The sequence below is a fragment of the Hibiscus syriacus genome, unplaced genomic scaffold (assembly GCF_006381635.1).
Source record: "Hibiscus syriacus cultivar Baekdansim isolate YM2019G1 unplaced genomic scaffold, ASM638163v2 tig00112253_pilon, whole genome shotgun sequence".
NCBI classification, from domain to species: domain Eukaryota; kingdom Viridiplantae; phylum Streptophyta; class Magnoliopsida; order Malvales; family Malvaceae; genus Hibiscus; species Hibiscus syriacus.
In genome coordinates, this window is record NW_024063283.1 from 666,262 (window position 1) to 738,350 (window position 72,089).

At 33.9% G+C, this 72,089-nt stretch overlaps 1 protein-coding gene, 1 long non-coding RNA gene and 1 pseudogene across 2 annotated transcripts; all 3 read right to left on the reverse strand.

Annotated features, from left to right (window-relative positions):
* Positions 1 to 15,403: 15,403 nt before the first annotated feature.
* Positions 15,404 to 16,936, reverse strand: LOC120176716 (peroxiredoxin-2-like). The gene is made up of 3 exons (XM_039183082.1): positions 16,707 to 16,936; positions 16,511 to 16,590; positions 15,404 to 15,832 (listed from the first exon to the last, which is right to left on the reverse strand). The coding sequence occupies exons 1-3, from the start codon at positions 16,859 to 16,861 to the stop codon at positions 15,579 to 15,581; spliced, it is 489 nt and encodes a 162-aa protein (XP_039039013.1). The 5' UTR covers positions 16,862 to 16,936; the 3' UTR covers positions 15,404 to 15,578.
* A 1,668-nt stretch (positions 16,937 to 18,604) lies between these two features.
* LOC120176722 lies at positions 18,605 to 38,447 on the reverse strand (annotated as a pseudogene).
* An 18,651-nt stretch (positions 38,448 to 57,098) lies between these two features.
* Positions 57,099 to 57,486, reverse strand: LOC120176761. The gene is made up of 3 exons (XR_005521350.1): positions 57,410 to 57,486; positions 57,289 to 57,325; positions 57,099 to 57,216 (listed from the first exon to the last, which is right to left on the reverse strand). It is a non-coding gene; the product is annotated as an uncharacterized LOC120176761 (long non-coding RNA).
* Between the last annotated feature and the right edge of the window lie 14,603 nt (positions 57,487 to 72,089).

The window sequence follows — 72,089 nt, forward strand, 5'->3', positions numbered from 1 at the left end:
ATGAACATGATAGTTGGTTATGACATACGAGACTAAGACATACAAGCATGAGTGTTTTACAAAGAATAATTCAAGGAAATTTAGTAAAAGGATTGACAAAGCTAAAATTTGATAATGATAAAATCTGCAATGCATGTGCAAAAGGAAAACACAAAAGAGCCTCCTTTAAAACCATTGATGATGTATCAACTAGTAGAGTATTACAATTGATCCATATAGATCTTTTTGGGCCAATTAGGACTGTTAGCTTGAGTGGAAAACAATATACATTTGTCTTGGTAGATGACTATTCTAGATATACTTGGGTTCTATTCTTAAGTACTAAAGATGAAACATTAGAAAATTTCATCACGTTTTCAAAAGTAATCCAAAATGAGAAAGGTTACTCTATTTCTAGTGTTAGGAGTGATCATGGTATTGAATTTGAAAATCTTGGATTTACTGAGTTTTGTAATTCTAATGGTATTAACCATAATTTTTCAGTACCTAGAACCCCTCAACAAAATGGAGTTGTTAAGAGGAAAAATCGAACTTTAGAAGAAATGGCTAGAACCATGCTTTGTGAAATCAATTTACCAAAATATTTTTTGGTGGAAGCCACAAATACCTTTTGTTATGTTATAAATTGATTAATGATTAGGCCTATTTTGAAGAAAAATCCATACGAAATTTTCAAAAATAAAAAGCATAACATTAGTTATTTTCATCCATTTGGAAGTAAATGTTTTGTTTTAAACAACGGTAAAGACAATCTTGACAAATTTGATGCTAAAAGTGATGAAGGAATTTTTTTGGGTTATTCCTTAAACTCTAAAGCTTATCGAGTATTTAATAAAAGAACTTTAGTGGTAGAAGAGTTTATACATGTTGTTTTCGATGGTAATCCCCTTCCGAGGAAGGATTCTTGTGTTGATGATGACGTCGGTATTGTAAACGCACATGACGTTGAACATGACGTTGGAGAACCATCATCAAAGGAAGAAGTGAAAGATAAGGAAACTCAAGATGCTGTCGAGAATCCAACCATTGAAGAAAGGGAAGTCACTTACCCAAGAGAGTACAACTATGTCAAGGATGGTGAGATTATAGGTGATCTATCTAAAGGGGTAACAACTTGATCTTCTCTTAGAAATATATGTAATTATGTTGCATTTATCTGATGCATAAAGCCTAAGAATATCCAAGAAGCATTAGATGATGAAAACTGGATTATGGCTATGCAAGAAGAGTTAAATCAATTTGAGAGAAGTAAAGTATGAACATTAGTTGAAAGACCAAGTAATAAATATACTGTAGGTACTAAATGAGTATTTAGGAATAAGCTTGATGAAAATGGTAATATAGTGAGGAACAAGGCTAGATTTGTTTCTCAAGGCTATACTCAAGAAGAGGGCATAGACTATGATGAAACATATGCTCCCGTAGCTAGGATAGAAGCAATTAGAATGTTATTAGTATTTGCATGTTTCAATGAATTTAAATTATATCAAATGGATGTTAAAAGTGCATTTTTAAATGGTTTTATAAAAGAATAAGTGTATGTGGAACAACCTCATGGTTTTGAAGATTCAAAATTTCTATATCATGTTTTTAAATTGACAAAAGCTTTATATGGTTTAAAACAAGCTCCTAGAGCTTGGTACGAAAGATTGTCAAACTTTATTAATAGAAAAAGATTTTTCAAAAGAGAATGTTGACACTACATTGTTTTTAAAGCGAAAAGGTACAGATTTATTAGTAGTTTGAATTTATGTTGATGACATAATATTTGATTATACTAATGATGCTCTTTGCCAAGAATTTTCTAAGCTAAAGCAAGGTGAATTCGAGATGAGCATAATGGGGGAGCTTTCAATTTTCTTGGGGCTCCAAATTAAGCAAAGAAAAGATGACATCTTCATCAATCAAGCAAAGTACGTCAAGGATATGCTCAAAAAGTTTGGATTGGAAAATGTCAAACCCTACGCCACTCCAATGAGATCATCTACAAAGCTTGACAAAGATGAAGGAGGTAAATGTGTTGATATTAAATTATATAAGTTAATGATTGGTTCTTTACTTTATCTAATCACAAGTAGACTGAACATTATGTTTAGTGTTTGCTTATATGCTAGATTTCAATAATGTCCTAAGAAATCACATCTACTAGCCATTAAGAGAATCTTTAGATACCTTAAGGACACTTCTAGTTTAGGACTTTGGTATCCTAGAGACTCTAGCTTTAGCTTGCATGCCTTCTCTTATGCGGATTATGGAGGATACAAAATAGATAGGAAAAGCACCTCCGATACTAGTCAATTCCTATGAAATATGATGATTTTATGGTTTTCAAAGAAACAAAATAGTTTTGCATTATCTACCACTGAAGCGGAATACATTTCAGCCGATAGTTGTTGTGCACAAGTTTTATGGATGAAACAACAACTTTTAGATTATGGAATTGAAGTTAGTACCATACCTATCAAGTGTGACAATAGTAGTGCTATTTGTCTCACTAAAAATCTCATTCAACACTCTACAACTAAACACATTGAAATAAGACATCATTTCATTAGAGATCATGTCACTAAAGGAGATGTAATTCTAGAATTTGTAGATATTTTGCATCAAATAGCTGACATTTTTACAAAACCTTTAGAAAAAGTAAGATTTTGGACACTTAGGAGAGAATTAGGTTTAACAAACCTACCTTGACTTAGTGTTTAAAATAATTTTAGCACTTTTAATTAGAAAATGAAAAATGCTTATAAAAATAACATTTTTGAATGCATTCTATGCTAATAGTTAGGGGGAGTTTATGATCCGTAGTGAAAATTAATAATATGTTCAAATAAAGTTTAAAGGTAGAATTGGTTGATTGAACATAGTTAATTTTCGCTCTATGAGTTGCTAATACCACTAGAGCTAATTAATTTAGCATTCTAAATACTTAAAAACAGTTTTTGACATTTTTGTGCAAAGTATATCGATACCTAGGTATCGATACATCCTTTCTATGTATTGATACACTATGAATGTGTATCGATACATTCCTTGAATGTGTATCGATACACTCTGAAGTGTACCGATACACTCATCGGGATTTTGGCTTTAAATCCCTAAATATCATATTTTTGCCAAAAACATAAAAACCCCAAACACTCCGCCATTTGCTCTCAAATCACCCAAAATGGAACTCATTTTCAATGACTTAAGTCAGAATTCACTCAGTTTTCAACATATAATCCTGCTAGCATCATCAAATTCGTGCAAACAACTCAATATCTCACTCAAATACGAATTTTCAAGGTAATTTTTCTAAAATGACTATTTTATTGATTTTTGAACTTAGGACTAGTTTTAGTTAGTTGTAGTTCGAAATTGATATCGACCATTGCTTATAATATGATTCTAAACTAGATTCTACAACTAATTTCATCAAAAACACAATATTTTTCAAAAAAAAAATTCTTAATTTTTGAAATAAAAAATGTTTTGTTTTTAAAATTGTTGTTTTTGATTTAATTATGTTAGTTTCAAGAAAACTATACATAATATGATTTTTCAAACATTGTTTTCAATATAGTTTTCATAAATTTCCAATTAGGATATTTTTAGAGAACCTTGAATATTAAGGACTCGTATTAAGTTTTGGGAATTGATATTGTTGCATACATATTTTTTTTAAAATTGCAAGTATCTTATCCCATTCCGATTTAACCATGTCTCATTCTAAACGCCTTATGTCATCGTCTAGTCAGTCAAACCAACCTTAAAACCGACCTCCTATTCCACCTCCAAATCCAAACCCATTGAACCCGAGATGACAAATAGGAATTCTTGTTTTAACGAACCTGGCCATCGAGAAAATCTCTACACTAGGTTTGTTGACCTATTCGAGTCCTATAACATCCAGGAAGAACGTATGCCTTCTATTTAAGTTATGATCGATATAAATTTTGAATATCTTACTACCCTCCGATCTTGGAAATTTGATAAAAAATTTCAACTTAAACCTATCGTTTATCACCAACTCGTATGCATTTTCTATTCCAATGCGATTTGTGTCCAAAACGAGTCCTAATATGCAACTGTAGGTATTCGGTCTTATCTCTTAGGCCAATACGTTTATATTGACTTCGACACAATTGCTAACACTTTTGGTATAAATAACAAGGGTTTAGATAACCAAAAATAAATTGTGGACCCGTTATAGAGCCAAGGCTAGTGTGAGTACTTTGTCAACTCATCACAAGCGTTTCTTTATTTAATCATCTCTTGGTGGTTTAGACCATCCAGAGGTAGGTACTCCACCCTTAGAGCTTTAGATATATGGTGGATACATTGTATCCAATATAATAAGAAAATAAATTTGCCACAAATCATTTTTGCTGAGCTAGTAGAAACCGTAAACAACGTCCCGTCTAAATATGTAGAAACCTTAGTTTACAGTTGTCTTTTTAGTAATTTCTTTATCAAATCCAATCTTAGAGTTCAACTTTATGTAGCCATCCCTATGAAAAGCCAAATAAATCTCAAAACCTTACGTAAATCGGGATATCGATGATCACGTACTTGAGGACGAGTCGGTCCAGCAAGAGAGTCAGATGCCTTCATACTTTCGATCGTTCATGGAGACTCTTGACATGAGGTTTGCATCCATCAAGTCCCACTTAACCGCTAATAACGAAGCAATGAATCATTGATTCAATGCTATAGACGAAAGGGTCGACGCACTTACACGATATGTGGCTAATATATGGACACATCTATCTCCTCCCGATCAACCAATGGATGATTAGACCTAGTCTTGCTTAAGTTTTCTTAGGTTGAATTAAAACTTATTGTTACAACATTTTGAATTTTTCTTGGATTTGTGTGTTTTGGATGTTTGGATATATTTGAATGGTTTGAATATTTAATTTGAACTTCATGTTTATATTGATTAATTTTTGCATCATTTACATCTTAGTTGACATATGACCAATTACCATTACACATTTATGAATATTGTTTATGGACTAATGACTAATCTTTCTCTTGATTATGATCTTAGCAGCTTAAGCTATAACTATTTAAATCAAGTGGCTATATTTTTTTTAAAAACCTTGTTTAAACATTTTATAGAGTCTTTTTGATTTAACAAAAATGGGGAGAATAAAGTAAGGGGGAGTAATTTTCAAAATTGGTTTCAAAAATGATTTTCAAAGAAAATCTTAAAATTACTAAAAGGTTTGGTTATATCAAAAAGGGGGAGATTGTTGAAAACATTTTGATGTTTCGATATAAAAAATAATGTACTATTGAATTTTAAGATTTTCTATTTAAAATTATATATTTGATTAAATTATTCGAATATCAAAAATATTACTCCAAGTTTTCAAATGTCAATTTTAATCCTTACTTAAGTGTAAAATTGTATTTTAGTCTTAAAATATTTTTGAAACAATTTTTACAAAGTATTTCGAACCATAATCGGGCCAAAAATAATTTTTACAAAGGGATGTATCGATACACTCATGTATGTACCGATACACCCCATATTTCGAATGTAATTAGTGTACCGATACACCTGGGATGTACCGATACACTCTTGGCTATGAGAAACATTGAATGTAATTAGTGTACCGAATACACCTGGGATGTACCGATACACTAGGTCAACCAACGGTCGAAATATTTGAATTTTACATTGTGTGTACTGATACACCTTGATAGTGTACCGATACACCTACGCTCCCAACAGATTTTTTAAATTGGAAACATACAACAATGGCTCTACTGACTTCACCAATGATCCCCCAACGTTCAGAATCAATCCAAGATGTATTTAAACAAGATCAAGAGCCATTGATCAACAAGAAGAAACAACAAGAAACAAAAATTGAGAGAAAATCAAAGAGAAAGAATTAAACCTCAAGTTTGAGTATTTTCAAGCCTATTTCCATTCAATATTCATTTTGCTTTCAAGAACACAATTTGTACTCAATTGTATTCATTCTTGAGTGTTCTTTCTTTGTTCTAGAATTGTGCAAACATCTTGCCTTGAGAGGTTTTTTTGTAAGTTTGTAAAATTTGTAATTTTCTCTTTGGGAGAGAGTGTTCTCAAGAATTTGGGGTATAATTCTTGAGGGAGTTGTAAGCTTACTCTTTGTCCACAAAAGAAAGATAAATTAGTGAATTTGTGGAAAATTCTTAGTGTGGATAGATAAGGTAGTGGACGTAGACTTTGGTTGAGAAAGTCGAACCAGTCTAAATCGCTGAGCAAATATTCAATTTTTTGTCAAAGCTTTCATTGAATTTTTTATTGCCAATTCACCCAATCTTGGCTATTTCGTCCATCGATTAACTCAACAGTTTGGGGGAGCACGAAATGAAGCTGAAAAATAGCTTGGTTTCATGAAATTTCTCCTTAATTTCATGTTAATTTACCTTATATTTAAGCTTAAATGAATATAATATTCATTTAATGAGAAATGTCCAATTTACCCTTAATGAAACTTGATATTTACCTTATCATCTTTATAAATTCAAAGATGAACCAATTAATTCACCCTTTCCAACTTTACTCCAAAATTTCATCCAACGGTCCAAAATAAACATGACAATAATTTCTCAAATCCAATGATCCATATTATTTTCCATCATTTTAACATGTGGAAATAACATTTTTAAGATTGATTTAATAACCTTCAATTTTTCTCAAAATTTTTATTCGATTCGATTTACCAAAATTTTATCGGACTTTAACTCTTTATAGTTTTAACATAAATTATGGATCCAAAATTTCTTTCCCACAAAACCCCACACTTAACGGTGATCTATTTATTTATGGGGCCAGATTACCTAAAATTTTGAAAATTATGTTTTTGGTCCCTAAACATTTCTAAATTTATACTTTGGTCACCTAAGCTTTAAAAATTTTGGTCACTAACCAAAATTTGGGGTATTAAAAAGAATTTTGGTCCATTGGTTTGAATTTGGGTTTAATCGAGTAAGAAATTGGTTTTATCTTGGGATGAAAAGAAATGACCTAGAGTGTAATTTCTCCATTTATGAAAATTATTATTGATTTGGGGTTATTCGATCTTATTTTAGCCATAAGGTTTTTGGTGTGGCAAAAAGGGCTTATTTCCTTCTTCATGTTCTATTTTTATTTCTCATTTCTTATATTCTCCTATATTCTCCCTTAGCAAACAAAGTGATAAAAGGTTTCGACTTTCATCATCTTCCTAAACCAATCCATAATTTTAAGGTAAGATTCTTAAACTTGAGATCATGACCTTCAAGTTGAGCTCACTATCTTCTTTAATGGTGTTTTTGAGCTCACTTAAAGATTTTAGAGGGTTTGAGCTTCAAGAGTTGCCTCATATGATTTCTCTTTGGATTTCATGTAGCTTAGTTGTATTTCAGTATATTTTGACTGTTTTGTTTTTGCTGCTAGAAACATTGTGGGAGATTGAGATATGTTGAAGAGTGGTGCAAGAACCCCTAAATAGCTAGCTCAACGAAATGTTGGTTTTTAGGTAAGCTAGAGACATTTTTGGGGGCTTGTGTTTCATCTACATGAGTTTATTTGCTTGCATAGGGTGGAAAAACATGTGAGGGCTTGTGTGCTTGATTTGTTGTTATGGACTTTTTTATGTTATATTGGTGTAAAAATGATGTATGATGACCTTTAATGACTTTCATAAGCTTTAATAATCAACTTAGAACTTAAAGAAAGTGATTAGGGTGAGTTTGGGGGTGTTTCTCGTGTTACTAGTGTATTTCTAGGTTGTAATATCGTTATTGTATGAATAGTATTGACACTTCATATTCTAAGTAAAATTAGGCTATTTTATAAGGACGTATTGATACTGTAGATATGAGTATTGATACTCCTCCTTTGAAAAATACAATGGGTGATTTTTAGGGTTTTATAACCCTAATTTGTTTCGATCTTAGTTGTTGCTTTCCTTCCCATCTGATGGTTGTGAAGTGCACAAAGCTAGGGTTAAAGTATGAAATCCTAAACGCCTTGGGTCTTATCTAGGCCTAAAAGAGCAGTCTGTTGGTCAAGCAAACTTGCTTGTTGGGCTCTCAACTATCGGGTCAGGCATATGAGCCTCATCCTTGAACCTTTGCTGGAAATGAACTTGGACTTTTGAGTTTGACCCTGGACTGGAATGGACCTAAAATAAATAAATAAATAATAATATTTATAATATTTATAATATACATATATATATATATATATTATTTTCCTAAAAGTTATATATTTATATATACTATAAAATTTATAATTTATATAATATATTCTATATATTTTTAAAAACTACATATTTTCAAAAAATATAATATATATATATATTAGAAATGTATACTATATATATTTTCAAAAAATACTAATATATATAAAAACGCTAGATCAATATTTGAAATAAATGCCTAGACTAAAATATGTGTCTACAACTAGGGTTGATTAGTCTTCTTTACTCAATGTTTCTCATCGTTTAAGTTTAACTAATATGCTCGTTGTTCCCAATATTTCTAAGAACCTAATATCGGTTTCAAAGTTATTTATAAACAACCATGTTTTTCTTAAATTCCATATTTGAAGTTGTGTGGTTAGAGATGAGCGGACGAGAGTTGTGTTGTTACATGGAAGAAAAGCTTGTGGCCTATACACTTTCGATCCTCTATCGTTGCTGAATAAAGTTGAAGATTCTAAGGAACTTATGGTTGTTGGATCTGCTGAGTACACGCTCTGGAATGATTAACTTGGTCATTCAGCACATGAGGTATTGAATCAAGCATATAGACATTGTAATGTTAAGTTTTAGAAGGATTTGAATAAAAAGACTCTGAGTTTGTATGTTGCTTGTCAAATGAGAAAAAACCATCATTTACCTTTCCATAAGTCTAATATTGTATACTTTCAACCTTTTGAATTAGTGTTTATAGACTTATGGGGACATACTTATTGTACTTCTAATGGTTATCATCTTTATGTCTCTTTTGTAGATGTTCACACATGACACACTTAGTTGTACTTACTTAAAACCAAGGACCAAGAATTTAATGCTTTCAACTTGTTTCGTCAGATGATTAACACACAACTTTCTACCGAGGTTAAGGCGGTGCAGAGTGACTGGGGTGCAGAGTATTGAAGTTTGTCACTGGTGTTGCTTTATGTAGAGATCCAACATTATGTGACCTATCCTCACACTTCTCCACAGAATAGGATGATCGAACAAAAACACAAGCACGTGGTAGAGATGGTGTAACACCCCAAATTTTGGGCTAGTAGTTTGGGATTACCCGAGAGGTAAATGGACCTCGTGAGATTTATAAATTAAGTCGTTGGATTTAATTGATTAAGAAGTGGGCCCAATTGGCCATAAAAAAGGGTTTTGAATTATAAGGCAAATTGTGAGGGACCAAAAGAGTAATTAGATCATTGATGGAAATTAAAGTTAATTTTGGGGTTTTTATATCAAGTTCTACGTGGGTTTCTCCCATATGCTCCTCATCTTCTTCATTTATCTTATTCTTCTCTCTCCAAGCCTCCACAACCTCAAGTGGTGGTAAGATTTCATTTTCTCAACTTTATTAAGTCTCAAATTTGTCTCTCTTACTTCCTATAACATTCTTATATTAAGGTAGTGTATTTCTAGCTAAATACACTACCTTAATATAATCTTTCAGAGTATTAAGCTTTCATAAATGAGGTATATTTCATGTTTCTAAAATCAAGGTAGTGTATTTCTAATCTTTCAGAGTATTAAGCTTTCATAAATTTCAAGTATTTGCTAAGATTTGGTGATTTGAACATTTTAGGGTTCATATTTGATTTCACAATCAAATCATGTTTTAAGTGTTAAAAATACATTTTTATGATACCTTAAATCCCTAAACAACTTGCTAAATTTTTAGAATAAGTTTAGAAACCAAACCAAGTCTTTTGGGATGCTTTTTGAGTGATTCCCAGCCTATAATAGCCATTTCAAGATTCAAGTATCGATATTAGGATGAATAGTATCGATATTGGTTAAATTGGGGCAAAAATTAAGGATTTTGGGCTAGAGTATCGATACTGCCAAGGGGAGTATCGATATTGTAGGGGTAGTATCGATACTCAGGGTGATAGTATTGATACTGAGGCCCAAATTTTGCAACAAAATACATTTTTGGTACCGATACTTATAGGGGTATCGATACTTGACCCTAGGGTATCGATACTACAAGTAGATTATTGATACTACTTACTTTAGATAGTCAAATTTGACTCGTTTGAGGTCTATAAGAGCTAAGGACGATCTGTAATAGCAAGATTTAGTCCATGAGAGATATAAATGACCAAGAATACTTAGAAACACCCGTAAGTGAAAGTTACATTAGGTGTAACCATATTAAGCGTAATACATCAAATTATCTTCAATCGAGGATGTATATAGATAATTGGGACCGAGGATTGTTAAAAGATACATTCGATAAGCGGTATGATAATTTTGTTAGATTAAGTGGTAGTGAAAAGCATGAGCTTCGAGAATGCCGGTGAACCCAGGAAAATTAAGCCATCCTTTTCAATTCAAGAGGTTTTGAAGGGAAGTATTATAAGATCGAATAGAGTACCGCTACTCAGAAATGAACCTGAGCCATATATCGGGCTAGCTATTTCATTATATAATAAACAAACCTTCACATAATGTTCTAGGTGAGAGAACGACCAAGTTAGCAACTAGTATGATGTGGACTTCACTTTAGTGAGTCTAGCTATGTTAAGGTATACCCTGGTTACCTCAGTTGCTCTAGTGGGGCATTACCAATGCGCGATGTACTTCAGGGGCTAACTAGGGTGCAAGACCTGAATACTCGCGAGGAGTGGGTTAATAATGTTAGTATTATGTGGCCTATAAGCCTTAGATCTGTATGGTTAGTTATGTCAGTATAATTGGGTAAGCTTCCGATATACGTAAATTATGGTTCTTACCTCTAGGCTTTTTCGTATTCAAGGTAGGCTAGGGTGTTGCTTCGAGATATACGTAAATTCTTCTGACCACACCACCAGACCTATCCCTTGTCCATTTGTGCCAATCATGTATGTATAGTCCCATCAGTTTAGTATGTTAGATATGTTAAAGCTTTGCTTGAAGGCCATGTGAGACTGAGCCAATGTTTCAGTTTGTGTAGGAATTGTACCGATGCTATGTGACACCGGGTTCCCCTCAGTGATCTACCTGATGGCTATGTGAGGACCAGGAGACCATTCAGTATGTTTGTGGAAATTACGTCGATGCTATGTGGCACCAGGGTTCCCTAAATAACTAGTGTCTGAGAGCTATATGAGACCAGATACTAGTTAGATTTGTATTCAAATAATGCATAATATGTCATGTTTGCAATCATATAATGCACCATATGTCAGGTTTGCATTTAGATAATGCACAGGAGGACCAATGTCGCATTTAGATAATCGTAGCATGTTTAGTCGTTAGGGTTAGATACCCTTTAGAGGTGTACTCATGGCAAGGCCCTTAGTAGAGGATTAAGGGAAGCGTGAGACCCTTGCTTCAGTGATAGAGTAGTAAAGCCTTAAGTATGTAGCACTTGATCTAGGTCATGCATACACTACTTCTTAGTACCATGTCTTTAGCATGCTTGTGTTTATGAAATTCTTATGATGTTCTAGATTAGCGATTATACTGCTGGACTTTGTAAGTTCAATCTTCGTATGTTTTTCATTGGAAGGTTTCTAGTCTGGGCCGTTCGTGGAGCACCATCGTACCATGACTTCCAGCATCTCCGATAAAGTATTGTATTATAGTTACAGTGGGCATGTGTATTCATAGAACCTTACTTATGTATTTGAGTTATAAACTTCAAGATGTATTATTTATTCTAAATTATGTGTCAATGAGCTCCGATTTTTGTAAAATGTTTTATATTTTTTATTTATGTTTTAATTATGATACCATTCAATACATTTGAAAAGAAAATGAACAGATTTTAAAACTCAGGGGTTACCTCGGTAGCCCAGTGTGGCACTTTAGGCCCAATCAGGCTAAGGGTGCTATATATGGCATTGATATTACTAGCACGTGCTTTCTTACCCATTGAACGTTTGTTATTGTCTCAACTTTCCATTTGATCAACAGACTGCCTACTAGGGTTTTGCATTGGCTTACATCGTTTGAGAAGTTGTTTGGGGTGAAGCCTAAGTTGAGTCATCTGAGGGTGTTTGGATTCCACTGTTTTCTCTATCTTCATCCATTTAATTTGAAGAATCTAGAGTTTCTTTCACAGTCGTGTATCTTTCTAAGGTATATCATGCAATATCGGGGCTATAATTACTTGATGCTAAATGAAAGATTATTTGTTTCGCGTCATGTAGTGTTTGAAGAGTAGGTTTTCTGTTTGAATGGTGCTATCAGATTCTCCAAGTAACTCTGAAAAGTCTACTGCCTCTCCTTCTTCTTTGTTAATAGTCCTTAGAGTTGTACCTCTTTGTAGAGCTCGGGCTTCGGCTGAGGTTACTCCCTCTAAGGAGTAGCTTGGTCATGTGGCATCCCCACACAATTCTCATCATGAGGAGCATGAGAAAGGGACTGTTGATGCTTCCCAGTGTGTTATTCTCGGGTTAAAAGAGCAGTCCTGCATGAAAGTTCCACAAAGACAGCAAGAATTGGTTCATGGGTTGAGTTCAAGTGTTACACCTCCCAATGGACATCATATGACAAGAAGAAGCAATGAGGCGTGTTAAAGCCTAAGGTGTTTACTGTCTCTACTGATAATGGCATCAAGGTCTCAGTTTCAAGTTCTATTGCTCAAGCTCTCAATCAGCTTGTGTGGACGGAAGTTGTTCATGCTGCACATCGTGCCCTTATTTAAAATAATACGAAGTGGCATATCATAAAACATGACTAGTGGCCAAGGGCTTCTCACAGGTTTCAGGTCCTGATTTCAATGAAACATTCAGTCTTGTGTTGAAGGCGTCGACTGTCAATGTCATGCTATCCCTGGTAGTCTCAAATGGATGGAAGCTTTATCAAATTGATGTTAATAATGTGTTCCTTAACGAAGACCTTCATGAGATTCGGCCCTCGTATTTGAGCAGTATGATATTGATGGTTCACTATTTGTGTGTTGTCTTAACAGAGCTCTGTATGGCCTTCTCCAAGCGCCTCGCATGTGGTATTCAAAACTGCGACAATTTCTTTTGGATGTTGGATGATGCATTGTTGTTCATTAAGAGTGCTAACAGTGTTCAGACCTATACTTTGGTCTACACCGATGATATTATCGTGACCAGGCAATTTGTACGTGAAGTTGAGAGTGTCGTTCATTCGTAAAGCACCAAGTTTTCCCTCAGAGACTTGGAAGACCTTAGTTATTTCCGTGGTATTGAGGTTTGGAGGTCTGAAGATAAACTTGTCCTTAGTCAGAGTAAGTTCATCAATGATTTGCTTGATAAGGTTAACATGGCCCATGCAAACCTGTTCCTTCACCTATGGTGACTACTCCAAAGCTGACTCAAGATGCAGGTAAACCGTTGGACTCCTCTAAGCTTTAGAGGAGCGTTGTTGATGCGTTGCTTTATCTCAGCCACATGAGGCCTGATGTGGAGTACATTGTTAATAGAGTCGTTCAATAAATACATAGACCTTGTGCTCTTCATTGGGTTGCAATCAAGTGTATTTTGCAGTATTTAAAAGGCACAATTGATCGTGGATTAGTTTTTCAATCATCCCCTATGTCGTCAAAGATAGTGGCTTTTGCAGACACAGACTAGGTCAATAACACAAATGATAGACACTTTGTTTCAAGGTCTTGTGTGTTTATGGGGGAAAATCTTGTCGTGGAGCTCTCGCAAGAAGAAGACCATGTCTTGTTCGACTACAGAAGTCAAGTACCATAGCATTACTGACGTTGTGTCCGAGATTGTTTGGTTGAGATCATTGCTTACTGATATGGGATTTGCTCACATTGAACCTGTTGTGGTCTGGAGTGATAACACCAGCGTCGTTGCCATGAGTGTTAACCCTGTCTTCCATACAAGGTCTAAATATGTGGAGCTCGATGTGCACTTTATTCGATAGAAAGTGGCCAACAACACTGCAGGTTAATTACGTTCCAGTCGAGTTTCAAATAGCTGATGGGTTCATAAAGTCGTTAGCTCGGTCGAAGGAGCAGGAAACATGTTGGATTATGATATAACTCAACGGTAGCTGGAGGCCGAGGTCAGCAGTTGTTAGGGTGCTAAACTAATATTTGTTAGTTTCTTAGCAGATATACTTGTGGGTAGTTAGTTTGTTACATGCTTAACACACGTATAAATTGTCTCAGTACATTCAATAAAGATGAAGACCTTTTGCATATTCTCTAGTTTTCTTCATTTTACTTCCTTCTTTTCTAAACCTAGTTCTTAGTTAGCTGACTATTGCTAACCATCACTATCGAGAAGCTAGCCATTTATCGTCTCCCCCCAATTGACTATTGTCTTAATTCCTTAAATTCTTAAATTTAAATTCCTAAATTTCTCAATACTTAAATCTCTAATCCTAAACTCTAATCATCATAAGCCACCCCTTTCCCGATCAAAAACTATTCAGAAATTTGTTTGCAATAATCGTGAATTCAATTGCCAATAAAATTGTTTGTTTGCAATTGTCGTAAAACCAATTTTCCTCCGACATTTAATCAATTGTCGTAAAATCAATCCTCTCGTAAATTTGTTTGCAATTGCTCGTAAGCTGTCGATAATCCCCCATTGGTACTTATTCACAAACATCTACATCAAATTCATCGTCCATATAAATGAAATACAACATTTAAGTTAAGAATTTGGATATGGGAATTTAAAATTTAAGAAATCTAATTTCAAGATTTAGATATTTAGAAGATTCCGACTTGATAATAGAAGTTCAAAATTAAAGACTTCATAGTTTGGATTCTTTATAAATATTTTAAATATTTGAGAGTTTTAAAAAATAATATTTTTAAAATTTTTAAAAATATATATATAAACAACACATATCACATTATTAGCAATAAACAATTCTTTTAACAGTAGTAAATAAATGATATAATTTGAACACTATTTTTAAGCACAAACTTCAGAGACCTAAAATAAATTAATGATATAATTTGAACACTATTTTTAATTAAACATTTTAGGCTACCGAAAGGAAAGATTTCCCAACGTAGTTTGTGAAGTTAAAAAGAACTTCTAAATAATAATAAATTTTTACCCGTTTAACATTTATATATATATATATATATATATATATATATATATATATATATATATTGAAAAACAATGCATATTATTGCATCACATTTAACACTGCATAATCTTTATTGCATCACATTTAACATTACATAATCTTTTTTCTCACAATACCAATGATTGCATCTCATATTGCCACACAGAAGGAAATTAGAGCAAGGTATCAGTTCTTATTAATAACCATGAAGTGCTTATTTAATAACCATAAAGTGCTTATTTAAAAACCATCCCATGTTAACATTCACTATTATAGAGACTGAAACCCGAGATAGCCATGGATACCAATACCAAGACCAAGAAAACGGGCCTTTTAGCGCACAAAGCAAATCTAAAGTGCTTTAAGGATGTCATCAGCACTTGACACGGTAAATTCCCCACCCGATTCAATATTTGCGGCCTTCACCTTGAGGTCCTCGACCAGGAGCGCAAACCTCCTAGAACGAGTGCCAAGCCCTTTCTCACTGAGGTCAAGCTCAAGACCAAGGGCATGGGTGTATGTTGCTGAACCATCAGCCAGAAACTTGACATCTTTGTTCTCAGGGTAGGTATTGGCCCATGCCTTCATCACAAAGGGGTCATTCACTGCAAATTCAATTCACTTCAAGTCAGATTAACAGGATTTCAGAATTGCTGCAAAGCCAGAAGCTTATAAGTTTCCATACCTTTACAAACACGACAATATCGGATTTCTGACCATAATCTACTGAAATAGAGTAATCAACCATCGGGTTTAAATGATTTTCCATTAACATCATCATTTGAACCAATATCAAACATCCATCGATTAGAGTACCCAGTTTATTTGTTCAGGGATCGACAAGATACTTTCACAAAAATTCCACTATCAAATGTTGACAGCCAATCAAGAAACAGAGAAAATTAAAATCATTTGAACTGGAAATACAAAAGAAAATCAAAACAACAACTTTTCAATGTTATCATTCATTTAATAGTGCAAAACAGATGCAAACCAGTTTTAAAACTAAATCTGTTAGTTTTTTTTGGTAAAAGTAATTACAATCAAAAGTATGTGATAAGAAAAATAGATTCATCGGTTTGTTAATGGAAAATTTGCACATTTCTTCACTTTTAATTATTTCACATACAAAGTCATATTTACATTCTACTTTAAGAATATTTCATATCATCTTCAATAAATGCTAAAATTCAGACTAATTCAATGCCAATTGGAAATTGTTTTTTTACAAGTAAAATAGAATAAAAATATTAAAAAATATTATGAATAGAAAAAAAAATTACCGCTGATGCAAATAATTTCATCAACGCCCTTTGATTTAAGCTCCCCTGCTCTCTCGATGAACCCAGGCACATGCTTCAAGCTGCGTCACACACCAAATAAGAAACCTCAAAGAAAACTATTCATTAAGACAGAAACAGACACCGTTGATCGGAAACGGACGGTTAAAAACATCAGACAGAAGGATAGAATCGTTACCTGCAAGTAGGGGTAAAAGCGCCGGGAACACCAAAAATGATGACCTTTTTACCGGCGGAGAGGGAGTGTACAGACACCTGCTGGGGCTTATCCTCGGCGTCGAAGCAGGAGAGATTACCGTCCGGAAGAGTATCGCCAACAGCAATCGGAGCCATGTGTATATGCTTAGTGGGATTGTTGATCTGGCTTTTAATGATATTTGATTGTTTGTAGCGCAGAAGGGGAGGAGGGTTTTTATTTATAGGGCTTCAACTTTGGATGTAACGCTTTTTGGAAGGGTGTGAGGTGCGGTTCACACCGCCTGACTATTTGAAATAGATAAATAAACGTTTATTAGCTGAATTGGAATCACATTTGAGATCCGCAAAACTTTTACTGAGGTAACATCGAACACTCAAACACTTGATTTTTTTAGTTTTCTAATCTCGGCACTTAAAGAATAATAATATTTTTTTATTATTAAAATTTCTTAATTTGTATTTTGAGATTCGTAAAACTAAACAAAATAAATGATTGATAAAATCTAAGTCTCGTCTATTATATTATGTTTTAGTATAAAAATAAGTATTTAAAATATATTTTAAATTAATTTTTAGTGTTTAATTTTTTTTATTAAAAATAGATATTAAATATTTTTCCGTTACATTTTTAAATATACATAATTAAAAAAAACATTAAATAATATGTGTTATGTTTAGATTTTTTTAAGTAACATTTTTTTTAAAAAAAATTAGAAAATATAAACGTGACACGTGCTACTTAATGATTTTTTAATAGTAAAGACCTAAAAATATAATAAATAAAATGTCAAACATTTGTTGTTAATAATTTTTTTTTAAATACTAAAAACAATAATTTTGTGTATAATTTATGGATTCATTTATACATTAAGTTTTATCTTGTTTATATTTTGATTGTTCATATTATTTTATGGTAAATTCACATTTAAAAAAATATATTTTATTTTAATTACTGATTGCTATGCTGATGACCTTCTTTACGTCAGCAACCCACATGACACATTTTAATAAAAATGCTTTAACTATTAAAAGTATATTGGATAGTTGTAAAATATAAAATATTTTTCTTGGGTTTGATAGCAGTAAAACATTATTCAATGTCTTTGTAATCGGCTTTTTTAATGTAATTCATTTATTTAATTTATTTTTATTTTTTAAATTATTTTTATAAATTATTTTTTTTAATTTTTCACTTCAAAGAATAAACACATAAAATAATATTATTTTATTTATTTAAAATTAATATAATATTTTAAAATCATTTCAAATAAAAATATTAAGTATCAAAATATTTAAAACATATAATAGTACGAACTCAATGGTAAAAAAATTGTTGTTATTCATTGAGGTCTCGAGTTCGAGCACCAGAAATACTAGGGGTGTGAGCGTTCTAATATGTCAAATGATTTAGAGTTATCTTTAAACAGATACTACATTATAATTACGACAAATTAATCAATATATATATATATATATACACATATAATATTTTAACAATATTATATTTTTGAATATTATATTATTATATACTCAATTATATTATAATAATATATCATAAATTATTCATATAATTAATATTATTTACTATTTTCATAAAAATACTATTATTAAATTATAAGTAATTAGTAATATTATTTTATAAATTTAATACTAATATAATAGTTTATTATTATTTTAATAAAATATTAACTATTAAAATATTTAAAATATATTTATTAATTTTTTGAAAATATAATAATATATAATAAGTTATTTTAATATTATAATAATATATCCAGTTACATAATAAATCATGAATATAAATATATAATCCTTTAAGCACAATTATTACACTTGACAAATGACAACGCACGTATACAGCATGAATACTTGCTGCTCGATTTTAAGATGACCAGGCAATTAGTTCTGATTCATTTTATGGAATATTTCTTCGTCTAAATATAGGACAATAATGTTTAACAGGGTACATGGTCACACAACATATCGGTAAGTGATATAACGACCGGCGGTCTCACTGGGTCTTATTATCTTCACCACCTGCCCACGCTTCAGCCCGTAGTACCTTGCAGTCGGATCACTCTCCTGAATACGTGGCAGCTGCATTCAATCCATTTCAAAAGCATAATGCGATCAGAAACGTCTGTTACTTGAACTCGAGAGTGTTGAGTATTGATTCCGGTATGGGTACAACAGGAGTGTGTTCAATTACTTTTTTAAGTTTTCTAATGTATTAGGAAGGTCCTTGGGGTTCATATCCCCTACCCCTACTTGTGTCAGACGTTTCGATACATGTCAAGAAAAATGAAGAATTGAAGCAACATAATTAGAAACTGATGGGGTTTGTTAAAGGAAAAAAGGAATGCACACAGAAGATGACACTACAGGTCTGCAGTTTTAAATCACGGTTCGAAAATGTGATAGCGCCCGTAGAATAGTAGTTTCGCCGCCGTCTGAGTTACCCGTTACACCCGCAATAGCGCCCACAATGATCACAATTATAGTAAACCCGAAATGACAGAAAATTCGACCGCGACCGTTATTGCGATTTGAAACCCTGGTCTGCATACGAGAAAAATGTCCTTTTCTCAAAATGACGGGATTTCTATTTTACTTCATACATTACGCAAAGCGCATTGCAACAAAACATGTTGAGCCACCTTCGTATGTACTAGTCTAATGTTTATCCAATGCTTTCATTAATCAATTAAATACTATTCTTTTTTTCGCTTAAATACAAGAATGAGACAATGAATGGGGCAGAATGCTTTCAAAGCTAGACTTTCTCCTAATGACGTGCACTTATGTTTTCAGAAAGAGCCCCCAATTGTACTGGATATAATGACTGAATTCCACACTGCCCACTTACTGTCACTTATTAAGTTATTAGGAATGAACAAGGAAGGTTTTTAAACCCACGGAGACAAAGAATGGACATTTTTAGGGACTAGCCCGATTCCCATTATTCAAGAGGGAAATTCCTTGCACATAATTAAGAGAACCATTGGAAGGTGACCCAAACACCGGTAGATCTTGCAAATTTGACCCAAATGATTTACCAAACCCGATATCTGATATAGATCCGAACATGATGGCTAAACTTGATCTAAAATCAGAATCATACCCGATCCGAACCATAACCGATCCAAATTTCAGTTGAACCAATATGGACCCATATTCAATTTGACCCAAATCGAAATTAACACGAACCAAAAGCAAACTAAACAAAAAATAACCCGAACCGGAAGCAACCCAAACCAAAAGCGATCCAAATTTAATTTAGCCAAACCAATTTGAATCAAACATCGAACCGATTTTTAACTCGATAAATGAGTAAAAGTGACTGAATAATTTATTGTTATTATATACTTGTTGACAATATAATGAATTGTAAAATGATGCATGATTTATTCTCTTTTTTGCATTATATTACTAGTTAATCATCAGCTTTGATAATAGATTAATAACTACCAATACCACGTTTGATAATAACTTAATAGTTTATTATTATTTTCTCTTGTTTAAAAAAACATCTCCATATTTGATTCAATAATTTCTAAAAACAATTAAAAATTATTTGATATAAAGTATTATAAAGTCAAGTTATTACCCAAAATTTTATTTTATATGATCAAATTTAATTATCATCACTTAGATAGTATATTATAATTAACTTTAAAAGAAAAGAAATTTCACTTTTTTACAAACACAAATTAGCATGAAACACAAATCTCAAATGAAGAGAATTCACTTTAATTCAAACAATCGAAGTTATTTTAAATATATTAATATAAACAAAGTTAAAAATTTATAAAAATTTTAAATTTATAATAAAAATATTAAAAATCTACTCGGGCATTATTTTTAAAATTTAATAAAATATTAATTTATAATTAAACATTAAACATATGATTGAAAATTTTGATCGAGAATGAAATTTATAATAGAAAATTTTATTTTTTTCCCAAAAAGTTTTCACTATAAACTTTACGGTTCATATTAATATAAAATTCAAGTTACAAACTCTAGCACGCATTATAGGATCGAGTTTGGGTTAAATTATAATCTCTCTATGATGATTTCATTCAAAATATTAAAGGATTGAAAGTTAAAATTGAGCCTAAATTATAAGATTGACAAACAAATAGACAATTTTTTACAAGAATATATCAATAATTTTATATATACTTAATTAGACTCATATGAATTGCCTATCCAGCTCAGTTGGTAGAGCGCAAGTTTCTTAATCTTGAGGTTGTGGGATCGAGTCCCACGGTGGGCAATTCATAATTGCTGGAGGTCTTCCACGAAAGTTGCTCTCAACTTAGTGTTTGGGGCAGCCTACTACCATACCTCCCCCTTACCCCATTCCATATGAGAATAAGGTCAGCTAATTTTTAATTAAACTCATATTCAATTCACAACCCGAATTGACCTGAACAAAAAATGAATCGATCCAACATTGACTCAAACTGAAAATCAACAGATCCGATATTGACCAGATCCAATACTTGAACGGCCTAATTTACTATACACTTGAACTTAATCCGAACCATACCCAATCCGACCCAATTCGACCCAAACAAAATTAAACCAAATATAATCTAGATATGAAATAACCCGACCCAAACCTGAATCGAATAACCCATTTGCCACCTCTAAACACTAGAAACCGAGAGACTACTTAAGCTAATGAGGCAAGAAAACACTCTAGCCTAAATGTACCATTGCATCTGGGGAAACCATACCAGCAGGCAGGTCTGTGATATCAATTAAAAAAACATGCACAAATACAACGTTAGCATGAAAAGGTATGCTCAAAACACTTTTGAATTTGTCTAGGTAACTAGTTCAATTTTAAATCCTCCAGTCATTTACCACGGATAGCTTCAAAGACAATCTATCTCAGCTTTGCATCAGTTTATTCAGGCGGTTGGGCACTTGGCCCCTTACTGATAAACATGCAAACTTTTTTTTTGATAAAGAAGCAATACCTCGTTAAAAACCCCCTTCATAACTACTACTATAAAAGAAATACAGCAACAGACATTGGAAGGAGGAAAAGAGTGCCTCAATTGTTATTCCACAAATAAATTACACTTCAAAACGAAAATCGACTATTACAAACACCACCCTCGCACTCAACCACTCACCTCTCTATAACCTCAATGTACTAAATTACTACCCTATACCAGCCTTAGCCAAACTATCAGCCTCTCAATTCACATACCTTTTTACAGACCTTAAAATAACACTATGCTTTAAAACAACATTAACAATATCTTTAAGTAGTTGTGAAAATACGGTAGGACACACTTATGGGTTCTTAATCCATTTAACTGCATTTGTTGAGTTAGTCTCCACAATTAGCTGACCCTTGCCACATCACTCTGAATCCACAAACAAAACTAAACCAGCTTGGATGGCCTTTAATTCAGCTAAGATAGGGGGAATTGGACAAGATGAAGTCGAAAATGTTCCCAAAACCTTGTTTTCCTCATTTCTTAGTAGTCCCCCAATATCGCTGCCATCCTAACCTTTTTTACTACCCCATCCACATTAATTTTAAAGAAACACGTGGGAGGGGGACTCTATCCGACCGGTGATCTATTAGTTTTCATGGACAGGTTACTCGAATCAACCAACTTCGAGTCATCAACAACGCAATAAAAGAGAACTGGAAAATTAGGAAATTTCCCCAAAAACCGCACCACCACTCTATATCTCAATAAAAAAACAAATGATTAAAATCACTATTACTCTTCTCGAAAATCACATGATTTTGGTACTTCCAGATCAACCACAAAACGACTCCCAGAATAAAATTCCAAATTATAGACTTTGGAGCAAGACTTTCCCAAGGCAATAAAGATACATTAGGATGCTCTCGAAGGGTCGTTGATATGTTCCACAATCTTAAGAAACACCCCAAATACCCTACGCAATAGAGCACAAAAAAGGGTGAAAACCCGTCTCTTGATGCACACCACATAGCAGACATAAAATGTTCTTTATCCAACTAACACCACGCTTTAAAAGTTTCAATTTAATAGCCAATTTTTTATGCAAAAACTGCCACATAAACGTTTGTACTCTTGAGGTATCATAACCGATCCAAACCTGTTTTGACCAAATCAAATCTTCAACAGACCCTTCTGTTAGTAAATTAGCACATGATTTAACCAAATAAACGCCTTCCCTATTCCCCATCCATACACATTGATCATCCGACTCATACCGAATACTTGCATTACTTAGTAGCTATAATAGCTCTACCCCCTGCTCTACTTCCCAATCCAATAAATTCCTTCAAAATTGTATATCCCAACACCACCCCCTGTATTATAAAAACCAAACTTAGATATTTTCCATTATTTATTAATGGATAGGGAGAACAATCTCGAAAATTTCAATCTAAGCACAAATCCACTTATTAGACCAAAATAGAAAATCATTCCCCTTACCAACTCATAATTGAATATGATTCCTAAAACAGTGACCAAAAGCATCATACACCCATCAATTATTAACCACTCCCCTTTATAGCCAAGATGACTTATAGGAGACCCCATTGTCCATCAAAATTAGTCTGTTATCCAAATTATATTTACATCAAACCACTTTCTTCCACCAAGACTCTTTTTCCGTAGCAAACTTCCATGCCCATTTTCCCAAGAGAGCCCTATTCATAGAGTTTAGATCAATTATGCCTAGACTCCCTTGACATTTGGATTTACACACGGTCTGCCAATTCACTCAATTGATATGATTCTTTTGAGATGAGCCACCCCATAAGAAATTTACCATAATAGAATTCAATTTCCACAGAATCTTATTGGACATTCTAAACAACGACATAAAATAAATTGGCAAAGCGCTTAAGACTGACTTCACCAACATGACCCTTCCTGCCAAAGAAAGAGTATTTGATTTCCAACCTGTCAATTTCTGGTGATATCTCTGGATTATTGGTTCCCACAACGTAATCGAGTTTTTCGGTGAACCTAGGGGAAGACCATGGTATTCCGTTGGAAAGCTTCCAACTAAGCATCCAATTGACTCTGTCCACGCTTTGATGCAATATTCCTCAACATTAATAAAAAAAATTCTACTCTTAGACAAATTTAGTTGAAGCCCTAAACATAATTCAAAATTTGTCAATACTCTTTTCACATTCTTCAATTGCCCTTTTGAAGCACAACATAAGATTAACAGATTATCGGTGAACTGCAAATGAGACAGCGAAAAGGCCATATCTGTATTGTCGATTTAAAATCCACTGAAAAGACTAATTTTACCGCCTTAGTCAGAATCGAACTTAACATCTCACCCACTAAATGAAACAACAATGGTGATAACAAACACCCTTGGCGTAACCCCCAGACATCTTAAAATTTCAGTTGGGGAGCCGTTAACCAAGATGGAGATTGAAGTTGAAGATAAACACTTTAGAATCCAAGAACGCCACTACTACCCAAACCCCATATATTTCATAACTTACAACAAAATCGATCAATATTTTAAATTGTAAGCTCTTTTGAAGTCCACTTTAAAGGCAACACCTCTCAACCATTTTCTTTTCCAAAAATCAATCATTTCATTTGCTATAAATGAACAGTCCAAAATCTGCCTCCTTGTAACAAATGCAAATTGAGTCGAACCTATAAGAGAATCTATGCAATTCCTAAGTCTTCTTGAAAGGACCTATCGCCTACTAAACTAATAGGTCGATAATCTTCTAAGCTCTTTGGATTCAATTTTTTTGGGTATCAGTGATATAAATGAATGATTGACATCTTTCTCACATCTCTTCCCTGAATGAAAATCTGAGAAAAACCTTCGTATATCATCCTTCAAGACCGACTAAAATCTCTTAAAAAAGCCCAAATTTAAACCATCTGGTCCCGGCGCCTTGTTGCTATTCGAGGATGCAATTGCTTTCCAAATTTCCTCCTCCGCAAAGGTCTTTTCTAGCATCGAACTTTGTGCTTCCGATAATCTTGCAAACTCTAGGTCCACTTTATCCACTCCAAAAGTTGGTTTTCTGTTATAGGCCTCCTTGAAAAAACTAAAAACACTTAATTTAATCTGATCAGGGTCAGAGATCCATTCACCTTTAACTTTTAGTACCTTCAAAATTTTTTACTCTCCCCTATTCCCTGTGCACTGATAAAAATATCTGGAATTACGATCCCCATATGAAATAAATTTATGCGAGACTTTTGGAACCATATTAATTCCTCTTATTTTGTATAACTCCCACAATTCCCTCTTTGCCTTCATAATATCATCCCAAAAAACTGAATTTAACCCCTGTTATATATCTGCCTCCTAGTCTCCTATAACCTTGTCTAGCTCTAAAATCCTTCCGACATCAATGTATGTCTATTATTCGTCCAACTTCTGATTACTCTCTTTGATTCATTCAACATTTGTGCAATTTCTCCCCTCTTTTTATCCTTTTTCATCTCTTCAAAAGCTGATTCCATCATTTCCTGAAATCCATATTCTTCCATTAGATAATTAAGAAGTCTAAACGGTTTTGGACCCCAATTAACCACACTCTTTTCAAGTAGTATCGTGTTATTACTTGCTAATGATTTTGGGAGAATAGTCTGAACAACATCTGGATACATATTCAAGAATCTGTAATTAACTAAGAAACGATCGAGTCTGACAAAAACGGGGGAGTCCTTATTGTTGCACCATGTGAAGTTCCCACATGATACTGGAAGATCTGTTAGCTTAGCCTGAAAAACAAAATCACCCAACACTCTAATTGAATTCCATTGTTTCTCCCTTGGGACAAATATGCATTAAAATTCCCCCACACATAAATAACAATCCATATGTTCTAAGAAAACTAGTAGTTCCTAAAAAAACTCTCCCTTTCAGATTCCTTTGTCGGACCACACATATTGACCAAACAACATTCCTCACTATTATCCTTTACTTTTCCCTTCACTGCTAAGAACCTTCTGAAGATAAATTGTTGCTCTATCTCGAACCAATTTTCATCCCAGATACTAATTAAACCACCCGCTACCCCTTCTAAAGGAGACAAAGTAAAACCTTTTAATTTTCTCCTACCATCTTCCTCAATAAAGCTTGATTCACTGACTCCAATTTTGTCTCCCGCATATAGTCAGTTTCCTCATTAAAATCAAGCTCCTCACTGCCTTACATTCTCTTTCCTTCCCAGTCCCCTGATGTTCTAAGATACACATGAAAAAATTGACATTTAAATGGTTCGACTACCTCCTGCAAAGATGGGAGCTTAATTCCCATCTTCCATAACTTATCTTTTCCCGACTCTTCAAATTTCCTTGCAAAAGCTTTTTTCCCACCCTGAAATGTTATACCCAACAATTTAATCACCTCGCATGTGGCATTTAATTCTTCATTAACTTCTTGAATCTTCACCGAGTTGTCTCCCGTCTCTGATTTGCATCTATTTTTTCTCCTCCTAATGATAAACTCTTTCGAATAACCTCTTCCTGATCCTACCAACGGCTTCACTTCTTTCCGAAGTGTTACAATTAACCAGGAGTGGAGACCCACTGCTTTCCTCTAACCCATCTACTCCACCGCTTTTAGGAAGTGATATCTCCTCCATTCTGCCAGACCCATCCTCATCGACCACTAATGGGATTTGGGTCATGTCTCCAACCTCGTGTCTGAAATCCCCATAGGTTATATTAATTGTTGTTCCTACAGGAAAATTCTAGAATTGTGCGGTTTAGGCTCACTCATTTTGTCTGATTGAGCCAACTCATTAAAGGTTAAATCCACATTTTCTCTTAACCCACGGCCCGCATAATCCCCAATTAAACCTTTTCTATGGTCAAGACAGTCTGTCCCCCTTCATTAATAATATCCTTATCCTTACCCAATAATAATGACTGATGTCTCCGACTCTCCTCTGAAACACCAATTGTTCTCCCATTACTACATGCCATCATTACATGCCTTCCACCGTCCTGGTTCTCCTCCGATGATTCCTCTGTCCAAGGATCCTCTGAAAGCCCATCCTGTTCTTTCTCACGAATATAACATGGTTTTTAAAAAATCGACCCAGCTTTGATTCTAACTTTGAATGATCTTCTATATACTCCTAACGTGATCGTCTTTGGAACATCAAAAGGGCTTTCCACTTTAATCATCAATCATGCAGCCGGCAAGTCTTCTCTGTTTCTTGTTGCCTCCAGGATTTCAACCAACGTTCCCCATTTTCAGCTAACCTCTGTAAGAAGGGTTCCTGCCAACATAGAAGAGGAACTCCATACAAATCAACCAAGCAGTACGCCATTGGAATCCCTTTTTCATCAAGAGGCGGTGCCACCCAGTCAAACTAGAAGGGCAATTCATCTTTCTTACTGCTTCATATCTCAGATAATGCTTCAACCGATTGAAAAATGATAATGCAAGAGTTCCATTCATTTCCCTAACTTACCAACTTCACATCAATACCATCACTGTGCAAGGCCTTTTGAACCAGTTCCAACTCAACATATTCCTTAATGATTCCCGTCAATGAGCATTTCGTCCGCTCTACCTCTTTCGTAAAAAAATGTATCTCCCATAATTTCCTCATTCTTGTTCCCACTTTTGAAGAACCCCCTCTGTTCTCCCACGACTTCTGATCTTCCCTTAACCTCTTGTTCTGAATCAACCCTTCTTTATAAGACCTATCATCTCATACACTTCTCAGGATCTCATTTTCAACCCTGTTTTTACCCTTTTAATCATCAAATGACAGTTTCTTTTCTGTCTGTACTCTACCGGTGGCTGTTCTTTTTCGTGGTTTCTGGTACTTCGCTTCCGCCACTGATACTTTCCTTCCATCTATCATCAAACCATTAACTTTCGCAATTGCATTCATCATGCTCTTCTCATTAGCAAACTGAACAAAGGCAAACATATATGCTTTGTATTTTGGCTTATTCAAAACACTCGGGATAAAGATTCTGCTAATTGAACCATGATACTGAAAAAGCTCCCTCAACGCACTCCTTGACACTCTCTGGCTTAGATTATCCATGAACACTGTCCTTACCTCACCGAATGAAGATTGACTCTTTGACTTCACTGACGCTCTATCTCTTACTCTCTCTCCCATGTTTTTGCTTTTAAAGAAAATCTATAAACATGCAAACTAAATATTCATTCCTAGTAGGGCATGTAATGTTCCAAGTTGAAATTTCAATGAATCTACAAAAAATCTGGTTCTATACCTAATTAACAGATCAACTTGCAGGATATATTAATGTGAGGTGTAAACTGGTAAAATAACTAAAATCATACAGGAAAAGAAAGATTTGGGCAAAACACTTTACAATACTAGATTCTACATAGTAAATTGCAGTTACTAAATATTGACATGTGTTTCCTTTACTATATATCTATGAAGCAGAGTTTTTTTCTCATCATTAGTAGGCACCTGATGCTCTAGCACAAGAGCATGATCATTTACATTGACCATGAGCTCGGCTTCTTGCAACGATAAAAATAAGAATCACAATAAGAGACATTAAATAAAAAAAGAAGCTTGTATGCTAATTGGAGAAGAAGTTTTCAGGAACACGACTATACAACTGATATATATACACAACTGAGCACCCTAAACATCAATGCCACAATATCACATTGCTATTATATGCATATATGACCTATATATATATATATATCTTAATATTATATTATGACGTTAACAAAAATTTTCTAAGAAAAATGATATACATCAGATTAACTGAGCGCTCAACCTACCTATTTGACAAACCCGTTCAGTAGTATTTGTTTATCCCGTTAATAAGCTCAAGAATATACACTTAAAACTAGATAAATCCTTGGCCTCAAAAGTCTTCATATGGAAAAAGATATGCCAAACATCAAGCAAAGATTGGATGATGCAAGCCATCACTTAAGAATATAATAAATAAACATGGTGATGATTTAAGTGGAATCTAAAGATCATAAAAGCAATAAATGGAAAACTTCCAAGTGAAACATTGAAGAAATTTTGTTAATACACTTCCGAGCGAAGGGAGTCAAATTCTGTTGCACAACCAGTACAACCCTGAATACATTCTCTGATTTCATGTGGTTGGTATATGTCTTCATTGTCTTGACACTAACCTTGGCCTCTTCAGGAAAGAAAACATAGATCTTGCGCACACAAATTACATAACTTCTCAATTGATAAGATAAAAAAAAAAGATTAACGTAGATCAAAATCCAAGTTTTAAACATTGGGCACGCAATATTTTGACATATAGAACTTACACCCCAAACGTATATCACCAGAAAATTAATTACACGATAAAAAAAGATGAATTTAGACACAAGATTTTAAACATTCAACATATTATCTAGTAAGAAAACATTATAACACATTAATTAATAAGAAAAACAACACAAATGATTTTAGATCAAAATCGAATAGCAAATGTGAGATTTAAACATTCAAGACGTCATAGTTCAATACATAGATGATAACCAAAGATGAAAATAAATCGAAATCCAAGAGCAACAAGTTTTCCAAACACTCAACATGCTAGATTACCATACATTCAAAAGCAATTTAGAAATCGATTGAAGCCCACTTGTTAAATGAATTGAAAGTAAAGAAATAATTTAGGCTACCAGATCAGAGTTATCATTGCGCTTGGCTTTATTGATAACAAGATCTTCCTTTTTCATGTTTTCGCCGTATTTGGAAATAAACTGTTGTTTCGACATATTGATCTCAAAATATCCGACGAAATAGCCCCTTTCTTTCAACATCTGCATTGTAACACTCCTAACCCGTACCCGACACGGATACGAATCTGAGGTGCCACATTGACTTTTCAAAGCATGTACATTTATAAAAACCGTAGTAAATTTAAACTTTTATTAACACAAAAACTATATTTACATAATTACGTTCAAAACAATACAAACTTGATCAGAGCATACATACTATATGACTCTATTTACATGCCAACACATATATTACACAAACAAACATATTGTGTAAGGTGCTTCTGATTTGATCTTTAGGTTATGCTATACTGCTCTGCTGCTCCTAAGACTGGTCTTCTTGCTTTTCTGTACCTACGTGTAAATCACTTACACGCTAAGTCATAAACTTAGTGAGGCATAAATTTATAATAATGCATTTCTTATGAATATGAACATGCAACATAATATTCAGAATTCCATCTCATTTCATATGATTCATTATAAACAATACTAATGCCATAACATGCAATGCATTACACCTTTTTCATATTATTTATAGGCTCATGTATATATTAAGAACTTAAGGTATTTGAGTATATAGAGATTGTACACATCTGCTGTCACCACAGCTCGTATAATTCCCACTGAGTGGCATATGGAATTTGTCCCGAAGGACTTGTGAATATGTCCCGAAGGACCTGTGAATATGTCCTGAAGGACCTATGAAACCCTCGACTCTTGGCATGCCAACTATACCTAGATCTCTCATATCACATAACATGGGCATTAATATTATTTTTCATATACACATGTACTCATGTCATTTCCCTTGTGATCACATATGTCTTTTCTTCATCACATTCACATCTGCATATAACCATCCATCTCATATCATATAACATGAGTCATATAACATGTATCAAATCATATATAAACATATATGACTTATGCATATTTAATAAAGACTATAATGTATACATGTTCATGACTATTATACTATGAAATTGACCTAGGAAATAGACTTATCGCAAGTCTTATTTCCATTAGATTATCCCTATATTATGCACTCACCTTGGCCTTGTTTGTTTTAAGTTGGTCTTAGTTCTTCGATTGTTCTGGAACGGGATTACGTTCTATATCTACATAATACTACATTGATACATATCATTATTCTAATTAGTATACTCTAATCTTTCATTCCTTAAACTAAAATAAAGACTATTTTCATTCTTATTTAAGGTAGGTATCAGTACACTCTATAGTGTATCTATATATCCCTTAACGTGTGTATCGATACACTACCTATGTATCGATACAAAATTTATATTCGATGTTTTTCGTTACATGGGGTGTATTGATACACTTCCTATGTATCAGTACACTTATTGTATTCGATGATTTTTTGTTTGAGAGTGTATCGGTACCTATTGAATGTGTACTGATACACTTTGCCTAGAAATCACATTTTCAACATGAAAATTCACTCTTTTCAGTTTCAAACCTTCATGTTTCCTCCCCTTTCATGTTCTTAACTCACATACATATGCTTAAATCAATTTATACTCATTTATCACATCTTAAACCTCAAAATTCCTTTTTCCTTATAGAAATCAATAATCATTACCAATTTTTCAATATGTTATAAATCTAATTCTATCACTTCATATCTCTTAATTATGTTGATGACAAGTCAAATCCAACTCCCAATTCTAATTATGAACTCTATTTCAAGATTTCACTCAAGAACTCTTAATCTTTATTCTCTCCTAACTCCATCATCTTTTGATTTTAAGATAACTTAAGCTTTCCTTAAGCTTAAGTATCACCTAAAGATTATAACCCAACTTTAAAATCAATAAATAATCAACGAACAAGGAAACTCACCTTTGCTCTGTCTCTCTCTCGTATGAAGGAAGGAAGGAGAAGAAGAGAACTTTGGAACTCCCTTTTCCCTCTTCTCACGTGGTTTCCTTATCTTATAAAAGGAAATAAAAATCTTTCTTGTCAAATGATTATTTTGCCCTTTAATTCATTTAATAATTACTAACAATCCTTCATAAAATATTTCCAAATAAGTCCTTGAACTATTCAATTATTCTACTTTAATCACCAAATTCTAAAGATTTACAATTTAATCACTAACCAAGTATTGAGGATGTTACAAATCTCCCCCTTAAGAAAATTCATCCTTGGATTTTCATTGCACAAAGATATGGGGGTACTGATTTCTCATATCTTCCTCATGTTCCTATGTTGCTTCCTCCACCTTATGATTCCTCCATAAAACTTTGACCAGGGGAATAGTTTTGTTTCTCAATTGTTTAATCTCATATTTTAAAATTTGAACCGGTTCTTCCTCATAAGTCAGATCAGTCCGAACTTCTACCTCATTTGGAGTAACTATATGGGAGGGATCAGATCTGTATCTTCGAAGCATTAAAAATTTGGGAATCTTCTCCATTTTCGGTGGCAAAGCTAATTGGTATGCCACTGACCCCACTCTTTTTACAATCTCATATGGTCCAATAAATCGAGGACTCAATTTTCCTTTCCGTCCAAACCTTAACACCTTCTTCCATGGAGACACCTTTAAAAATACTTTATCTCCAACTTGGAATTCAAGTTCCTTTCTCTTTAGACCCGAATATGATTTCTGTCTATTAGCTGCCGCTTTCAAATTGTTCTGGATCACATGAACTTTCTCTTCCACTTCCTGAATCAACTCAGGACCCAAGACTTCTATATCTTTGAGCTCGTACCAATTCAAAGGTGTACAACACTTTCTCCCATATAAAGTCTCATAAGGAGCCATTTTGATACTTGACTGATAACTATTATTGTAGGTAAATTCAGCAAGTGGAAAATATTTTTCCCACGATCCGTTGAATTCAATCACACAGGCTCTCAACATGTCCTCTAGGATTTGAATAGTTCACTCAGATTGTCCATCAGTCTGAGGATGAAATATTGTGCTAAAATTCAATCGAGTCCCCAATGCTCCCTGTAAAGACTTCCAAAACCTCGAAGTAAATATATGATCTCTATCCGAAGCAATGGAAGTTGGTACACCATGTAATCTGATAATTTCTCTAATATAAAATTCGACATATTTATCCATGGAGAAATTAGTTTGCATTGGAATAAAGTGGGCTGACTTAGTTAATCTGTCTACAATCACCAGATTGAATCTCTTTCATTCGGAGTCAAAGGCATGCCCATTACAAAATCCATCGTTACTTTCTCCCATTTCTACTGAGGAATCGACATGGGTTGCATTAATCCTGATGGAACTTGATGCTTAGCTTTGACTTGCTGACAAGTTAAACATTTGGACACAAACTCCGTAATATTTCTTTTCATTCATGGCCACCAATAACGACTCTTGAGATCCATATACATTTTGTTTCCTCCTGGGTGCATCGTCAAAGGACTATAGTGAGCTTCTGTTAACTATTCATTCTTCAATTCATCATTATATGGAATTACTAATCTCCCTCAAAAGTATAAATTCCCATCAGATTTAATCTCATAATCATTAAGCTCTCCATTATGTACTTGTCGTAACCTTTTTTGTACACCTTTCATCTCTAGCTTGCAATTCCTTTACTTTATCTATCCATGATAGCCGAAGGGATAATTCCGAATATAAAATACCATCATCATTCAATGACAACTTAGTATCCAAAGCTCGTAAGGATGCAAACGTCTTTCGGCTTAAAGCATCTGCCACTACATTTTCTTTTCTAGGATGGAAGTCAATTATAACATCGTAGTCTTTGAGAAATTCTACCCATCTTCTCTGTCTTAAATTCAACTCCTTCTGATTCATTAAGTACTTTAAACTCTTGTGATCGGTATATAAGTAGCAACGTTCACCATACAAGTAGTGACGCTAAATCTTAAGAGCGAACACTACAATAGCCATCCTTAAATCGTATGTCAGATAATTCTTCTCATGTAGTTTTAATTGCTTTGAAGCATAAGCCACCACTTTGCCTTCTTGCATTAACACGCATCCCAAGCCATTATGAGACGCATCATTGTAGATCACATATTTTTTACCGGACTCTGGTTGAACTAGTACTGGAGCTTCTGTCAAAATCTTTTTCAACATATCAAAAATTTCTTGACATTCAGAAGTCCACACAAATGTCACACCTTTTCTTATCAGCTTGGTCAAAGGTAAGGCGATCATCGAAAAGTTCTTAATGAACCTTCGATAATAACTAGCAAGTCTCAGAAAACTTCGAACTTCATATACATTCTTGGGAACCTCTCATTAAAGAATAGCTTTTATCTTTTGAGGATCTACTCGAATTCCTTCCGCATAAATCACATGTCCAAGAAATATTACTTTATCCAACCATAATTCACATTTAGATAGCTTGGCATATAACTTCTTGTCTCCTAGAATTTGCAAAACTATTCTCAAGTGTGCACTATGATCTTCTTTCGTCTTTGAATACACCAATATGTCATCAATAAAACCCACTACAAATTGGTCCAAATAAGGTTAGAATATTCTATTCATTAGATCCATAAAGGCAGCCGATGCATTTGTAACTCCAAAAGGCATCACAATAAATTCATTGTGACCATACCTTGTTCTAAATACAGTCTTTGGAATATCTTTCTTCTGAACCTTCAACTGATGATATCCAAATCGTAAATCAATCTTAGAGAAAATAGAAGCACCTCTCAACTGATCGAATAAATCATAAATTCTAGGGAGAGGATACTTATTTTTAATGGTTACTTTATTGAGTTGCATATAGTCGATGCAGAGACGCATTGACCCATCTTTTTTAATAAACAATAGTGGAGCTCCCCAAGGTGAAATACTCGGTCTTATAAATCCTTTGTCCAACAACTCCTGTAATTGTATCTTCAATTCTTTTAACTCTTTTGGAGCCATTATGTATGGTACGATGGAAATTAGTGCAGTTCCAGGCATTATCTCAATCTAGAATTCCACTTCTCTATCTGGAGGTAACCCCGATAATTCTGCTAGAAAAACATCAGGAAACTCTTTGACTATAGGGATTTATTCTAGCCCTTTCTCCTTGGTTCTAGTATCCAATACATTAGCCATGAAACCCTGACATCCTTATAATAATAGCTTCTTTGTTGACATCACCGAGATGACGTTTGCAAATGGATTCCATCTTCTACTACACACTACCATTTACAATCCATCTGAACTGATAATGTTACCCTCTTCAATCTACAATCAACATTTGCATGATAGTGATATTACCAGTCCATTTCCAATATCACTTCGAATTCTTCAAAAGGATAATTCCATCAGATTTGCAGGAATTCAATTCCCTGAACCTGTATGGGACACCCCCGACATACTAAATTCACTCGAGCAATATACCTTAATGGATTTGTCAGTATCACCTCATTTCTAGTAGCTTCTAACGGAATGTTCAATTCTCTCACTAACTTACTACTAATGTATGAATATATAGACCTTGGATCAATCAATACCATAACACGTTTATCAAACAGTAAAAAGGTACCTGCTATTATCTCTAGATCATCCCGGTCTTCATTGGTTTTGAGATTATATACCCAAGCAGTGGAGTGAATTTCCTGCTGAGTAGAGGATTTTGGTTAACTTCTGCTCTTTCCTCTACCTTGTCCCCTCTGGGACATTGAAGAAGATCTCTCCGGTGGAATAGACTCTTCGACCCTCAAGGGACAGTCTCTCATGAAATATCCTGTTTCCCCACATCGGAAACAAGCTCCTGTTTTAACTCTACATATTCCACTATGGTTTCTTCCACAGATCTGACTCTGCCCAACTTGACTCTGTTGTGCTCGTCCATCACCAGTCCCTACAGATTGAGTTCATCTAACTCTTGTCTAATTTGATCCTCTAGCAGAGGATGCCACTAATTCAGATCTTGCTTGATATGGAAAGCCAAAATCTCAACCTCTATTAGGTAGTACAGATATTGATGAAGCTCCAGTTCTTTGGATGGTTGAGCTCTCTGCTGCCTAAACCGTTCACTCTGAGCTCTTTCTAGAGCTTTGGCATGGTTTACTACTTCTTGGAATGAGGACAAGTTCTGTACGATTAACATTTCCTTCAACCTCGGGTGTAATCCCTCCACAAACCATTCGTAGACATACTTCTCTGTAGGCACCAGTTCAGCCGCAAAACGACTCAATTTGTTAAACTCACACTCATCATACTCATACATCGTGTGATTCATTTGCTTCAGATTCAAAAATTCTTGCTTCATTTGTTTTATAAATTGGTCTCCTATGTATTTGTGCCTAAACTTTTCAAGAAACAGAGACCATGTCACCTGATCACTGGTCATCCTCAAAGTTACATTTATCCACTAAATTCTCATTTGCCCACGAAGCAAGGAGACCACTCCGTCCAGCTTCTCCATATCAGAACAGTGAAACCCGTCTAACATGATCTTCACATCGTTGAGCCAAAGGCCCACAGCAACAGAACCTTCCTCAGCTTCACCTTTGAACTCAAGAGCTCCTAATCCCTTAGCTCCTTTGCAACATTCATTCTCTGTGTTGATGAGACAGGAGGTTGGAAACGCATCAAGATTGCGTCCAACATCCTTAAGAAGACATCTTGGTCTTGTACAGGCACTCCATAAGGTGCATGTTCTTCACCTTGCCTGGCCAGGGCAGGTTAATTACTACTTTCGGCTAGTTCTCATCTCCCGCTTCACTTTGGGAGCTATCTTGTCCGAACATCTAATAAGATATAACCAAAAGTCTCCATTAGCTAAACATCATACTCATTACTCTTTTCAGATCAGAAGTTCTTACTACTATGTTGGCATGTACACCTTTTAAGACACTCTAGACTTCTTTTTATGCCGTAAATCAACTAAACCATAGCTCTGATACCATTCAATGTAACACCCCAACTCGTACCCGACCTGGATACGAATCCGATGTGCCATATTGTCTTTTTAAAGCATGTACATTTATAAAAACCATAGTAAATTTAAACTTTTATTAACACAAAAACTATATTTACATTATTACGTTCAAAACATTACAAACTTGATCAGAGCGTACACACTATATGACTTTATTTACATGACAACACATACATTACACAAACAAACATGCTGTGTAAGGTGCTTCTGATCTGATCTTCAGGTTATGATATGCTGCTTTACTACTCCTAAGACTGGCCTTCTTGCTTTTCTATACCTACGTGTAAATCACTTATATGCTAAGTCATAGACTTAGTGAGGCATAAATTTATAATAATGCATTTCTTATGAATATGAACATGCAACATGATATTTAGAATTCCATCTCATTTCATATGATTCATTATAAATAATACTAATGCCATAACATGCAATGCATTACACCTTTTTCATATTATTTATAGGCCCATGTATATACTGAGAACTTAAGGTATTCTAGTACATAGAGGTTGTGCACATCTGCTGTCACCACAACTCATATAATTCCCACTGAGTGGCATATGATATTTGTCCCGAAGGATCTGTGAATATGTTCCGAAGGACATATGAAACCCTCGACTCTTAGCATGCCAACTATACCTAGAGCTCTCATATCAAATAACATTGGCATTAATATTATTTTTCATATAAACATGTACTCATGTCATTTCCCTTGTGATCACATATGTCTTTTCTTCAATCACATTCACATGTGCATATAACCATCCATCTCATATCATATAACATGAGTCATATAACATATATCAAATCATATGTAAACATATATGACTTATGCATATTTAATAAAGACTATAATGTATGCATGTTCATAACTATTATACTATGAAATTGACCTAGGAAATAGACTTATCGCAAGTCTTATTTCCATTAGATTATCCCTATGTTATGCACTCACCTTGGCCTTGTTTGTTTTGATTTGGTCTTAGTTCTTCGATTGTTCTGGAACGGGATTACGTTCTATATCTACATAATAATACATTAATACATATCAGTATTCTAAATAGTATACTCTAATCTTTTATTCCTTAAACTAAAAGAAAGGTTATTTTTATTATTATTTAAGGTAGGTATCGGTACACTCTATAGTGTATCGGTACATCCCTTAACGTGTGTATCGATACACTACCTATGTATCAATACAAAAATTACATTTGATGTTTTTCGTTACAGGGGGTGTATCGATACACTTATTGCATTAGATGATGTTTTGTCTCAGAGTGTATCGGTATCTATTAAATGTGTACCGATACACTTTGCCTAGAAATCACGTTTTCAACATGAAAATTCACTCTTTTCAGTTTCAAACCTTCATGTTTCCTCCTGTTTCATGTTCTTAACTCACATACATAAGCTTAAACCAATTTATACTCATTTATCATATCTTAAACCTCAAAATTCCTTTTTCCATATAGAAATCAATAATCATACCAATTTTTCAATATGTTCTAAATCCAATTCTATCACTTCATATATGTTAATTATTGTAATGACAAGTCAAATCCAACTTCCAATTCTAATTATGAACTCTATTTTAAGATTTCACTCAAGAAATCCTAATCTTTAATCTCTCCTAACTCCATCATCTTTTGATTTTAAGATAACTTAAGCTTAAGTATCACCTAAAGATTATAACCTAACTTTAAAATCAATAAATAATCAATGAATAAGGAAACTCACATTTTCTCTGTCTCTCTCTTGTATGAAGGAAGGAAGGAGAAGAAGAGAACTCTAGAACTCATTTTTCCCTCTTCCCACGTGGTTTCCTTATCTTATAAAAGGAAATAAAAATCTTTCTTGTCAAATAACCATTTTGCTCTTTAATTCATTTAATAATTACTAACAATCCTTCATAATATATTTCAAAATAAGTCCTTGAACTATTCAATTAATATACTTTAATCACCAAATTTTGAAGTTTTACAATTTAATCACTAACCCGGTATTGAGGATGTTACATGCATGATCGTCTTTCATATTCTAAACAACCTCTTGATTTCATCCTCTAACAATACCATCTTCCCTCTAATCAATAAAAAAATCGACAACACTAATAATCGAAGTTTATCGACCAAAAAAACCCAAAACTTAAAAGTACATATGAAAACGGAAAACTAATGAAGAGAGCAAAAGACGAGGGATATCTAGAACAAGAGTGGTAGAAAACCTGCCACAGAAAGTTCTCTTCGCGTCCCCTTAAAATGCTTAAGTTGTTTAAGATCTAATGTTGGTTTGATTTTTTGAACTTGGATTTATAAGTATGAACTTGTTCCTTGAAGTATAAGATTACTCAAATATTATTTTAGTCCTTAAAGAAGTGTTTGGAGTGTTTAGTTACGTGTGACTTGGTAAACTAAACGTGTTAGACTCTTAAGTAGCATGAAACGACCATAAATGCCAAAAATGAGTAGGTGACTTGTGCTTAAAATGAACTTTTATGCAATTGTTGACTTTTGGTGAAAAATCCTTGATTAATGTGTTGACTTGTGTTATAAAGCATGTTATACCTTTGTTTTGACATGTATGAAGTGGTTGAGTGGTGTCCAAACATGTTCCTAGTCCATGATTACTTTTATGTGGGTGATTAGTTTAGCAAATATGCATGCTCTTGATAAATCTGTAGTTTTTCGGAAAAAATATTGATCCCTTAGGAGAAAGGATCGATCCCAAAGTTTATGCTTTGCAAAGAATCGATCCATTTTCAAAAGGATCGATCCCCCGTGAAAAAGAATCGATCCCTTTCAAGAAAGGTTTGATCCATTCGTTGTTTTGCTCGATGGAAAAAGGTGAAATTGCATTCATTAAAGGTCTGAAGTATTCTTAAATTCTAATTTGACCAATGAATGATTATGTGAGTTTAATTTATCCCAGAAATTGATTTGTTTAATTACTTAAACTCTTAAATTAGAAATTTGTTGAGATTTGAGTGATCAATTCTTAAACGCACTTAATTACATAATGGTACCCTCAATTGTATGTTATTATTTGGTACATAAGTTTTGCATATTTACGTTTAGGTCTTTAATATTGTATGATAAATTGAGTGATTGTGTGATGTCCGATTAGTATGAAATTTTGCGTGTTGCTTCCTTATGAAAATGTTTAACATGTGATAACCTTAATTGGGTGATTTGACTTGTTGATTTATTATATGATGTGAAATGACTAAAATACCCCTAAAAGTTTAAATGTAATGTTTGCATGTTTAATTGAGATTCAATTGCGTGTTAGTTACGTTAAACGTTACGTGTGATGAATATTAAGAAATTTTAATTTGTTTACTTTTGCGGAATTTCCTTAATATGGATCCTGATATGTCTAACACGATTGGAACCTAATGTACGCTCAAGTATATGGCTCAAACTCCTAGACTTGGTATAGGGCGTTACAACTGGTCTCCAAGCTAATTGTTAATAAAAATGTTCAATTGGTTGAGTATGAGTCACTGCCAATGATCTAAACTGTGGCCGATACGACCACACACATGCTACATGCCAAGAATCTAACACTAGAGTTGTCAACGCCAAACCTATAAAGGAATCTGCCCATACTGCAACCATGAACAACGTTACTACAATGGAGCATGCACATGCTTCGATAGAAACACAACCACATGATAACGATCGATTTGGACTATGGATGGTCGTGGAATGACACCAATGTTAGAACCCTAAAACTACAACAACCAAGGTAAACCCACAGAGAGGCCAAAATAATGGTTCTGGATATAATGCTCTAAGTTAAGTTATGGAATAACCTATAATTGTACAGTTTGACAAGCAGACAACCGTCACCCTGATTACCCACGTCACCTCCACCAATCCACCTACCCGAAAACAGCAGAAAGACTCTCGAACCTATAAGGGAAATTGACCTCCACCTTGAAGAAACCCCTCGGGATAGCTCCTTCAATGCTAGCCTTCATAAGCAAAAAACCCTCTGCACCGCTTTGTCCCTTGCTTGGTCCAACTCACGTAACCTTTTATGCATGCAATACGTAACTCTCCTTGATAAAATTAAACCCACTGCCCTCTGAATATCTGAGAACTCAGATCTGAATATTAACCACCTTTCATCTCTAGGCCAAGCTCCAATTTGTAATACCTGAAATTTTGACTAGTGATTAAAATGAAAGTTTTGAAAGTTTGAGGGCTAACATATAAACTTTGTAAAAGTTTAGGGACCAAAAATGTAATTTTTAAAAGCTGTAGATTTAGCTCGTAATTGAATAGTTTGGCCTAAAACAATGATTTTTTTGGGAATCATATTTTCGATACGGGATTTGTGTTAAAAGCTAAAAAGCAATAAAGTTTAGTATTGAAATTGGATAATCTGATCGAACCGAGATTTCATGAAAATTTGAAGGATGTTAGAAAATGGTTGAAAATATTATTTCCATATTTTTTTATCAAAGAAATTTGGCTCATAACAGTGCAATTTTTCAGATTCGATTGAAAAGTGGAATTTTAATGACTACAATGCATGGCCAAAGTGAAAAGTCAAATTCAAGTTGATTCATCTTTGACTAAGGAATATTTTAATGGAGGAAATGGCAATGGAAATTTGTAATTTTTTAGATTAATTAATGGTATTTTTGGAATTTCTCATAATTGAATAAAAAAACCAATTATAATAATTTAAAGACAAGTGTAAAGGAAAATTTAATGTTAGAATAATCAAGAAATTAGCCATTTTCTACTTGTTGTTATTCTCTTGGCTGAACCACCTCGCTTAAGGTAAGAAAAATTTTTGTTTTGATTTTTGAAGTTATACACTTGATTTTTTTGATTAAGCTATTAGATAGAGAATTAATCTACATGAAATTCTATATCATTTGGTACCAATAATTCATATGAAGATGCTTATATGTTGAGATTGAAGGTTAGGGTTTATTAGGGTTTTTGGAGTTTGAAGAATTAATGAAAGGTTATTATGTTTTTTATGTTGGAGATTAATTCTCAAGCATGTATGATGTTTAAAATCAAGTGTAGAATGATTTAACGCATTTGGCCTAATTAGGGTTTTGGTGATTGATTGGATTTTGGTTCAATTTGATGTTGTGTTGATTAGAATAGCATGAATTTGAAGTAAGGAAGTTGAATTCCTGCTTGAAATTGAATGAAAAGCTAGTCTTATGATCATAGTGACATTCGACCGTTGGGAAGAATTAGGGAAAAATTAGGGGAAAATATTGAAAAATTTCCTATGGTCTAGAATTGATAGTAGAAGTGTTATATGTGACTTGGAGATCAATTTGGATCAATTTGGAGACTTGAGTTAGTAAAAGGGTTAATATACAAGTTTTGAGAATTGTGGGATATTATTGCAAGAATGTAAAATTTGAAGGGTTAATGCTGATTTTCGATAATTGAAAATGCTGGAAATTTAAGTTGGAAAGTTGTTTGGAATCAAATTTCAAATTTTGTATAATTTGATGGGGGAATTCAAAAAGTCTCAATATTATGGGGACTTGATTTTAAGTTTTTTAAATGTGGAAATATCATTTGAGTAAATTATTGTAATGCTGGAAATTTATTTAATACGATGATTTTTGGGTTTAATTCTTAAGTTGAGATTTAATTCTATGTTTATCAAGTCGTGTTGTTAAGTCTAATAAAGTTTATGATGAAATTGCAAGCTTTTGACTGTTTAAGTGTTGATTTGAATATTTTATTGAGGTGCTAGAAATTTTATGTGATTAATGTGAAATGATCATAATGGTGAAGGGCCATTATGCATTAAATAAGAAAGTTGATATGGATTCTAAAAATAATTTATAATTAGTGGTTGGATTATGAAATTATTAAAAGTTGAAGAGTTGACAGTGAAACGGAATATTCATGTAATTTAAGGAATATTTTGAGAAGTTTGAAATTACTATGGAAGTACGATTTAGTTTTAAATCAATTTAAGTATCATATTTATTTTTATCAAATTTTATATTTAAGTTTAGATCATGTTAGTTTGACATTAATGAATAGTTTGAATATTCTATGTTATTATATGATGTCGTCAGTCTACAGTAAATTTAGTGATTCAAGTAGCTTGAAAGGGAAGGAAAAAGTGTCGGATCGAGAAGATTATCATGAAGAAGATTTGATAGCGAGGCAAAGGTGAGTTCATTTCATTTGTATATATGTTTCGACCAAACATTGGCTTGCGATAAGTCAGTGTCGGAGTTACGTTAAGAATTGAATCCTAGTATTATGTGAAGTGTGATTCAAGTTTATATGTTTATTTAGTAAGCTAATAGAACTAGTGAATAAGTCAATGGCACTAGTTGATAAAATATGTATAGAAATTATGTTTTGAACAGTAAGTTTAGAAAATCATTAGAAATTCTACAAAAATGATTATAGAATGAATCTTATACCATTGGATTTTTTTATCAGTATTGTTTCGTTTAGAAGAAACGACAACTGATTTAGATGAGTATAAAAAAAGATATGAATTTTTAATCAATGATAGGTCAGACAGGACAACAGATTTTGTCCGAAACAGCTTCTGTCTGACAACTTTGAAAATTTGCTATAAATTGTACGAGTGAAACTAGACAAAGTGCCTTATATGGTTAGATTCTTATTCGAGTATAGTTTTAAGTGGTAAAAATGGAATAATTTTTCAATAAATATATTAATGCAGAATAATATTTCTTTGAAGGTAGTGCAAACTGTGAGAATATGAAATTTTAATAAATTGTGTAGTGGAAGCAATTTTTTTAAAAGCTTAGTGAGGCTTATATTTGATTTATAAGTAAATTGTTCAAATTAGTTTAGTTTATTTATTTAATTACTCTGATCGAGGATGACTTACGATAAGTCAACCTCATTTTATTTTCCAGTATCATTTATAAATTTTAAGTATGAAATATTTCTATAATATTTTTCATCAATATTTATAAATTTTAAGTATGGAATATTTATATAATAATTTTTCATTAAGTTTTATGAATGATTTTGGGTATGAACTACCCAAGTATGATATTTATGATGATGAATTTTAAATGTTTACAGTTATCAGACATTTCACATTTATAAAATATTTACAATTTTCATATGATTTTCAATTATAAGATATTTACAATTATTAGATGATTTTTCAGTTATCAAATATTTACAATCATCAGATGATTTTAGTTATCAAATGTTTTACAGTTATTAGACATAGATTAATAAATGATTCTGTGATGATAAATATAAGCACATTGTATGTTGCATTGATAGTCGTAGGTACATTTGGCATGCCATTAAGTGAGTGCTTATCAGTTATCAGTTGTCGGTTCAGCTTTGGTACATTCGTGTACCAATGTTCAGCACCGTTGGTGCTCAAGTTATAATTGCACTGAAGCGCATCATACCATAGTTTCAGTTATGATTCGACACTGTGTTGTGCCTAGTAGGCACCTTATACTCACGCAGCTTATATTCTCTTACATATACAATGGGCTATAGCAGTAAGTGAAGACAATATATAAAAGAAAAGAACATATAATTGAAAAAAATATGAAATATGTTCTAATGAAAAGAACAAAAGTTATTTATGATATTTGATGACAACTTACATGATTTTTGATAAAATCATGAAAGGATGAGTTTTAGGTTTTCAGAAGGAAAACTGTCTGACTAGCCCAGTTTGAAGTTTTAAAATATTTTACTTTATTTTTTATATTTTATAGATTTTATGTTTTAGCTAATTTATGCCACACTAAGTTTTACTTAGCGCGTGATGATTTTCATGCATAGGTTGAATAAAGTAGTGGACGTGAAGTGAGGAGCTTGAAAACATATTATGGAAAACCAAACCTACCGACAATATCAGTAAGACATCCTAACTTTGAAATATTAGTGGCATGTACATTATATATGTTGGGCTGCTTTATCAGATTTATTTTCAAAGGGTTTATAATAGTAATTAGGATTATTTTCTTTAGTTTTGTCTAATTTTAATATTAATCATATTTATGAGTGAATTGTATAAATGATATATTTTAAATGGTTTAAAATCAAGCGGTATTAGGAAATTATATATGGATATGAAACAACACTGAACTACCTAATTACTGACTGAAAGCGGATCTGTTTTCAATGATCAAATAGTATTTCATAAATTTATATTATTAAGGAAAATATTTAAAGTTAAAAAGGAAATTATTAAATTAAACAAAAAAATTTAGCATTTAAGTTCATCAAATGTCAGTTGAGTTGCTCTGACATCTTTATCTCGTATTACGAGAAATATACGGGTTAAGGTTGTTACATTTATTGGTATCAAAGCATCAGGTTTGGTTGATTCTCGGCCTAAACCAACCTTATGCTATGTTAGAAATGTACATGCCACTAGGATATCAAAATTACTGATCTAGTATGGTTTTATGATTTTATTAGTGATGCTACTCCTTACTAATGATATAGAAATGTAAGTGTTAGATATTGAAAAGTTAAGAATTTGAGTAAAAACGTATATAATACTAGAAATAGAATCAAGATTAGAACCGATTCAATTGGATTCAATGAGACTTTAGTATATCACCCTAGTAAGGTTAGGGTTGTAAGGATTTTTCTTTATTCTTTGGAAGATATACCCTAGTGTTTAATAAGGTAACTGGATTAGAGGAAACTATCAGAAAGTTTGGAAAATATATAAGAGAAATTGAGAATTAAAGAGATGATGGGATTACTGAAATTATCAATGATTTTAGAATGTCTATAGGTAAGTAAATTGTCTATTAAAGTTGAATGGAAGTTAAGTTTTTAGTGAATCAGATGACAATTATGTAATCCTTCGAAGGGATTTAGAATGAGATTAAAAAAAGTAGTTGTTGATCCAAAGGACTTGAAGGGTTTTACGATTATGGTAATTAGAGTAATATTATAGAAATGAGAAAGTATATAAAGAATGAATTAGTGATAGTGTAGTAATTTACCGTTGAGAATAAAATTCTTGAATAAGTTGTGTTAATAAAGGATTGTCTTAAACATGCATTTTCTTAGAATTTATTTATAGTAATAAAAATCGTTGTGTCTTAAAGTCAGAGTAACACGAATAAGTAGGAATTTCCTGATAAAATTCAAGGAATGATATTCCCGGTGAAATTAATGGAATTATCATTTGGTGAATTTGAGATTATTATGGTAAATATAATTGACAGCTGAAGAGTTGAAGTTAGATTAGAGGATATTATGATAGTTTGGGAATTTCTAGATGAAACCCCTGATGAAATATCTGGATTATATCATGATCAAGAAGTGGAGTTTAAAATTGATATTTTTTTGGTATAGTTCCAATTTTGATGGTCCCATATCGGATAGCTCCAATAGAATTCATAGAGTTAAAGGGACAACTACAAGAGCTCTTTGACCACAGTTTTATTAGATCAAAAGTATCTCCATCTGGTATACTAGTACTCTTTGGTGAAAGAAAAATGAATATATGTGGCTATATATAGATTATCGTCAGCTGAATATAGTGACATTAGAAAATAAGTACCCTCTTTTGAGGATCAATGATCTATTCGATCAACTCAAATGTACATCATAATTTTCGAAGATTGATCTTCAATCAGAGTATCACTAGTTAAAGATTAAAGAGTAAGATATTTTAAAGATGACTTTCAGAACCCGATATAGATATTATGAGTTTGTAGTGATGCCATCTACACCAATTAAGGTTCCAACATCATTTATAGATTTAATGAATCAAATGTTCTAGTTGTAAATATATTACTTCGTGGTCGTGTTCATAGATGATATTTTGATTTATTCTAAGATTAAAAAGGAACATGACACACATCTTCATATTGTACTTTAAATATTGCGGCATCAAAAGTTGTATGTTAAGTTCTCAAAATGCGAATTCTGATTGTCAGAAATTTATTTCCTTGGCCCCGTGATTTCAACAGAGGGAATCTGAGTAGATTCCAAGAAAGTACAAGTTATGATAGAATGGAAAACCTCAAAAAATGTATTTAAAGTTCATAATTTATTGGGATTAATTGGCGGTAGTTGGGGATTTGTGAAGAATTTCTCAAAGATTACTTTTATGTTTACAAAGTTACTTAGAAATGATGTACCAATTGTTTGGGCTGAAAAATGACAAGAAAACTTTGATACACTTAAGAAAATTGATAGAAACATTTGTTTTAGCTCAGTTAGATTCAGGTAAAGAGTATGTGATTTGCAATGATGCGTTCCTTAATGGTTTGGGATTTGTCTTGATGTAAGAAGGTAAAGTGATAGCTTATACACCGAGACAACTAAAGATGCATGAACGAAATTATCCGACTTAGATTTAAGATTTAACGACTGTGATGTTTACTTTGAAAATATGGCACCACTATCTATATGGTGAGTGATGTTATATTTAAACAAATTATAAAGGTTTGAAGTATTTTCTTATTCGGAAAGAATTGGATCTAAGATAAAGGAGATAGATCAAACTTCTAAAAGATGGATATGATTATTGATTATCATCTTGGGAAGGTTAATATGGTTGTTGACACATTTAGTCGAAAAATATTCTCTGCTTTAAAAGCTTTATATACTTTATTTTCAAGGAAAAATGATGGTGTACTTGTTGTAGAGTTGATGTTGAGACCTATATTGCCATATTTGATTAAAGATCTTCCCAACAAATATAAAAGATATTTAGAAAGGATCGAAAAAGCGAAGAAAGGAAATCAAATATCAAATAGATGATAAAGTATTTCTTAAAGTTTTACTTTAGAAAACGATTATGATATTTGAGCATAAAAGAAAGTAAAGTATGAGATTTACTAGTTATATGAGATTGTAAAGAGAGTTAGTCTGGTACTTTACTAGTTAGCATTATCTTTGGAAATGGATAAGATATATAACGTGTTTCATGCATCGCTGCTTCGAAAGTACAGATTGAATACTTTACATGTGATTACACAGAGAAAATTGAGATTAAGTCAGATTTGTTATATGAAGAGAAACTAGTAAATATTTAAGTGCATGGAGACAAAGAACTGAGAAACAAGATGATTCCACTAGTGAAAGTTCTTTTGTTAAATCATAAAGTTAAGGAAACGACTTGGGAACGAGGCAAAGACACAAAAAGAAAATTTCTTATCTCTTTAGTTCAGGTATATAGATACTAATAGAAAATTCAAGGAGAAATTTTCCTTAAGGGGGGAGGAATTGTAATACCCTAAATTTTGGTTAGTGACTAAAATATAAGTTTTGAAAGTTTGAGGGCTAAAGTATAAACTTTGTTAAAGTTTATGGAACAAAATATAATTTTGAAAAGTTATAGATTTTATCCCATAAATGAACATTTTGTCCTAAAACAAGGATATTTGTGGAAATCAGATTTTCGATACGGGATTCGTGTTAAAAGCTATAAAGTGATAAAGTTCGGTATTGAAATCGTATAATCGAATCGAACCAGAATTTTATAAAAATTTGAAGAATGTTAGAAAATGGTTGGAAATATTATTTCCATATATTAGATTAATGAAATTTGGCTAAGAACAATGTACTTTTTCAGATTTGGTTGAAAAATGGAATTTTAGTGACTAAAGTGCGATTTTCTAAAATTGCATGGCCAAAGTGAAAAGTCAAATGCAATTTGATTCATTTTTTACTAAGGAATATTTTAATGGAGGAAATGGAAATGGAAATTGGTAATTTTTAAGATTCATTAATGGTATTTTTGGAATTTCTCATAATTGAATAAAATATTCAATTATAATAATTGAAAGATAAGTGTAAAGGCAAATTTAATGTTAGAATAATCAAGAAATGAGCCATTTTCAGCTTGTTGTTCTTCTCTTGGCTGAACCACCTTTCTCAAGGTAAGAAAAATTTTTGTTTTGATTTTTGAAGTTATACACTTGTTTTTTTATTAAGCTATCAGATAGAAAATTAATCTACATGAAATTCTTTATCATTTGGTACCAATATTTCATAGTGAAGATTCTTATATGTTGAGATTGAAGGTTAGGATTTATGTAGAGTTTTTGGAGTTTGAAGAATTAATTAAAGAATTAATTAAAGATTATTGTGTTTTTTATGTTGGAGATTAATTTTCAAGCATGTGTGATGTTTAAAATCAAGTGTAGAATGATTTAAAGCATTTGGCCTAATTATGGTTTTGGTGATTGATTGGATTTTGATTCAATTTGATGTTGTGTTGATTAGAATAACATGAATTTGAGGTAAGGAAGTTGAATTCATGCTTGAAATTGAATGAAAATATAGTCTAATGATCATAGTGACATTCGACCATCGGGAAAAAATTAGGGAGTATATTGAAAACTTTCCTATGGTCTATAATTGATATTAGAAGTTTTATATATGAGTTGGAGATCAATTTGGAGCCTTGAGTTAGTAAAAGAGTTAATATACAAGTTTTGAGAATTGTGGGATATTATTGCAAGAATGTAATATTTGAAGGGTTAATGCTGATTTTGATAGTTGAAAATGATGGAAATTTAAGTTGGAAAGTTGTTTGGAACCAAATTTCAAATTTGATAAAATTTGATGGTGGAATTCTTAAATTCTCAATATTATGGGACTTGATTTTAGGTTTTTTAAATGTTGAAGTATCATTTTAGTAAATTATTGTAATGGTGGAAATTTATTTAATGTGCTCATTTTTGTGTTTAATTCTTAAGTTGAGATTTAATTCTAAGTTTATCAAGTTGTGTGGTGGAATTTGAAAAGTCTAAGAACAATTAGGATGCAATTGTAAGCTTTTGAATGTTTCAGTGTTGATTTAAATATTTTATTGAGATGTTGGAAATTTTATGTGATTAATGTGAAATGATCATAATGGTGACTGCATTATGGATTAAGTAGGAAAGTTGATATGAATTCTAAAAAGAATTCATAATTAGTGGTTGGATTATGAAATTAGTAAAAGTTGAAAGTTGATAGTGAAACGAAATATTTATGGAATTTAAGGAATATTTTGAGAAGTTTGAAATTACAATGGAAGTACAATTTAATTTATATCAATTTAAGTATCGAATTTATTTTTATCAAATTTTATATTTAAGTTTAGATTATGTTAGTTTGATACTAACGAATATTTTAAATATTCTATGTTATTATATGACGTTGTCAGTCCACGATAAATTTAGTAATTCAAGTAGCTTGAAAGGGAAGGAAAAAGTGTCGGATCGAGAAGATTATCGTGATGAAAATTTGATAGCAAGGCAAATTCATATGTATATATGCTTCGACCAAACATTGGCTTGCGATGAGTCAGTGTCGGAGTTATGTTAAGAAGTGACTCCTAGTATTATGTGAAGTGTGAATCAAGTTTATATGTTTATTTAGTAAGATAATAGAACTAGTAAATAAGTCAGACACTAGTTGGTAAAATATGCCTGGAAATTATATTTTGAACAGTAAGTTTAGAAAATAATAAAAAATCTACAAAAATGATTAAAAGATGAATCTTATACCATTGGATTCGTAGACCAGTCTAGTTTCATTTAGAACAAACAAAAACTTATTTTAAGGTGTATACAAAAAGATATAAATATTTAATCAGTGATAGGTCAAAAAATATGACATCAGATTTTGTCCAAAAAAGCTTCTATAAAACAAATTTGAAAATTCGCTATAAATTGTACAATTGAAACTAAATAAAGTGTCTTATATGGTTAGATTCGTATTCGAGTCTAGTTTTCATTGGTGCAAATGGAATAATATTTCTATATATATATATATATATATAATATTTCTTTGAAGGTAGTGCAAAATACTAAAATATGAAATTTCAATAAATTGTGTAGTGGAAGCAATTTTTTAAAAAGCTTAGTGAGGCTTATATTTGATTTATAAGTAAATTGTTCAAATTATTTTAGTTTATTTATTTAATTACTCTCATTGAGGATGACATGCGATAAGTCAACCTCATTTTATTTTCTAGTATGATTTATAAACTTTCAATATGAAATATTTCTATAATATTTTCATCAAGTTTTATGATTTTGGATATGAACTGTCCAAGTATTATATTTATGATGATGAATTCTAAATGTTTACAATTATCAAATAATTTTCAGTTATCAGATGATTTTCAGTTATAATACGTTTTTACAGTTATCAGACGTTGATTAATAAATGATTCTATGATGGTAAACATAAGCCCATTGTATGTTGCATTGGGAGTCGTAGGTACATTTGGCATGCCATTAAGTGAGTACTTTTTAGTTATCCGTTCAGCTATGATGATAAATATAAGCCCATTGTATGTTGCATTAGGAGTCGTAGATTAATAAATGATTCTAAATGTTCAACACCGTTGGTGCTCAGGTTATGATTGCACTGAAGTGCATCATACCGCAATTTCAGTTATGATTCAGCACCGTATTGCCCCTTATGGGCACCTTATACGTACGCACCTTATATTCTCTTGCATATATATTAGGCTATAATAGTAAGTGAAAAAGTTATGACAATATATAAAAGAAAAGAACATAAAGTTGATTTTTTATGAAATATGTTAGAATGAAAAGAACAAAAATTATTTATGATATTTGATGATGACTTACATGATTTTTTATAAAATCATGAGATGATGATTTTCAGGTTTTTAGAAGGAAAACGACATGACTAACCCGATTTGAAGTTTTAATTGTTTTTATTTAAATTTTCAGTTTATTGTTTATATTTTATGGATTTTATGTTTTAGCTATATTTTTGCCTCACTAAGTTGTACTTAGCGCGCGATGATATTCATACGTAGGTTCGAATAAAGTAGTAGACATGAAGTGAGGAGCTTGCCAGCATCTTATGGAAAATCAAACCTACCGATAGTATCAGTAAGACATACTAACTTTGATCTATTAGTGACATGTACATTATATCTATTGGGTTACTTTATCAGATTTATTTTAGAAGGGTTTGTCATAGTAATTAGGGTTATTTTCTTTAGTTTTGTCTAATTTTAGTATTAATCGTATTTATGAGTGAATAATACGAATGTTATTATTTAAATGGTTTAAAATCAAGCACTATTAGGCAGTTATATATTGATATGAAAAAACACTGAACTATCTAATTACTGACTGAAATTATATTTGTTTTCAATGATCAAACAATATTTTATAAATTTATATGATTAAGGGAAAAAATTCAATTCAAAAAGGAAATTATTAAATTAAACAAAAATTTTAAACATCATAATGAGATTATGCCAGTCCCTAAAGATAAAGTTGACCAGATTGAAAAAAATGCATCCGATCCTATAATCATTGATCCTAAAGTCCCAGTTGATGAGAAAGAACTTCCATCAAATGATTTTACTGAACCTACTGAAGATGGAAAAGCAGACACCCAAACAGCTGTACAAAAACGGGGCAGAGACAGACCTGTTAAGGACATTTCTAAAGCATCATTAGCAGGATTTAAAAACAGGTTTGAAGTGCTCAACTCAGTTGAAGAAAATCTTCAAATTTCAGATAGCCAACCAAGGAAGATTGGAATTGCTTCATTGGGGGTTACAAGTTTGGTGAATGGGCTAAAATCGAAGAAGAATGAACATTTAGACAAAGCTAAAAGTATCTCAGTAGAGGGTAATGGGGGTATCGTGGGATCCTCGTCTAAATGATAATTAGCTTTTGGAATGTTAGAGTTCTCAATAGACCTCTAAAACAAGAAAAGGTTCTTCAAAGAGCTAACAACTACAAAGTTGATATTTTATGTTTAATGGAGACCATAGTCAAATTAGATAAGTCAGAGGTTATTCTCAAGTCAAAATTTTCTAATTGGAGTGTTTGTACAAAATATGATTATGCATCGAATGGGAGTATTTGGGTGCTATGGAGGAAATGAATTGATTTTTCTATCATCCAAGTTACCGATCATAGTATTACTGTCAAAGGTTCCTATCTTGATACTCTTCTATTCATCTCGGCTTTTTATGGAAGCAATGAAGGCACAGTTAGAAGACAATTATGGAACCAACTTCGTGATATGGAAATAAATATTCAACATTCCCTTTGGATATTAGGAGGGGACTAAAATATTATTCTTCACTCTTATGAAAGTTCGGATCATGATTTAATTAGCCCTTACCTTACTTCTGATATGAGAGATTTCCAAGACATCACTCAAGAGCTTGACCTTCAAGATCATCCTTATTTTGGGCCTTCATTCATATGGAGCAACAAGTAGCAGGAAAATTTTCTGGCAAGAAAACTTGATAGAGTCCTGATCAATCCCTATTGGTTTAGTTCATTTCATCAATCATTTGTTGAATTCACTACTCCAGGCATCTCTGATCATTGCATGGCCATTGTTTGGCTTTCCAAGGAGATTCCATGTAATAGACCGAAACCATTTAAATTCTTTAACTTTTGGACCCTTCACCCGAGCTTCATGAACGAGGTTAAGCAATCATGGCAAGATTGTGTTCAAAGCAACCGAATGAGAATTCTCTTTACTAAATTAAAGAGACTCAAATTATGCCTAAGGAACTTAAATAAAGATAAATTCAACGATCTCTCGGCTTAAGTCAGACAAAAGATAAGTGAGTTGGAGCTTCAACAACTTCTTACTTTAAAAGGAGAGGATGTTATTGAAAAAGAGCAAATCTTACAATCTGAGCTAAACACTCTTGAAGATGTAGAGGTAATATTTCTCAAACAAAAAGCCAAAGTGCAATGACTTAAGGAAGGAGATAAATGTTCTAAATTCTTTCACTCGCGGGTTACAATTAAGAATAAAAGAGATACCATTCGGGTTCTTGTAAATGATCAAGGTAACAGACTTGAAACATTTGATGAAATGGCAGCTGAAGTTACTGATTTCTTCTCCAACCTGCTCGGTACTGCTGATCCTAGGGTCAGAGATATCAATCCTCTTATTCTGAAAGATTTTCTCCTATACTCTTTGCCTGCAGAAGCATCTTCCAGTCTAGTTAAGGAAGTAACAAAAGAAGAGATTAAGGAAACCATTTTTAGCCAAGGAAACGATAAAGCTCCTGGTGCTGATGGCTTCACCCCCTATTTTTCAAGAAAACATGGCCTATTATTGGTGATGAAGAGTTGGTTGATGTCCAATACTTTTTCCTCAATTCTCACATGCTACCTGCTTTTAATGCTACTATCCTATCTTTGGTTCCTAAAGTTTCAAACCCAAAATCAGTCAAAGACTTTCGACCAATTTCTTGTTGCTCAGTGATCTACAAGACTATTACCAAGATTCTGGTTACAAGATTGACTAATTTCCTTCCTGACATGATATCACTGAACCAGACAGCTTTTATTAAAGGAATGAGCATAGTCGAAAATACTCTCCTTGCCCAGGAAATGGTAAAAGGCTATGGAAGGAAAAATATCTCCCCATTGTTCTCCTTGAAAATAGATCTCCACAATGCTTTTGATTCCCTTCACTAGGGGTTCATCTTATATATTCTTAAAGCTTTTGAACTTCCTAGGAGTTTCATTGGTTGGATTAAAGCTTGTTTTACTCAAGCTAGGTACTCAATTTCGTTTAATGGAAGTCTTATTGGCTATTTCAAGGGAGCTAGAGGAATAAGACAGGTTGACCCTCTTCCACCCTTCTTATTTGTCCTTACCATGAATGTGTTATCCAGAATGCTCAACTTGGTAGCTGCAAGAGGTATGTTCGGTTTTCACCCTAAATGCAAGAAGATTGGTCTTACACACTTAACATTTGCTGATGATTTGTTAATTTTCTGCAAAGGAAATGTGGATTCTATAGTTGGAGTCATTAGTGTTTTAGATCAATTCTATGATATGTCTGGTCTCAAACTCAATTCATCCAAAAGTGAAATTTTTGCTGCTGGAATCTCTTCAAGAACTTTAGATGATATTAAGCAGATTTATGGATTCAAATATGGTACCTTGCCTGTGAGGTACTTAGGAGTTCCATTAGTCACTCGAAAGCTCTTAGAGAAGGACTGCGATATTCTAATTAAGAAAATTAAAGCAATACTTCATCATTGGACAGGAAAGACTCTGAGTTATACGGGCAGACTTGAACTCATTCGTTATGTTCTATTCAGTGTGGCGAATTATTGGTGTATACAGCTAATCCTTCCCCAATCTATCTTAAACCAACTATGTTCTCGATTTTCTGGAAAGGAACAGATAAAGCTGCTTCTGGAGCTAGGATAAGTTGGGAGAAAGTATGTCAATCAAAGTCAGAATGAGGGCTAGGATTGAAGAATACTAAATCCTGGAACAAAGCTTGTCTTGTGCACCTTATTAGGAAAATTCTCTTGGGCGAAGGCTCATTATGGGTTGCTTGGTTAAAATAATATGTTTTGAAGGAGACAGACTTTTGGAACCTGCAAATTCGACCTAATGAAAGCTGGTGCTTTAACAGATTATTAAAATTACGGACTAAAGCTCATCCCATAATTTCTTCTGGTGTTACACATATTAGAGACATCTGGGAAGATATTCGGAAGAAAGGGGAAAAAGTTCAATGGTAGAGATTGATTTGGTTCCCTCTTCACATTCCCAAACATAGCTTGATAGTTTGGAAGGCACACTTGGACAGACTTCCAACAAGAGACATACTTCAAAGAATGGGAATCATTACTGAAGGTAATTGTGTTTTCTGCAGCACTGCAATGGAAAAACGGGATCATTTATTCTTCCACTGCCCATTGGTTGTTTCTTTATGGGATTCTATAATGATTCTTAATGGGTTTAGAAGAACTACATCATCTTGGGATGAAATGGTAACATGGTCAAGTGGTGTTTGGAAAGGTAAATCCCTTCTCACAACTATTTTGAAGGTTGCTTGGTGCGCTTTTATTTATACCTTGTGGAAGGAAAGGAATCGAAGAATGTTCCAAGGTTGTTCCCGAGCAACTGAAGATCTTCTTAATATTAAGGATATCGTAGGTATACAATTAAAAGGAAAAAATATCACTAGACTAGAAAGTGTTAATTTTACTCTCTGTAATTCATGGGCAATACCATAAGAGGCTATCGCATAAGGCGTGGGCACGGCTTATTCATCATGAACAAACGCAGAAGAAGTCTTTAGCTAAGGCGTGGGCACGCCATCTATCGGCTCAGCTTGGTTTTTATTGGTTTAGGTTTTTTTAGGAATCGATTTTTTAAGATTGGTTTTTGGTTTTTTTTTTTTTGATCGGATTCGATTTGATAACATTTATTTGATTTTGTAGCAGACTCTGCTTCTTTGGTTAATAAAAAAATTTAATTTATCAAAAAAAATATCAGTTGAGTTGATGTGACATCTTTAGCTCTTATTACGAGACATATACGGTTAAGAGTATTACGCAGTTCCTATCCACTATTCCAACCCATCGGACTTACTTGACCCACCTCATGATACTTTAACCTCGTTTCTTAAAATCACGTTGATAAAATGGTCCAAAGACCTGAGATTGTGAGTGAGCAAGTGGTTGTCATGCTCGAATAATGTAAACTCCCCTTTTCTTTCAGATTGCCTCTCTGAATTTAGAAGTTTTTTTTTCTGGAATGTCTAGGGGTGCGGACACCCAAAATTCAGGGGAAGTCTCACATGCGGTAGTCTAATATACGACTAAAGAAAGACGTTATCAGAAATGTTATTTTTTTAACATTTCCGATAAATTTTATTTACCTAAAACATTATTATTTCTACCGAAAATGTTATTATTGGACGATTTACTGGGTTTGTTAATATATTTAGTAAAAAACTACCTAAAACATTATTTGTTTTCTACCAGAAATGTTAATATTGGACACTTTATCGAAAATATTAAAAAATATTAATGTTTTAAGTAAAAAAAAATAATATTTTAGACAATTTTTTATTAAAAATATTAAAAATAATAACATTTTCGATAATGTCTTTATTTAATCATATATTAAAACTACATACGGCATAACTTCCCCCAAAATTCACCCAAACTATGAGTCGGTATCTTCGAGAACACTAGCATGATGTGACCGCCTTCCTTGAGATAAGAGTTAGTGGCTCACAAGCGGATGTGGTTATACGCAACATTGGCTTTCCTTATTCGCACTGAGTCGAAGCTTCCATATTCTCTGGTGGTATATAGATCTGCTGGTTTCATTTGGCTCAGGTGGAGATAATTGCTACCCACTTTCAGTTCATTCACCGTTAGATCACTTGCAAGAATACCCACAACTCAATATTGGCTTCTTTTGTTTACGCTAGCCCCAACCCCTCTAAGCGTAAACGACTTTGGCGTCATCTTCGCCAACTTGCCTCGTCAATTACCGAGCCATGGATAATTCTTGGAAATTTTAATGCCACACTGAGTCACTCGGACAGGAGCGGTGGAGCTAATTCCTCCCGCCCAAGCTGGGATTTCCAACACTTGGTTTATGATTTTGCCTTACGAGGAATGGGTTTTCAGGGGCCAGAGCCCAGACTTCACTTGGTCTCTATGTTGCACGGATACGGGGATGGATACAGGGACGGGAACGGAAAACGGTAATTTTAAAAATTATAGGATATGGGATGGTAAGGGTACGACATATAAAATAATTTTAAAATTATAAATATATATAAAAAATCATAAATAATGTCAAATATCAAGACTCAAACAACAATATTAAATTTTAACAGTAAAATCTATAAACAAATAACAATATTAAAATGTCAAATTTCAATATTCAAATTATAATATTAATTTTAGAATAATAAAATCTATAATAAAATTATAATATTAAAGTTGGGGTGAACCATAGGCAGCCCGTAAATGACCCAAACCATGCAGTTTATTAAGGTTGCTAGATACGGGGCTGGCGAGAACTGCTCCACTGAATTTTTCTTCCAAATTTGAGCAAAAGTTGGCCTGCAATCAAAAGGAGATTAAAGATAATGTAATCAACTAAACACAGGGAAACAAAAGTCAGGCGAAGCTTACACAGGAGACAAGAAGAGGAAGAGTGATATAACGTTCCCTGTGAAGAAGTAGAACAAAACCCACATTAGTTTACTTTTCAGGCGGGTTTCAAGAAACATCGTTGTATGGTAAATCAACATACCTGTGACCCCAACTACATTACGGATAGTGTTGAGTAGGTGAGAAACCATGGCTGTAAACTGTGTAAAGCAATGAATGAAACGAGTAGGGGAAGGGGGAGGAAGAAAATCAAGGTGCAAAAGGGATCGTTTATATGGAGATTTTCAACTTATAGAACTTATATACAAAGGGGGATGAATGAGTTGAGAGGGCCGGTGTTGAATGCGGTGTGGGGCTAACGCATCTGAGCATGGATTTGGCAAGAATCTAAAGACGTAGCCAAGTCAAACAACAGCCTCGACACCACCTCCTCCGACGTCGAAAAAATCGAAAATGCCGTCCTCGAAACGTCCCCAAGACTCGGTGAAACGTCCCCGGCGTCGTTCAGCCGTACCCTACCACCGTGGCACGTCCCGGTACGTACCCCAGCCGTCCCCGTGTCGTCCCCGTACCGAGGACATATCGGGTACGTGAAACGGCACAAGTTTGCCGTCCCCGTGCTTCCTTGCTTGGTCTCGCAGTTTCACATCAGTCCGACTTGACAGGTGTATTTGTAACTCTCGTTGGGATGATTTTTTTCTGACTCCATGGTTTTCCATCTTCCCCGCATGAGGTCTGATCACAGGCCTCTTCTCTTAAGTGTATGAAATACTCGTTCTTCTCGTCGCAACACCCAATTCCGTTACTTATCAGGATGGTTATCCCATGACGATTACTCCCGTATGGTCAAAGATAACTGGGAATCCTCGGTTCCCTTCCCAGATGCTATCGACAACCTCACAAAAGTTGCTGATACATGGAACAAAGAAGTCTTCGGCTACTTGGGCACAAAAAGAAAATAGTCATGGCTCGGGTTCGTGGAGTTTAGAAAGCTTTAAGCAATCATCGCGCAAGCCACCTCATCTATCTCGAATCGCAACTTCTGCTCGACCTTGAACAAATCCTTAACCTTGAGGAAACTCTCTGGAAGCTAAGATCTTGAATAGATTGGATTATTTTAGGAGAACGTAACACCAAATATTAACACCACAAAACCATACAACGAAAATGACGAAAAAAGATATCCGCTCTTAAACTCCAGAACGGAGAATGGTGCCATGATGAAGATAAACTTCGAGAAGAGGCAGTCCGCTTCTTCCATAACCTCTATGACGTTGACTATACACCCATCGATGTTTATCCTCTCTCTGGCTGCTTCCCGACTATCTCCACAGACGTGCTCTGTCATTTATATAACACTGTCCCATGAAGAAATGAGGTTCTCCTTGATATGGGTCCCTTAAAGGCTCTTGGCCATGATGGCCTCCATGCTGAATTTTTTCAAATCCAATGGTCAACTGTCAACCTGACTATCTGCAGTATGATCAAATCCGTTTTCGAGTTTGGCGAAATCGATGCAAGAATCAACAGAACCGTCCTTGTCCTTATACCAAAAAAGGATGCACTAGAGACCTTTGTTGATTTTCGGCCCATTAGCCTCTGTACAGTTATTTATAAATTGGTCACAAAGATCATCGTGAGAAGACTCAAGCATGTCATGCCGCTCATTATCTCTCCCAACCAAAAACGTTTTATTAATGGACGTAATATCACTGAGAACATCATAATAAACCAGGAAGTCATCTACTCAATGCGCGTAAATAAAACAAATCAGGGATGAATGACGATAAAGGTGGACCTTTCCGATGGGACTTCATTCGAGATACTCTTGAAGATGCAGGTTTCTCGATGGATTTCACTCAGCTAGTTATGCGACGTATCACTTTCTCCTCAATGCAAATCCAATGGAATGGTATGTACTCACAGCCGTTTACTCCTCTACTATTGTGTCCGCCAATGTGACCCCCTCTCACCCTATTTATTCGTCCTTGCCATGGAGCGAATCGGCCATAGTATATCGAAATCTATCCATGACAACCTCTGGTAACCATTCCGTTTCCGTAGGCAAGGCTATATGTCTCCCACCTCTTTTTTTGCAAACGACCTTGTGCTCTATGTAAAAGCGAATAGCTCGCAAGATAGTCATTGACACAATTCTCTCAGACTTCGACTACTTCTCTGGTTACAAGGTCAGTAAAGCCAAAACTCTGATATATTTCTCGCCTAATACCGACCCTACATTGCAATAAAAAATTATGTCAAGACTTGGTTTCGCTCAGTTAATTCCTTCGGCAAGTATCTTGTAGTCCCCGTCTTTCACAAGCACCCCTTATCCTCCGACTTCTCCTTCATAGTGGACATGATCAACAACAAACTTTTTGGCTGGTCTGCTCAAACTCTTTCGATGGTTGGTCGGATCTCCCTTGCCAAATCTGTTCTCTGTGCAATCCCAATATACTTTATGCAAACTATGGTTCTTCCCAGGCACATCTGTGATGAAATCGAAAAATGTATTCAAAAATTCATTTAGGGCTACTCCGCCACAACCAACAAAATTCCCTTCATTAATTGGGACACCCTCACTTGCTGAAAGATCGGGGTGGCCTTGGAATGCCTCGTATCTGCAACCACAACATGAATTTCATGATGAAACTACGATATACCATCCTCACAAAAACGACTCACTTTGGGTTCAGGTATTACGACGACACAAGAACAAAATTTCTAAAACATGTCCAATGTCCATACATCGACCAATCTTCTCACCCCTGTGGCGTGGCCTCTCAAGCATTTGGACTTAACTCTTGCAATGTCTAAGTTGGTCAGTAGGAAATGGTTCCTTAGTTCATTTCTGGGATGATGTTTGGGCACCCAATCTCGGCCCCTTGCGTTCTTATGCTTTCTCGGATTGTTGGGAAATAAAATGAGATCGAGTTATTTCCCTATAACCAGATTAGTGGGAATGCAAAATAAAAGCGGAAAAATAATACCCGAAATTGATAACAGAGTTCAGTCAATTATGCATACGTCTCCGGACTGCTGCAGATCTTTTACTAAGAGAGAAAATTTACATGTGTTTACAAAACATTCACTACTCACAAGAAAGCTCTTTAGTATAGGGAGAAAGAAATGATTTGTGATGATTTTGAAGCTAAATGGGTTATGGTATTTATAGTTGAAGCTTAAAGCCTAATCTTGTAAATATCTTAAAGTGTGTAGGGACTAAAGTGTAATTAACCCTATTACCAAATTCAACAAAATTAGGCAACCTAATTTTTGTTGAATTATCTAACCGCCCATGATGATTTAGTTCAGCTGCCCCACTTGCAAATCTCCTTTTTTTAATTGACTTTCAACAATCTCCCACTTGAAGACTGATTTTAATCTGTCTTCACACCTCGATCAGTACAGCAGCATTTCTAGTCTTGTTATTCTAGCATGTCAACTGAAGCTGAACACAACTTCAATTTGTCTATGGTCACCGTCTTTGTCAACATGTTGTCGGATTTTGAACTCCACTAATCTTTTCAAGTTTCAAAATCCTATCTTCCAGAAGAGACCGGATAAAATGATATCACAATTGTATGTGCTGCATCCTGGAATGAAAAGACGGATTCTTTGTTAGATGGATAACACTTTGACTGTCGCAATTCAAGACATTGTTTTCTTGTTTCTTGCCTAACTCTTCCAAGAAACTTTGGAGCCAGACCATCTCCTTGCCGACTTCCGTAACAATGACATATTCAGCTTTAGTTGTGGAGAGAGAAACTTCTTCTGTAGTTAAAAAACCCAACTCACTGCAGTACCTCCTAGAGTATAGACATACCCTGTAGTGCTCATTCTGATGTCAACATTTCCGGCTAAGTCAGCATCTACATAGCTTGTCAGTATTGTATCTCCACCTTTGAAACAAAGTGCTTTGTTTATGGTACCCAGCAGATATCTAAGGATCCATTTGTCTGCTTCCCAGTGTACCTTGCCCGGATTATTCATGTACCTGCTAACAGCTCCCACTGCATGAGAAATATCTGGTCTGGTACAAACCATGGTATACATCAGACTTCCAATTGCTGAGGCATATGACACCTTCACCATGTGTGCATGTTCTTCCTCTGTTTTTGGTGATTGTTCTTTGTAGAGTCTAAAATGAACACCTAAAGGTGTACTTACTGGTTTAGCATCTTGCATGTTGAACCTTGAGCGTACTTTGTTGATGTACTCAGCCTGTGATAACATTAGAGTCCCCAACTTTGTGTCTCTCTTAATCCTCATCCCAAGAATCTGCTTTGCAGCGCCTAGATCTTTCATTGCAAACTGTTTCAACAATTTTTGCTTCAAGTTTATAATCTCTTGCATGTCTGAACCTGCAACGAGCATGTCATCAATGTACAACAATAAAATAATGAAGTTGTTGTCGAACTTCTTGATGTAGTAGCAATGATCTGCTTGTCATATGGTAAAACCACTGCTACTCATGAAACTATCAAACTTTTTATACCACTGTCTAGAAGCTTGTTTTAAACCATACAAGCTCTTCTTCAACCTGCATACCAGGTTTTTCTTGTCTACCTCTATGAAGCCTTCTGGCTGCCTCATATAGATTTCTTCCTCCAAATCACCATGAAGGAAAGCTGTCTTTACATCTAACTGCTCGAGATGTAGATTTTCTGTAGCTACAATTTTCAACACCAGTCTGATTGTAGACAGCTTCACGAATGGAGAGAAAATTTCATTGTAGTCAATACCTTCTTTTTACTGAAAACCTTTGACAACCAATCTTGCTTTATAGCGTTTTCTCCCATCGTGCTCTTCTTTGATCCTGTAAATCCACTTGTTATGGAGCGTTTTCTTGCGTGGTGATAATTCAGCTAATTCTCACGTCTGATTTGACATAAGCGAATCCATCTCATCTTTCATAGAAGACTCTCACTTGACTGAATCCTCCACTTGCATTGCTTCATCATAGCACTCTGGTGTGCCTTGTTCTTCTTGAATTGCTTCAGGATTGGGGTTGGTTTAGGAATTCTGGAAGAGCGTCTCAGTTTTGGTGTGTCTTGTTCTTCTTGAACTGCTTCAGGACTGATCTGAACATCATTTCCAAAAATCTCCTCAAACTCAACAAATTCCTTTGTTTCAGCTTCGGTGTTGGAGCTACTTGATTATATGGTTGACATGTCTTTGTACATCACATTCTCATTGAAAATGGCATATCTGCTTCTAATGATCTTTCGATTTTCATAGTCCCAAAATTTGTAACCGAACTCATCACCGCCATAACCAACAAAGACGCATTTGTTGGACTTGGCATCAAGTTTACTTCTTTCAACATAATTTATGTGTACATAAGAAATATAACTAAACACTCTTAAGTGTGAAAGGTTTATTTATTTCTTGCTCCAAACTTCCTCTGGTATTCCACCATCCAAGGGAACTAAGGCCCACGGTTGATCAGGTAAGCTGCAGTGTTGATAGCTTCAGCCCATAACAATTTGGGCAATCCGGCATGTATCCTCATGCTTCTGGCACGTTCATTCAGAGTTCTGTTCATGCGCTCTGCTATGCCATTCTGCTGCAGTGTCATGGGAAATATTGTCTCCATCTTGATCTCATTGTTTGTGTAGAGATCTCTGAATCTACTATTTCTGTACTCTCCTCTATTATCAGACTTCAACCGTTTGACTTTCAAACCAGTCTCATTTTCCACCATGGCCTTCCATTTTCTGAAGGTATCAAAGACTTCTGATTTCTTCTTCAGAAAATAAACTCACACCTTTCTTGTAGAATCATCGATGAAGGTGACATAATATAGTGAGTGTTAGAGTATGCTCAAAGACCAATCATATGATGATTGTAATAATACTTTTATTTACCGATTTTATTGAATAAAGGCATTGTCGCTATTATTTTCATTTATATATATGTGTTTAACATAAACTGGAAGATAATAAAGTCCATATAATGACATAATTGTTATTATTAAAAGATCCCTAGTCAAGTATTATTATAGGCATGGACAATAATAATACGTTTAAGACTAACATGTTATTGATTGATGACAATGAGTTGTCATTGACATAGAGATGTCAGAATTGATACATGATTATATTGTTAGAGAACAATGTATTGGATTGACCGACCATGAGCATATGTCTTGGATTATTATGTGACAGTCATAATGTTGCTCATGGTGATGACTATATGTATGATCCTCAGACTTGAAATCAATACTATCCCAACATATATTGTTGTATGTTTTGATGCGGCTAAACAAGCTCCGTAACTGGTTGCTCTATAAAGACTGTTATTGAATATATCTCAATATATGTAGTGGGTGTGTATGATTAAGATAGGATTTGTCCTTCCTACATAATAGGAAATATATCACAGGCCACTTGATTGAGTAAGACTAGAAACGCATGGCCATGCTCGAATAAGTTGATATGAGATATCATAAACTATTCGTTAATTAAAGTCTACTCTAGATATCAAGAAACAATAGATGGGCTATACAAGTGTGACTATTCAAAGACTTGTGCCTATTCAAAGACTTGTGCCTATTCTAGATATAAAGGACATAAGGATGTAATTCATAAAAGAGTAATCACCAAGATGATATGTTGAATCATATTTTCTTGTAACTTAGGTGACAATGATATATTGCTAGATTTCACTCATTGTATGTAATATTAGAATTGTTCTAATAATTACTACTAACGTTACAAGAACCTACAAGGTCACACCCTAGGATTGAAACGAGCAAAGATGTACAATTTGTTGCACGTTACTAAAATATATATCTAGAGTTAATTAAATATATGTTTTAATAATCCTGAATATTTAATTTCAATTAATTAATTATATATAGATTTAATTAATTTGAAATAATAAAATCCTCAATATTATTAGGGTAACTTGGATATAAGAGGATTATTAAATTCCAATTAATTAAACATAGATTTAATTAATTTGAAATAATAAACCCTAATATGATTAGGGTAACTTGGCTATAAAAGGGTATGTTAGGTCTAGCAGCCGTTTTTGCAACACACACACAAACCCTTCACTGTTTTCTCTCAAAATAGTTTTGAGGAAAACAAATATTGCTCTCAATCAGGTGAACTGAGTAGAGGCTAAGATGTGATTTCGTGGAGGCTTTTGATTCGAATCGATCTACACCACCGTATTCACTGTTGTTCTTGTTGTTTTTAAGGAACCCACTGTATGTATTCGCATATCTTCCTCCCGATTTTGGTTTTTCGTACTTGGATCGCTAGTGAGACCGTCGAGTTTTGTTTCCGCTGAGCCATGGGGTGCGCCGACGATCCCAACAGTGGCATCAGAGCCACTTGTACGATCTGATTTTGGGTTAAATTTTTTGTTGATACGATATGTATGAGATGCATGTTCTAGTTTTATTGATTTCGGTAAATATGTTGATATCATTTTTCGAATCAATACTCGCAACGATTAATATGTTAATCTGTTAATATGTTTTTCAATTGATTTGTTCCTGGATGATCTATGGGAGTGCGATAGCATATCGCGTTTAGCAGTAGAACAATGGTTGTTCCGATGTAGAAAACCTTTGGGATTGAAAATCCCAAAAGCACGATTCTGTTGATAATTGTTATCAAATCGTGAAGTTTTTCAAGAAAACAGAAGTACTGTTTTTCAAAAAAATCCTACCGGCTGTACCGCGACGGCCTAAGCGCGCTAGGGGCTCTAACCCTAGACCCCGTAAGGGGTTTCTCCCCTTGACCCCTCATAAGCAGTACAAATTGAAGGCCCATATTAATATTTTTTTAACAAAGGCGTAACAACGTGTATATATATGATATGTTTGTTTGCACGGTGTTTGATATGCATGGTTATAGCCCTTGTTCAATTCACAATGGTTTATTTTGAAATACGGTCTGTGAGACGCGTCTTTCTATATCTTTGTTGTATTTCTCTTCTCATCTTACTCCCTCATATGTAAAACGAGTTTCTTTTAAAATTGTAAACCTATGAAGATTCACAAGGAGCAGAAGAATGGCGAGAAGATACCTAGAGAGTAGTCTTAGGCTTTAGGGTTCTTAGTTCTCCCATTAGCTTGGGATGAGCCACCTTAGTCATTGTTTTGGGCTATAACCATTGCATCTTATTTATTATTATATTGGTTATGTATGCAATGCATCAAATGATAAAATAAGAATAAATATTGATGAGATCAATAACGGCCTAATATTAAAATGAATAATGATGAGATAATTACACAAATCCCTCTTTATAATCTAAGTTAACTTAACCGTCTGATATTTACCCTCGTTAACGCTTTGATCGATATTGTGTGGGCTTTGCCAAAGCATTGGCACATAAATCTATCTTGGTTAAACGCGAAGAATAAGCAAGTGATATTCATCGATTGAAATATTGGTAATAACTTAGATAGGTTATTCTAATAGGATTAGAAACCTAGAGGTTAAATATTTGGATAAGTCATGAGATGACTTGAACAAAAGTTGTTCACCAAAATGAGGAGTTACATAAGATGTAACTAGTAAAGTGTTACTTACCTAAATAATCATTATCCTAAAAGAAAAGCCAAAGCTGATTTAGGAAATTGATGTATTATGGATCCTCACCCACTAGAAAAAATTTCGTTGAATTTTTCCGAAATTAAAACAGAGAGAGTTTTTAATTTTGAATAAAATAGTGGGAGTAATTTGTAAATAAAGTCCTATTTATAAATTTTAATTCAGTAAATTCACTTACTTTAATATTTCCATTGTTGTAGATTTAATGGCAAACAACACTTTATCACTGCGATCACTCCTTGAGAAGGATAAACTTAATGGCATAAACTTCCTTGACTGGTTTCGTAATTTGAGAATTGTTCTCAAACAGGAAAGGAAGGAATATGTCATTGAGGAACCTGTTCCTGATAAACCGTCAACTAATGCTTCAAAAGCTGACAAAGACAAATTCAAGAAACATATGGATGATATGTTAGATGTTGGATGTCTAATGCTTGTCACCATGACTCCTGAGCTTCAGAAGCAATATGAGGACATGGTTGTATATGAGATGATTCAAAATCTCAAAGAAATATATGAAGGGCAAGCATGTTAAGAGAGATATGAGACCTCTAAAGCTCTATTTCAATGCAAAATGGCAGAGGGAACTCCTGTAGGAGCTCATGTCATCAAGATGATGGGCTACATCCAAACGTTGGAAAAGTTTGGATTTCCTCTTAAAGATGAATTGGCTACCGATGTTATCCTGCAATCGTTGCCAGATAGCTTTAGCCAATTTGTCCTTAATTTCAACATGAATGAAATTAACAAGACTTTTCCACAGTTACTTGGCATGTTACGAACTGCTAACATGAAAAAAGTTGGACCTAAGCCCATTCTGATGGTCCACAAGGACAAAGGAAAGGGAAAGAAAAAGGTAGTGGAAAAGTTTAAGGGTAATGGTAAGACCAAGACAAAAGGGAAATATGCATTTAAACCCAAAGGGGGAGTTAGCAAAGAAGGAAAATGTTTCCATTGCGATAAGACCGGACACTAGAAGAGAAACTGCCATGTTTACCTTGAAGAGGTCAATAAGGCAAAAGAAAACGGAATGTTTGTTTCAGGTATTTATGTTATTGATGTTAATTTGTCAACATCTACTTCTTGGGTATTAGATATCGATTGTGGTTCTCATATATGTACTTCTGTACAGGAACTGCAAAAGATAAGGAATCTGGCTAAAGGAGACGTGGACCTACGAGTGGGAAATGGAGCAAGAGTTGATGCATTATCTATAGGGACATATGTTTTATCTTTTCTAGTGGACTTGATTTAAATTTAGAGGATTGTTATTATGTGCCTAGTTTGACTAAGAACATTATTTCTATTTTTTGTTTGGACAAGATTGCCTTTGAGATTATTATTAAGAATAATTGTTGTTCTTTTTATCTCGATAGTGTTTTTTATGGTTCGGCACAATTGGTTAATGGTCTCTATATTTTGGATCAAGATAAAACCATTTATAACATAAATACTAAGAGATCAAAAACAAATGACTCGAATCAAACTTGTCTTTGGCATTGTCGTTTAGGCCATATAAGTGAGAAACGCATATCAAAACTCCATAAAGATGGATTCTTAGATTCATTTGTTTTTGAACAATATGATGTATGCGAATTTTGCTTGTTGGGAAAAATGACTAAAGCTCTTTTTAGTAGTAAAGGTGAGCGAGAAAATGATTTATTGGGGTTAATACATAGTGATGTATATGGACCAATGAATACACAAGCCAGAGGTGGATTCCATTACTTCATTACTTTTACTGATGACTTCAGTCAGTATGGGTATATTTATCTTGTGCGCCATAAATATGAAGCCCTTGAAAAGTTTAAGGAATTTAAAAATGAAGTACAAAATAAACTAGGAAAGAGTATTAAGGCACTTCGATCAGATCGAGGTAGAGAATACTTAAGCATAGAGTTTGATGAACTCCTAAAAGAATGTGGGATTGTCTCACAACTTACACCACCTGGTACACCACAGTGGAATGGAGTTTCTGAAAGAAGGAATCGAACACTGTTAGACATGGTTCGATTGATGATGAGTCATAGTGGTCTTCTGACTTTTTTTTGGGGACATGCACTTGAAACAGCTACTTTCACACTAAATTGTGTTCCATCTAAATCGGTTCAAAAGACACCATACGAGATATAGACTGGGAAACGTCCTAGTATGTCTTTTATGGAGATTTGGGGTTGTGAAGCTTATATAAAACATTAGATGTGTACAAAGCTCGAACCTAAATCTCATAAGTGTATATTTGTTGGATATCCTAAAGAAACTAAGGGATACTATTTCTTCAACCCTAACGAGAACAAAGTGTTTGTTGCTCGAACAGGAGTTTTTCTCGAAAGAGAATTTCTCTCAAAGAAAGGGAAGGGTAGAAATATTGAACTTGGAGAAGTTCAAGAGCAACAAATAAATGAACCTGAAGTTGAGCATGTTTCACAAGTTGTTGAGGAGCATTCAACAGATTTAGAAACACAATCACTGCATAGATCCACAAGAGAACATCGTGCACCTTGTCATAACCATTTTTAGGTGGGACAACTATTTATTGTTTTAAAAACAGTTACGACTTTTTAATTTTAGAAAATGGGTAATTTTGAATTAAATTGGATAGAGTCGCCATCAACATTTGGGTTAGGTAGGTCAAATACCTAAAAACGTCTTTTAAAACGATTTTAAGAAAAATCATTTTTTAAGACAAAAATTGATCTGCGTTTATCAAAGATTCAATTAAAACGGGTTTGGGAGTCGTTTACACGTGGGGAAGGATTAGCACCCCCACAGCCCCCAAAATTGGTAGTGTTTTGCTTACACGTTGTCGTAATGGTGGAAATCCTGAAGCAAATATAAAGTTAAAATATGATCCATTTATTAAATATTAATAACTTGCTTCAAATTAATTCATTAAAGAAACTATTTATTTGAATAATATATCTAGCAAAACATGAAATTAAATGACTAAAAATGGTAAGAACATAACTTAAAAGACTAAAATAGTTAAAACAGAAATTTAAAGGACATAAATAATAAAAATAGAAACTTAAGTGACTACACTAAAATAACATAAACTAAAGTGTCAAAATTAGGAAAACATATATATTCAGATACTAGAGTGAAAAACATGCATAAAAGTTCAGGGACTAAAAAAAATTATACCGAAAATACATAATATCACCATAAAAGAGTCACCGGTCATCGAGTTGCTGCGCCGTCGTGCCACCGTCCGATCGTCCTCAAATTTTAGTATGTTGTTTGTGTTGACATCGCGCAACTTTTGACCGTTCGGAATGTTGATTAGAGTTCCCAATCGCTGGCGAGAGGCCAAAAACTGTCTGGATTTGTTTTCTCCGATTCACCGTCGTCCACCGTCTGATCATCCTAAATTTTTAGTATGTTGTTTGTGCTGGTCTCGCGCAACTTCTAGCTGTTCAGAATGTTGATCAGAGATCCCGATCGCCGGCAAGAGACCAAAAACCGTTTGGCTTAGTTTCTTCGATCCATCGCCGTCCACCGTCCGATCATCCTGAATTTTCAGTATGTTGTTCGTGATAGTCTTGCGCAACTTTTGACTGTTCATAATGTTGATCAGATATTCTGATCATTGTTTAGAATCCGACAGAATCACTGAAGCTTTTTTTCCTTTTCTCTCTCCCGTATCTCTTCCCATATTTTTCTCCCATCCCTTTTATCTGGTCTGCCCCCCTTCTTCTATATAGCATATTACCTATATTATCATAAAAAAAATAATTAGTATGAGTGGAGAAATAAAATATGGAATAGTGGAGGTTAATGGAATAAGTGGGGACTTTATTTAATGTTTGGTGGGTTTTAGTGGGGTATTTTTTAATATTTAGTGGATGATTTGGTGAATAGTGGTGTGAGTGGTGATTAATTTATTTAGTGGTTTAAGTATAGTAATAATTAATAATAATAGTAATATAACTAATAATAATAATAATAGCAATAATAGTAATAATAATATTTAATAATATTTTTTCGACCCGGACAAAAACGGGTGTCTAGAGCTGCCCCTCTTTGCATATTCTTGTGTTAACAAGAATAGGGTAAAGACGAAAAAGACAACTAGTTTTTGTCCAGTTCTCTTTTTTGTTTTGGACACTTAAAAGAGTTCGAATCGTCTAAGGGTTGACACGACTCCTACGTGATGAGGAGGTCAGGTCAGGTGATGAAACAGTTCCTACGTGATGAGGACGGAAGGTCATCTAAGGGTGATAACACGGTTCCTACGTGATGAGGACGGCTGGTTATCTGAGGTTGACATGACTCCTATGTGATGAAGAGATGTGGTCGAGAGATGACACGATTCCTACATGATGAGGACGGCAGACCATCTTTAGGGATGATAACACAGTTCCTACATGATGAGGATGACTCATTATCTAAGGTTGACACGACTCCTACGTGATGAGGAGATCTGGTCGAGGGCTGACATGGTTCTTACGTGATGAGGATGACAGGCCATCTTTAGGGATAATGGTTTCAAGAGAAACCAACTCATAAATGATGCTTCAAGAGAAGCTGTCTCAAAAGAGATAAAATATGTTTCAAGGGAAACTGTCTCATTAAAGACAAAATTTGTTTCAAAAAAAATGTCTCAAGAGAGACAAAATTTGTTTCAAGAGAAACCGTCTCAAGAAAGACAAAACTTGTTTCAAAAAAAATGTCTCAAGAGAGACGAAATTTTATTTCAATGGAAACTGTCTCAAGGGAGACAAAAATTTGAAATCGTGTATGGCCTATTCATCGTGAAGTCGAGCCTCGAATTGGATATCATTCGTTGTGAAATTGAAATCCAATGAATGTTGCTGATGAGTATGATTCCCTTCTTCGTGAAGTTGAAATCGTGGATGGCCCCTTCGTCGTGAAGTTGAACCTTGAATTGGATATCCTTCGTCGTAAAGTTAAAATCCAAGTTAAGTTGCGTTGTTTCGAGGCCAATATCATTCACCGTGAAGTTGAAATTAACTCTGAAACTGGAAAGTTTATTGACAGACACTCCTTCTTTGAGTTGGATATCCTTCGTCGTGAAGTTGAAATCCAATCTAGAGATGGATGCTGCTTGTGTATATGATTCCCTTCGTCATGAAGTTGAAACCATGGATGTGTGGGCACGATATCCTCCGTCGTGGAGTTAAAATCGTGGATCCATGGGTATGATATCCTCTGTCGTGGAGTTGAAATCGTGGATGGCCCCTTCTTCGTGAAGTTTAGCCTTGACTTGAATATCCTTCGTCGTGAAGTTGAAATCCAAGTATGTATGTTGTGGGTGGACATGATTCCCTTAGTCGTGAAATTGAAACTGTGGATGACCCCTTCGTTGTGAAGTTTGTCTTCGAGTTAGATATCCTTCGTCGTTAAGTTGAAATCAACTCTCGAGCAAATTGTGTCATTTTGAGTCCAATACCCTTCGCCGTGAAGTTGAAATTAGCTCTTAAATGAAACTGGGAAGTTGTTTGTTGACAGTCAGTCGAGCATCCACCATCAATTTCTGAATGTGCTTTTGAATCGAGTATCTTTCTTCTTGAAGTTGAAACATGACTCTAAAAGCTGCAAAAAATATGTATAAAAAAGTGACGAATGTGATGATCTTAAGTATGTCTAAGATGCAAGCAACATGAATTTGTTTTATCTCCTCGTGTTTTGTCTTCTTATTTATACATGTGGGGGAAATGCCTTCAGAAGATCTGATCATTTGCATCAGGATGTTAAATCCCTAAATATGCCCCAATATTCAATGTTAAATCTCCAAATATACCCCAATCATTTGTTGTTGAATCTTTAAAGGTGCCACATTGTTCCTCATTGATTGCTTCATCACTGATTCTAAGCAGGAGCTTTGTGTCTGAGAGCCATATGTCAAATACCAAGATCCACTCTAGAGAGATTGTCTTGTTTGAAAAGTGTTTTTCTTTTTCTTTTATTTTCAAAAGTTCTGAAAATGTATTAGAAGAGTTTTAGAAAATGTTTAATCAAAACGTTTTGAAAATATTGCCCCTTTTTAGGTTTCACAATTGAGATGAATCATAAAACTAGAGTTCATTGGACATTAAAGAATTAATTACACTGTTAATCCTTCAATAAATTATAGCTTTTTGACAACTGTCAAGATCAAAGCTATCTTTGGGAAATGGTTAGGTAAAGAAAGGGTAAAATGAAACTCATGTTATTGTGTTTGGTCAATGGTTTTTCTTTTATGTTCACTGATTTGATGGGGTAGCTTGTATGCTTCTCTACTGG

Excerpts from the sequence above, each read along its gene's own strand:
- LOC120176716 (XM_039183082.1), bottom strand. The coding sequence starts at position 16,861 with ATGGCTCCGATTGCTGTTGGCGATACTCTTCCGGACGGTAATCTCTCC. Across the intron at positions 16,591-16,706 it reads GCTTTTACCCCTACTTGCAG|CTTGAAGCATGTGCCTGGGT; the intron begins GTAACGATTCTA and ends TGTGTGACGCAG. Across the intron at positions 15,833-16,510 it reads TGAAATTATTTGCATCAGCG|TGAATGACCCCTTTGTGATG; the intron begins GTAATTTTTTTT and ends TTGAATTTGCAG.